Source organism: Cupressus sempervirens, chromosome 11, assembly GCF_028749045.1.
Source record: "Cupressus sempervirens isolate cs-2001-9-10 chromosome 11, ASM2874904v1, whole genome shotgun sequence".
NCBI classification, from domain to species: domain Eukaryota; kingdom Viridiplantae; phylum Streptophyta; class Pinopsida; order Cupressales; family Cupressaceae; genus Cupressus; species Cupressus sempervirens.
Window position 1 is genome coordinate 239588941 of NC_143128.1, and position 72089 is coordinate 239661029.

Consider the following 72089-nt stretch of genomic DNA (forward strand, 5'->3'; position numbering starts at 1 on the left):
AAGTTATGATGAAGCTGTGTAGGTGGATACTAAGATTCAGTGGGAGTCTGCAATGAAAGATGAAATGGACTCTTTGATGAAAAATAAGACATGGGATTTGTGCAAGTTGCCTGCAGGTAAAATGGCTTTATAGAATAAATGGGTTTACAGGTTGAAAGAAGAGGAAGGAAGTTTGAAAAGATTTAAGGCCAGGTTAGTTGTAAAAGGATTTGCACAAAAAAAGGGAATTGATTTTGATGAGATATTTTCTCCTGTTGTTAAAATGACTTCTATTTGTACTGTTTTAAGTCTTGTGGCTACTGAAGATTTGCATTTAGAGCATATGGATGTTAAAACAGCCTTTCTTCATGGTGATTTGGATGAAGAAATATATATGGCTCAGCCACAGGGTTTTGAGGTCAAAGGTAAAGAGAACTTAGTGTGCAAATTGAAGAAAAGTTTATATGGCTTCAGTTCTTCTTGGAAGAATTGGGACATCCTCAGAAGGATAATTATTTGTTCACAGATAGTCAAAGTGCCATTCATCTTGCTAAGAATTTAGCTCTACATTCTAAGACCAAACACATACAGTTGTGGTACCATTTCATTCGATCAGTTTTGGAGGATGGACAGTTAAAGCTAGAGAAGATACATACCAATGACAATCCAGCAGATATGTTGACAAAGGTTGTAACAAGGGAGAAGCTGAACTCCTCTTCAGCTTCGATTGGTCTTTTAGACTGAACATGAATAAAAGAACAGTAGAGTCCAGGATGGTTTGATCTAGTGGGAGCCCCATGTGGTAGTGGTATTGCTACAGGATCAGTTTCCAAGTGGGAGATTGTTGTTTAGTGTGGAGCCTGATCAGTCCCCAACTGGGAGATTGTTAGATTGTGGTGACTGATCAGGAAAGTACTGTACATACTTCATAAATAGTGGTTTTGGGTAGTAGTCGACATGGTAGCCGACATATTATGGCCAACATATGGCCAACATGTTATAACCTTAAAGCGGTTTAATACTTGTATAAAAGGGCTTAGGGTTGGGTATTTTTCATAATGTTGTGATACGAAATTGGTTCTTGCGGCGGTATTGAGCTGTAAGGGATTACGGATTGTAATCAGGTTGTAATCACTGGATTGTAATAAGATCGAACTTGCTATTTGGTGGATGTAGCCCAGGGATTGGGTGAACCATGTTAAATCTTGGTGCCTTGTGTTCATTTCTGTTTGTTCTATTATTTTTTGTTATTGGTTATATTTGCATGTAGTTTATATTTCTGTCTGTCTGATCAGGAAAGTATTGTACATACTTCATAAATAGTGGTTTTGGGTAGTAGCCAACATGGTAGCCGACATATTATGGTCGACATATGGCCGACATGTTATAACCCTAAAGCGGTTTAATACTTGTATAAAAGGGCTTAGGGTTGGGTATTTTTCATAATGTTGTGATACGAAATTGGTTCTTGTGGCGGTATTGAGCTGTAAGGGATTACAGATTGTAATCAGGTTGTAATCACTGGATTGTAATAAGATCAAACTTGATGTTTGGTGGATGTAGCCCAGGGATTGGCTGAACCACGTTAAATCTTGGTGCCTTGTGTTCATTTATGTGTGTTCTATTATTTTCTGTTATTGGTTATATTTGCATGTAGTTTATATTTCTGTCTGTGGTTTATCCTAACAATTTGATTCTACCATAGGCAGAGTTTTCTTATAATAACTCTATAAATAGGAGTACTAGAAAATCACCATTCCAAATTGTATATGGGAGTAGCCTAAGGACTGCACCAGAGCTAAGGAAGGTAGAACAAGGGGAGAGGACAAGTGTTGAAGCTGAGGAATTTGCTGAACATATCAAGCGTCTACATGAGGAAGTTCAAGCACACATTACCAAGATGAATCAAGAGTATAAAGCTAGGGCTGATCAAAGGAGAAGACATAAGAAATTCCAAGTAGGAGATTTAGTCATGGTTCACTTACGAAAAGAAAGATTTCTAGCCGGCACTTACAACAAGTTGAAAATGAAGAAATTTGGCCCTTGCAAAATTATGAAGAAACATGACTCAGGAAATGCATATGAGGTGGAGCTACTAGAAGGTATTCACATTTCTCCCATCTTCAACATTGTAGATTTAACAAAGTATCATGATGATGGTGCAAATGAGGAGCTAGTTTTAGAGCCATGTCCAATTCCTACTTCTAAGAAGGAGGAGATAGAAGACATTCTAGATCATCGTGTGGGTAGGAGTACTAGAAATAGGCAGTATGAAGAGTATTTGGTGAAGTGGAAAGGACGACCGATCGAGGACTCAACTTGGATTTTAGCAGCTGAGGTTTCCCATTTGGGATTTCCTCTACCATTTATAAAGTGACAGGGTCACTTTTCAATCTACCCTGGGTGCCTGATGCAGGAGCATCCAGAGGTATAAGGGCAATCCTATGTCACCCAAAAAAAAAATGTACTTAGACTTAGTTTCTATTTGATGTGTTTTCATTTTTGGATACCCATTTGGGTCAAATAAAGGTTCCAACTCTCACAGTTCCACTATCAGTGCGTTTGAAAATCTCAAAAAAATAGGTGCATGTATTTGGGCCATAATTTTGGTAAATTAGAAGGTGTGAATTGGCCAGATGAATGTAATCATGATTTAGAGCATTCCAAAAAAAGAATTAGGTCAATAGACCCCATGGTTTGAAAGTTATTGCAATTTTTTGGGTTTTGGAGACCTCCTAAGAATGCTTCAAAGTCAAGTTTGGGGCATTAAATGACCTAAAAAAGGGTCAAAAAATGGAGGACAATCAAAGCTTTTCCATAGGGCTATAGAGAACTTTGAGAGCTTTCCAAAAATGTAAACGGTTCGTCAATCGGAGCTACGGTTCAAAAGTTATGCCTCCCAAAAGTTCAATTACCATTTCTGGATTCTTCTAGATTTGCACCGACTTCTAACGCAGCTTCTGGAACCTTCTATTTGGTTGGTGGAAGCCTACTAGCACTTAATAGAATGTACTCCTAGTCCTTAACCCTCTAGGGTCTATTTAAGGAGATTTCTAGTATTGTAAAAGGCAGTTCGGAGTGGAGTTTGAGAGGAGGTACTGAAAGGAGAAATTATCTCCAGATTTATGCTATTGTAAGCCCTTAGGGCATGTTCTAAAGTTTATTTTCTCTGTACTATTTGTACTAGCTTATTTTCTCAGTTAATATAATTTTCCCTTTATGTTGTGTCCATTTTGTTCTTGGGTTGTGTCCCCATCAACCCCTTTGGGATGTGATTACCTTTTAATTGAACAACTTCTCTTGATTTGGATGATCATTCTCCAATAGGATTACCCTCATGATCTAATCCTTTGAAGAAAGTTTTAGGAAAATTCCCATCACACTCAATGAAATCCTTCAACTATGCATCATTATCAAAAAATTGCCAGTGATTGACATTATCTAGGACTCTAGGTCTATAAATCATTTCAATCCTATACATATCACTTTTGAATTCTAGATGTGGTAACAACAAGGAAGCTGGAATAGCTAAGGAGTCTACTTTAGTATTTTGAGAATGAGGCACAAATTCAATAGAAAAGGCTTCAAAAGATTCAATTTCATCCCAAACTAGATTTCTATAGTGTTTTAGCCTATCATTTTTTACAAAAAATTATTTCCTTACTTGTTTGACAATGAGTTCAGCATCACCTCTCACCTTTAGTTACTTTACCCCCTTTGGTTTGGCTTCTTGCAAATCTAGGAGCAACGCTTTGTACTGTACAGTGTTGTTTGTATTATTTGATGCTCTAGAGTCAATGATACAGTTGTTGAGCTTCTGCCAATTTAATAATAATGATACATAGAAAGGAATGGGCTTTTTCTCTTCTATTTCTTCATCAACAGTATTAATAGTTGATTCCCTATAAGTAGCATTTTTTTTTGTATCCTTTAGATATAAAAATAGGTTCACTTGTAGCCTTTGGGTTTTCAATTATATTATCAATAAACTGAGCATTAGTAGTAGAGATGCCCTTTACATATTTGACTAACTTATATAATTCCTTAGGATTCAACCTCAAATATTTGGCTGGAGAAAGGGATATAGAAGAAGACTTATAGAATTCTACAATATCAAAAGTCGATGTACCAGCTACTGATTCTACTTTGGACAATATTCTAGGCTCTACATTTTTTTGTAGAATTAGCTTGTATGTGTTATTTCCCTTTAGCATTCAATGAGTTTGAACTGGCTCTTGCATAGGGCTTTTGATTTGTTTGACCCCTAGTCATTATTGTACAAGTAGGGTCTTGAAGTGTCATGAAAACATCACCTCCCCTTTTTGTGCCCGGTTCATATTCAAGAAAATAAGCACCTGCACTTTCATTTTTTGCTTTTCACTTTCAGGTGGTTGTTCTGCTGCAAGGGAATCTTTCTCTAATTGAACAAAATTTAAGCAATCATGACAAGTGCATCCATCATGATTTGTGGTCATATGAAAAGAACACATCACCTCTTTAGGGGCCTCTTCAATTTGCAACCTTTTTTGAGGGGCAGTTAATGTGGGGGTTTTGCTATAATTTGGGGGTTGTTGTCACCTATGAATATCTTGGTAGGGAGCTTGGTAAGGGCCATGAGGTTTATTTTGTTGCCTTTTCATCATTTCTAAATCATTCATCAACTTCTACATGATAGGATCTGTAGGAGTAGAAGATGAAGTGGTCACAGAAGTTTGAATTTCTCTTTTCCATTTACCAATAGTAATAAACACATCTTCCAATTGAATAGCTAGCCTTTGGATAGAGAGTAAATCAGAAACTATGTCCTTGATGAGATGAAAACTTATATCCGAAGGGACATCATTGACAAAGAATATCTTTTTCCTTTCTTAGGTCTAGATGCTACAAGAATTCTTTGAATTAACCTATTGAATTTTGCCACAAATTCTCTCACAGGTTTGTTTATTTCCTTTTTCATTTGACTAAGTTAAACTAACAAGGAGCACTCATTCTCAAGGGCTTTGAATCTATTTTCAAATGCATTTTTCATATCATTCTAACTAGTAATGGAATGCTGGGGTAGGTGATTGAACCAATCAACAATAGTAGCAGTTAGTGTTTGGACAAATAGTCTAACAACAATTTCTTGGGTAGGGATGCTTATAATGCCACAAGCTGTATGAAAGGTGCTCAAGTGATCATCTATTGAAACTTTACCATCTCCACTAAATTTATGTAGGATTTTTGTGGTGCCTTTAAGAAATGTTGCAAGATTAACACCAAGTTTTAATGGACCTATATTTTGTCCCCATGGTTGATTGACAACAATGTTTGGTAATATGACTTGTAGAGGTTGGATATTCAAATGAGATGGAACAAAAACTTTCAATGGAAGTAAAGATTGTACTAAAGGTGAGAAAGGGGACTATTTTGGTGGGTAACTAGATCTACTACAATACTTACTTTTCTTCTTTTATGGGACTATTAAAATCAGGCAAGAAAGTCAAATTCTTTAAAGGTTCAAAGTTTTCGTCTAGAATCCCCTTTTCTCTTTCTCCTTTTGTATATCTCCTAGCAGCTAGCTCTACCTCTCACTTCTTGTTTAGGGTCTTACAAGTGCTTGAGCAAGCCTATTTACCATTGCCTCTTCTTGAACCTCAAGCACACCCCTTAATAGTTCAGCCCATTCTTCTTCTCTTTCTAGGACCATCAAGACTTGTTGAAAATATTGGCTATTTCGACGCAATGTCAAGGCAATTGTAGTTAAATCTGAGACTATATCCTCCTATGTATCTTAATATCTTTAAAGATTAGGCTATAACACATGAAACACATTATTATGTGGGAGAACCATTATAATTCATAGCCTTTTCTTAAAGTTTGGTTATATTTAATAGGGACTCTCCCAAGCAAAGTCACCACAAATCTGTTAGTGAACAGATTGTCTTTCTAATTACACAATGATAATTTTCTCTATGCCCAAGACTTGGAAAGTAAAAAAATGTTCACAAAAATTGAGAAAACATCATGTTATTTTTTTTCTCTCTATATTTATAGGTATAGCTTCCTTTAAAATATCTATCAGTGAAACAAAAACCAATTTTGCACTTTTTCCAGAAAGCACATGAGGACTCTCACACACTCCTAGGTAGTGAGGTGATAATTCATTCATACAATAAAGATAAAATAAGTCATAATCTTTTCACCATAACAATTTATTCAAAGAAAATAAAGATATAAAAAATTCATAATAATCATTCAAGAAATTTGATCAACATGAATTGCAGAAGAAATAGCAATAAATATCTTCAAATGATAAATCAAATGGTCACAAAGTAACAATGATTTAAGCACTTCAAACACCAAGTTTTAAAGTGGGATCAAAGAATATATATATATATATATATATATATATATATATATATATATATATAAACTTCTTTCCTACGCATACTCATTCAAAAAGCAAATGTATATATGATATTTGTCTATTGCTATGTAAAAGTTACCTATCTTATCAGAGTATTTTATAGCTTTCTATTCTAACCCCTAATTAGTTCAATTCCCTAGCATTTACATTTTTATTACATATCCAAAAGGCGTCCATTAAATCCTAGCCGTTTTAGTTTAAATAGTTACGATAAGAACAAAAATAGTTTTTAAAATAGTTGCCCAAAACATGACCACAAGTAACTATCCCAATTAAACTTCATCACCAACTTTTTCCCCCTTGCCCATAGTTTTTCTTACCAATTTTCAGCTTCTAAAGGTCTTCATAAATTCTTGCATCACATGAGAATGGGGGTTCTTCAAACTCAGTAGCTTAGTCCTACAAGCATCTTTTTTCCATTTGATTCTTTGATCTTCAAGCTCTGTCATGACATGAGGTTCTTGTTTAGACATAACATGTATTCAATATTTGTTAGTGTTGTGAAATCACTAGTAGTAGGCGATTCATTGTCCTTAATCTTTGCAATAGCATCATTGAAGCTTTTTTGCCAATGCTTCAGAATCCATGTTGCCATCATCAAATTATAGAATTCCTGTAGGATTCACTATATTCATATTTTTAAGAAGCTCCTCATGTATCCCAACAATTTTGTTTTTGATGGATTTCATTTATTTAATAACTTCTTTGTAGATTGATTTTTTCCAGTGGATATTATTTTTCATAATGAACAACATACAAGAATCTACAATTTTCATAGGGTTCTCACTTAGGAATTTAAACACTCCAAATTTTTTAACTTCAGTCACCTACAAAGACAATAGCCTCACACCGACTCTATTTAGAATCCAACCCTAGAATAAGAGTTTGAATTTCTCCCAAGAGCATTTCACCTTCAGCATACATAGTGGTGAAATCTAGGATAAACTTATTACCTTCCTTGATGATGGAATTCACCCAATCCTACATTGCATCTGAGAGTAGCTTCCCCTTTTGAATTTGTCTTACTAGTTGTTGGTTGTCAATAGAATTAGGATCAAAAGATTGAGGGGTTTGAACAACTGGTAGGGCCTTGAGATTCATCAGTGAATCTATATAAGCAGCTATAGTCACCACTAAGGCTTTGAGTTCCTTATTCTCCCTGCTATCCTTTTCTGACTAGGTTAACATATGATTAGTAGAAAATTTGAAGAAGTTATTATTTGTATTTCTATTCATGGTCCCAAGTTCAACTAAAGTAAATTTGCAGCCTTGACTATCAATTTCTCCAGATTCAGTTTTTTGTTTATACATGGCCAATTCTACTATGATTTTCCCAATTACGGGGTCTTTAATTAAATGGGCATTAGTTTTTAGCTTTTTAACTTTGGAACCACTTGCTGCATATTTTGTTACAATATCTTTCACAGGTGTACATATTGGCTACAAATTTCTTTTCTTATTGAGTGAGTTGGATAACTAGGATGGGACAATGGGATTAGCAAAGATCGCTTGAGGATCCTAGGTAGGAGTCATGAATTCAAGTTGGTCTTCCGTAGGAGCTTCAATTAATTGCACATCACCATTAGGATTGTTTGAGAAACCAAGACCATCACTTGAATCCTATCCTTAGTTTAGCATCTTTTCCTTCTGAATTTCTTGTTGCATGAGAGCTTCAGACTTGGTTTTAGATCTAGTTTGAGGAGCCATGTTTTGTGTATGAGTTGGCATCCATTTCTACTTACTAGTAGTCGACACACCACCTACAATAGGAGATGAAAATTGGATGTCAGAGGTCAATGGTTCAAAAAAATAAACTATCTTTAGAGACAGTTCATTGACTAGAGATTTCATTGACTACTTTCATGCTCTACCTCCTTAGCCATTGTCTATATGGGTGAGAATGGATCTAGTTCTTAGATTTATGTCTTCTTCTTCTTCTTGATTCCAATCCACTTCCAATTGTCTCGGCAGACTAGCTTCCTCCCACCTAGGTTCAACAATGTGTGAACCATCTTCAACTACTCCTTCTACTTGAAATTTCAATTTGAGGGAATTGATTTGTTGAAGTTTTAATCTAGAGTGGTCTCTTTTTAACACTTCTTCTTCATTTTTACAATCCTGCCATAAGTCTTCTAGGTATGGAATTAGGGAGAACTTACCCTTCAAACCAAGAACTTGAGCCGCAAATCCTTTACTATCAAAATCCCTTCTTCCTTGGTAAGACCCAAAACCAAAACCAAGTGAATTACTTCCTATGACTGAGGCATTGATCATGCTACTACAAGTCAAAGGACCAAGTTTGATACGAAACACTGACTCCCAATTCTCTTGAGGTAGATTATCCTTAATGATAGAGAATAACTACCTGCAGACTTCAGCTAAAATAAAACAATCAAGTACATAATGTGGTAACCTCATTGGCTCAACATCAAACCCACCTACTCATAAATAAGTGAACTTAGGGAACTGTATGTAATAGCTTCCATTTTTTTGAATCAATCTATGGGATTCTAAGGACAATCTAGGCATGGGTTCTTTTTTTAGAGATAAATGCACACTTTCTAACAAAACATCATGTACCTTTCTAAAATTTTCTAACACTTTATCTCTTTGAAGTACAGGACAATATTGATAGATTGTTATTTCCTCACTCCAAATTTCATGAGGTAGGGAAGTAAGATTACCAACACAAGCAATGTAGTATGTGAGATAAGAGGCCATATAGAAATTTTCCTTAGATTCCTTAGCATGTTTAAGCTATGTTCTCAATGAGTTACCAATTATTTCATCCCAATGCATCCATTGTTCCCCCTTTAGAATGATCTCAACATAACAAAACATCCATTCTTTAAAAAGGAGGGCATCAACTAAACCCTCAACTCGATGTAACATCACTACAAGATCATGAATATGGGGTTTTAGGTGATCTTTTATGACTATCTTAGGTAGCCTTAGACCTCCACCATAATTAGTTGTTGTCCACTTCCTAGCTAGGATGTTATGGTATTCTCTTGGGGTTTCTTGGTATTTAGTTAGGGATTAGATGGGAGAAAATGCAATGAATGTGCTTTCTGGTAGATGTAACACTGAGGCAATAGTTTCCCTAGATATTGATAGCACAAGTTTTCCATCTTTGTTTAGGATACTTTAACTCCTCACATCATAATGATAAAATCTAAATAATAAACTCTAAATAATATTATTTGTTGAATTAATAAATATATTATTAAAAAATCTCGTAATTAACTAGAGAGAGAAAGGTAAAAGCATACAATGCAATGGTAACTTGCAAGCCTCTCATGTGGGAGGTCTTGGGTTCGAATCTATCTTTACTTAACATATTATAATAATTAATTTCAACAAATAATAATTAATTTAGGCTTTGGTTGTCAAAAAAAATTAACTAGAGAGAGAAAACACAAATTTAATAAAATTATTTTAATTAAATTGCATGAAGTGTATGCATGCAATTAAAATATAATCAATTAATAAGAAAGAGTAAGAAATTATTTAATAAAATCTATTTTAATTGAATTGCATAAATCTTATGCATGAAATTAAAATATAATAAATTAATAAGAGAGAGCAAGCAATTATTTAATAAAATTTATTTTAATTAAATTGCATAAAACTTATGCATGAAATTAAAATATAATAAATTAATAAGATAGAGAAAGAAATTATTTAATAAAGTTTATTTTAATTAAATTGCATAAAGCTTATGTATGAAATTTAAATATAATAAATTAATTAAAAGAGAAAGCAAATTAATTTAAATAATTAATTTCAACAACTAATAATAATTAATCGAGCCTTTGGTCATTTACTGATATAAAAAAAATTAGAGAGAGAAAACACAAATTTAATAAAGTTATTTTAACTAAATTGCATGAAGTGTATGCATAAAATTAAAATATAATAAATTAATAAGAGAGAGTAAGCAATTATTTAATAAAGTTTATTTTAATTGAATTGCATAAAGCTTATGCATGAAATTGAAATATAATAAATTAATAAGAGAGAGTAAGATGAAATTAAAATATAATAAATTAATAAGAGAGAGCAAGCAATTATTTAATAAAATTTATTTTAATTAAATTGCATAAAACTTATGCATGAAATTAAAATATAATAAATTAATAAGATAGAGAAAGAAATTATTTAATAAAGTTTATTTTAATTAAATTGCATAAAGCTTATGTATGAAATTTAAATATAATAAATTAATTAAAAGAGAAAGCAAATTAATTTAAATAATTAATTTCAACAACTAATAATAATTAATCGAGCCTTTGGTCATTTACTGATATAAAAAAAATTAGAGAGAGAAAACACAAATTTAATAAAGTTATTTTAACTAAATTGCATGAAGTGTATGCATGAAATTAAAATATAATAAATTAATAAGAGAGAGTAAGCAATTATTTAATAAAGTTTATTTTAATTGAATTGCATAAAGCTTATGCATGAAATTGAAATATAATAAATTAATAAGAGAGAGTAAGAAATTATTTAATTAAATTGTATGCATGAAATTGAAATATAATAAATTAATAAGAGAGAGAAAGCAATTTTTTAATAAAGTTTATTTTAATTAAATTGTATAAAGCTTATGTATGAAATTTAAATATAATAAATTAATTAAAAGAGAAAGCAAATTAATTTAATAAAGATATTTTAATTTAAATTGCTTAAAGTTGTTGCATGAAAATTGTATATAGAAAATTCAATATTTAATTAATTGAAAAAATAATTAAATAAAAGAGTTAAATTTAAAAGATTAAATTAAAGTTCTAATTTTAGTATATTTATATTTATTTAATTTAATAATTATTTTTTAAGAGTTTTATTTTAATAATAAAATATAAATAATATTATTGGTTGAGTAATAAATATTATTTGATTAACATGAAAATATTAAAATATGTTAATATTTGATTTAATAAAAAACTAATTAAATTGATGCTTTAAATAAAAAGTCTAAATTTAGTTTATTTTAAGAGTTTAAAAACTATTTAAGAGTTTTATTTTTAATAAACTCTAAGTAATATTATTAGTTAAATTAATAAATATTATATTAAAAATGTCGCATGATTTAATAAGAGAGAGAAAGCCTTAATGTAATAAAGCTTATTTTAATTAAATTGCATAAAGTGTGTGTATGAAAATTAAAATATAGCAATTAAAGACAAAGGGTTCTGATATGATTGCATGATCAAAGCCTTGATTTGGGGGGTGACTCTTTATTAAGGAAATTAGAGCTCATTTCTAGATACATGGATTTGGAGCCAATTTTCAAAAAGAGGGTTTTCGAAGGAAAAGGAAGATTCTTGTGTGTTTGTGTGTTCATTGTTTTAGCATCAGATCCATGTAGGATATTGTGGATTTGTGTAGTAGTTGTTCGTTCTTCAAATTCCTGTCTTCTTCGTGTCTATTGTGTTTCTATTTTTAGAAGTTCTCTGGGTTGAAACTCTTGCTTGAGAAAATTGATTTCCATTATAGAATTGTCTATGATTTAATCTAAAAACCTTTAGTGAACATTGGACTTATTTGTTTTCAAAAAAAAATGAATTATGAAAGTTACTTTTGTATGTTGGGTTTTTTGGATTTGTCTTAGCTTTGGCTAGTTAGGATATTTACCAAAGGCTTGGGAGTTCTGTTTTGTGATGTCATGATGATGTTTTGATCTTGATCTTTTATACTCAAATATGGTAATGTGTTTGGTATGTTCTATGAGATATTTGGATGCATTGATTGTTATTACTTTCCAATGTTCTTGTGTGAAACTGAGGTGAATGATGTGACCCATCTAATATAACCTTTCTGAGTCTTCGATCAGTATTTTTGGGATGCTTTCCAGTTGCTTGTAAAGAACTGATGGGTTATTGTGAATTACCTTTTTATGCTTTCTAGTCACTTGTATATGACTGAGGTGAAACACTATGATTCTTTGTTTTGTGATCTTTTGATTTTAGTGAGCTTAGGGTAGGTTATCTATATGTCATGTTGGGAAGTGGCTGCTAGGGTAACCCACTGTAGGTTATTTAATAAGTGATAACATTTCATTAAATGGGTTTTAAATGAATTAACAAGATATTGGTACCATAGAAAGTCACTAAGGGGCCGAAGGATTAAAAGGCTAGCTGGGTAACCTTAGAGTTGACTCGTTAGTATGCCTTGTTAGTACAAAAGGATACTAGTGCCACATAGAGTCACTAGGGGGCCAGAGGATTAAAAGACTAGCTAGGTAACTCTAGAGTTGGTTCATGCAATGATACTTTCCCACTTGCATAGTAGATTTCTTACATGTTTATGTTGCCTCTAGGATTAGTTGATACTTGTGTCTTGGTACATTTTGAGATAGTTTGCTTTCAAGTGATTCCTTGAACCTAGATGTTGGATTTTGACTTTGATTTTGTTATCTTGTTTGGGACTTGAGACTATCTCCTCAGTGTAGTGGGAATGGGTCATTTAGGTTCCATGAGGTTGGGTTGTAGTGCATTTTCTTATACCATTGAGATCCAACTGTCAGATGCCACTACTAGATGTGTTTTTGCAAATGTTCATTTCTATCTATTCTTGTATTTCTGATGGATGGTTGTACTATTATATTGTATTTGATTTCATAAGATATCAAGAGATAATGTAATTTATTTCATGATGTATATTATTTCAGTCTTTCATACCCTATGACCTGTACAATGGATGATTGTGCATTTTGTTTATTGCCAAGTGGGATTATATATAATTGTATATTATTTAAATGGAATGGACTTGTAGGTATTCTTTCATGTGGATGTTTTATTTATTTTACTTAGTATTAATTAAAATTAAATGTGAGTCAACATCTTGGGATCCTAAAGGAATGTAATATGTTATGTTTGCTTATGCATGATTGTTTGTTATTGCTTCCACTACTTTATTATTGTTGTACATGTTATTATTTTTTTTAAAAAGGTTTGTCAAACTTAGTGAAACTTTAGGTTAAGTTCTTTTGGGTCACATAGTGGGGCATTACACCAAGAAAGGCTGGTAATTTATCACAAGTAATAGTTCTATCACCATGAGATGATGTACCTGTCTCTACACAAAGTTAATCAATGTCATACTATATTCAAATGAAAGTGAAAGTACAAATAAAATCATATTTAACACATATCAAAATGTATGAAAATAAGGATTTACCATCTCTAGTTGCAATAGGTGTGGATGTTTTTATGCCCCTTGTTGTTGATCTTGCAGTTGGAAATCTCAGAGTGCTAGCCAGCCTCATGGAAGTAGGTGTATGGAAATCACCAGCACCTAGAAAATAATTATATATATATATATATATAAGATTGCAAAAACATGACAAGAGTAATGTAAAACTATCAATAATAATCATGAAGAATATAATGTCCATTTTGATGATTGAGAATTGAAATCACATACCTGTAGGATCTACACTGGTACCTTCATCAAGTGGAATAACTTGGTGTGATCTCAAAAAATTATGTAACAAAACATACATATTGTGGTTCGTGATCCATAAATTAGTATAAAACATAAAGCTTTATTAAACTATTATCCTATCAAAAGCCTCATTGTTGCTTACTTCCAGACAATGTGCTCCATGACATAATTCATTTCTTGTGGCCTGTTTGTCTTCTGGTGGATTTGGATCCATCACAAGCCCAAGAATTTGTAGAATGATGCTCTTCAAGGTCTTTTTACAAAGGGTTATAGGGTCATTGCAATATGCGATGTCATCATCATATAACACTATGGCTGCCATATCAACAAGTAATTACTCATGTAGGATGTTATTTTCCCTTTCCATAAGAATAGAATTGTGACAAAAACATCTGTAAAACAATCAAAATAGGTCCAAAAACTTTATGAAAGTAACATAATAATATGAAATTTTGTAAAATTACAATTGCATAAATTTTTATACAGAAGATTTACTTATACTACGGAAGGGGTGGGAGCAACATCCCTACCTCTATCATCTAATGGATCAGTCATGCCATCCTGTGACAAAGAATATATATAAAAACATCAGTATAATGAAAGGAATAGTCGACTTAGCAAAAAACCTTATTATTAAAATGCAATATTGTATATTGGAGTTCTAATTGGAAGTAATTAGTTTAAATATTACATATATAGTACTTACAAGTCCCATGATACTAACTTTCTTTGTATCTATGTGATTCAAATTGTAATCTATTAGAAACTCTTCCCCTAAAATTAATGATTTTATCACACATACAAAAATATAATTTCCCTCAAGTGCCTCAAAAATACAATTGGGTCACTTATTGGTTAACCCAGGATGCCTACTATTTATAAATTTTTAATGTTCACTGGTAATTTTTTCCTTCAATCAATGTACATAGCAAGTCTTATACTTTGATCATTTTCTTTCCATACCTATGCATAGTTTATTTATATCAAACTATCTGCATCCAATTTTTGTAATTGTAACAAGGTCCTGCATTTTTCATCAATTCAACAATTTTGTTATAATTGAATTTTATGCCATCCATGGAAAATAGGCCCAAACCATGTAATGGTGATGGAGCTATGTGATATATCCTCTTGTTAACATAAAAATCAGTGTTAATTGGAGGTAATTCCTTAGGTACCCATTCTTTCTCAAGATGTGTGTACCTCAAGGGAACCTTGATGTCACCCTTTTTCTCATCATCATAAGAACATGATCCCCCTTGAGAAAGGAAAAATTGCATGTGTTTATTGATTTTTCTTCTAATCTTTTGCCCTCTAGTTTGTCTCTCTTTCATAGACCTACTACATGTCTCACTATCCTCTTCTATTCCTACATTTCCCTCACTTGAGGAAGACAAATCTAATAGATACCTATTTGATGGTACTTGGAGCCCAAGAGATATAGTTGAAGGAGAAAAAAAAATTTCTTAAAATGAGGCTAATATTCATGAAGTTTTCGTAAAGTTAATGTTGAATGTAAAGAGAAACCAAGTATGTAATAGACTTATACCTCTCAATCCATATCACTTTGTATGATCCTCATTAAAAGGGTATAGTTTCCTGCATATGTAAATCATTTGCCTTAAGTTAGTTACAAATACATGATACTTATGCTACAAATTACATAGAAGATAACATGAACAATATGCATACATTGCAAAAAAGTATAACATTGTATATTTTTTAATTGGTTACCTCTACAAAAAATATATTATAAGTAATCAATGCCTAATACATTTTCATTGATCATGTCATTGATCATCTTCTTCATCCATCTCATCATCATGATTGTCACTATGACCATCATTGTAGTCACCATCACCATCACCATCACCATAACCACTACCATCATCTTCACCACCATCATTATCATCATCATCAATTCCATCAGCATCATCATGAACATCTTTACCATCATCATCATCATCATCATCATCATCTCCTTCTTCATCTTCTCCATCATCAACATTGTCATCTCCTTCTTCATCTTCACCATCACCATCATCTACTTCATCTTCCACTTCTTTGGTATCTTCTTCTTCAATCACATTATACTTTACTAGTCTTTCTCTTGGATCATGTCTAATGACAAATGACCAACCTAGTTTATGTGGAATCCCAAAGTAAAACAATTTCTCACATTGGCTTGGAAGAACATAGGGCTCATTTCCAATAGGCTCCAATGACCTTGTATTAATCACTTTAAATCCACTATCATGTTCAATAACAATTCTACAAGGATCATTTTGAATCAGTCATAGCCTATACCATTTGAAATTGAATAGAACTTGTTTGAAGGAATTGAAGTCGTACTCAATTATATCATCCAAAATGCCACATTATCTATTTTCAGATTATTGAGGATGCATGTCATTTCTAGATGAAATATTGGTGACCTAGAAGGCTGCAACTATCCCAGAACCACAAGTTCTCTTATTCTTGTCTACCCTTTTTATGTAAAATTTATGTCATTGTAGTACATAGCTCTATGGTGCTTGACTTGTCATTTTTCAAACATGTCAAAATTATGCATCCATCCTTGAGTTGATATTGAACAAATGGGTCATGATAGATTAACTTATACATACCTTTTCACTTCTTAAACCATTTGCTAGATCAATTACCATTGGCATAACATTGAGATCTCCATTATGATAAGCTTGTTTAACCAATGAAGCAACACCTTCCCATATTAATGAGAGACCATTTTGTTGAGATAGTTCAATCCATACCATCATCAAATCAAGATTGTTTACAACATACAAATAAAGTGCATCCCATTCATGAGTAACTGTATAAAATAAATAGACCAGTTACAAAAAACTTATATTGATGATAGATAAAAATTAATTAACTACAATAGTATCTTATAATTACCTCTCACTTTCCTCAATCTACCTTTCCTCATCAAGTACTTCCCTTCAAACCTGTTCATGAAGTTGGGATCCCAAATGTTGATCACCATGGATCTTTGATGCAAACTGGGGAAGATAGTCACTAATGTACACCATGGTCTAGTAGACCATGGAACCCTTAGGATGTGCTCTCTGTCAAACCAAGCCCTTCAAAAATTTCAATTGCCTCTCAACCATCCACATTGACCTAGTTGGTATAGGTCCACACAATTCGATCTCCTCAACTAGATGTATGAGGTAGTGTTCTTGTACATTGCAAAAAGTTGAAGGTAGGTACTTTTGCATCTGACAAAAAAGCTAAGAAATTTTTCTCTTCTATTGTTTTATGTCTTTTTTTATCAATATCTTTAGATGAAAACCATCTAGAAGATATTCATCATGTAAAAATATACTAATAATGCTTCTATACAACAAATCTAACAAATAACACTTCTAACGCCATGTATTCCCAAGATCATATATAAAATGTTTGACACTTATGTTGTCAAAGTTGTGTGGGAGAGATAGAGGTACAACATACTACAATAATAATAAAATGTTCTTTTCAATATATTATAAAATAAAATAATTGAAATAACATGATGTTTTACAAATTTATTGTAAATAGAGAAGAACGTGACTTACCTTGACGAAGGTATGCCAATCATAAGTTTTCAACCCTAAGCCAAAATCACCTTTCTTTAATATGAGATTACTTATGTTTGTAGAAAATCCTATGTGAAATTTAGTTTTCTTATGGCTTCATATATGCCATCAATTTGTTCCTATGTTAATAGTCAAGGAATGGTGCTTGTATTAATCCATTTTCCATTGCTATTTGATTCAAGGAAAAACTTCAATGCATGATTGGATTCATCAATGTCATTGCAAATTTTGACCAATTTTTCTCTATCACTCCTCCATTCAATATTTTCCACAGTGTCTCTGTTAGATTCTTTCTAATATGCATAGCATCAAACAAATGCATGATTAAGAGGTGCCCATAGTACAAAACCCTACTAAGTTGTCTAGAATAGCTTTTAAGTCCTTTTGGAAGTTTCTCATTGATGCCTTCATGAACATCAATTATATCATTATGAAAAAAAAGAAAATATCCAAATTTAAATTTCATATGAAACCTCCATCAGATGGAATGACATCGCCTCGATGATTCATTCTATTGTATTCCAAATTCCACATGTGAGGTGTCATTCTTCATAGCTTTGATGTTGTCTCTTTTTTCCCATTGGAAATATATTTTTTGGGAATTTGATACTTATTCTTTTTTTAGAGAAAGTGTCTATGCGCATCGAACACCTGCTTTCTTAAAAAATTTAAATGATGAGATTTCATCTTTGCACTACAATTTGGACAGGAAAATTTTCCTTTTGTCTGAAGACCTACAAGATCACTTATAATTGGATGACATGTGTACTATAAGATTCATATTTACAATTATCACATGCAACTTAAACATACAACACAAATGTTTTATCACTATTACATACCAAAAATATGTGTTATTAGTCTTACATACAACTAAAATGTGTTAGTTCAGGGGCATCATGTATTTTTCATACAAGCATTGCACAAAATTGAAATTTCCTTTCACCACTTGGTTTAGGGATGTCATACATAGTGACCCTGCTCTATAACTCCAACAACTCATCAATCAAGGGCTCAATATATACATTCATATGTTTCACTTGGTACTTACCTAGTTGAATGAACATAAACAAAACATAATTATTATGACCATTTTGATACTATGTTTATAAATTAAGTTAGATGACTATTAAATGGAAAAATACCTTGTATAATCATTTCCAACATTATGTGCTCCCTCTTTATGGACATCCAAGGATGAATTTTACTGTTAATAAAAAAATAGGCCAGAATGAGTAAACAATCTCATCTCTCCAAATGGATTGACATTGTTTGTTGCCAATGAAAGCTTCAGATTATGAGGTTCTTCTTTAAATACTAGCCACCTATCTTCTATATCTTTAAATGTAGAACCATCCACAAGCATTCACATAATTTCATCTTGACTTCTATTGTGTGTATGATAATCCATAAATTGTGCCAAACTAGTACACCTAAATAATCATTGCAGATGTCGAATAATGGGAATGTACCAAAGAACCTTGTGAGGCACCTTTTTTGTTATTTGATCTGATCAATATCTACTAATGTGATAATTAGGACATTCTGTTGCAAATTCATATTGTTTATGATATATAATATGATCATTGGGACATGCATGTATTGTTTGATACTTCATTCCAATATCTTTCATAATGGTTGATAATCCTTGCTAAGAGCAAGGTAGAATGTTTGATGGTGGTAACAAACACTCACCTATCAACCTATGGAAAAACATTGTTAATATAAAGAACATTAATGGTATGTTGACATATAATATGACAAAAATGACACTATACCTTAGTATTCATGGGATTGTTACATTGGATATACCATTCATAACCTTGAATTTTACCACCAACATTATAGCAGAGAGAAGTGTTGTTTGGGAGCCTTGGTACAAGGGCTCGTATGCCTTTTCAATTATAGGTATATCAAGGTTCTCTTTATCATCATCATCATTAGTGTAAAGAAACTTGGCAAGAAGAATATAACCACCATTTCCACATAACCCATACTTTTCTAGTTGCATCATCAATAAAAGTAACATAATAATGAGAGCCACCAAGGGAAGATACCTGAGCTGGTCCCCATACATCTGTATGCACAAGCTCTAATTTCTCCTTTTTGTTTTCCTTCCCAGTCTTTACAAAACTCACTCTCTTTTGTTTTCCATACACACAACTTTCACAGAAATCCATATTCACACATTTTAGACTTGGTAAAACTTTCCTTGGATGAAGTACTTTCATACCTTTCTCACTCATGTGCCCAAGTCTATTGTGCCACAGCACTGTATCAGAATCTACAACAGCTATTTGTTCTCCCTGCTCTACTGCAGTAATTGTTCCTGAATATTCATTTTTCTCTGAAACAATCAAAGTAGAAGGAACAATATGACCTGTACAAAGATATAAGGTGCCTACTTTCACACCTTTTTCTACTACAAGGGAACCTTTTGAAACCTTCCAATTTTTATCATTAAAAGTAACTACACAATCCTCATCACCGAGTTGCCCTGCTGAAATTAAATTTCTACTTAGTTTTGGAACATGTCTTACCTCATGTAGTAGCCAATGATTCCCAGCTCACAGCTGCCCCACCAATAGTAAAGACATAACCTATAGTACTCTGCCTGGTATCAATATCCCCAGCCAAATCTGAGCGATACCAATTGTTGGGCCCATTTGCCGTTACACCAAAAGCCATGACTGTTAGTGAACATGGAACACCACATAATTAACCACCTGTGGGCAGGGGAGCGCGTCGCATCACCCAAAAATTAGATGCATGACTATCACCATCTTCATTAGTTGCACTAATAACATCATCTTCAATCTTGTTATGTGGCACATTATCAGTTGCACAAATACCAACATCTTCAATTGTGTTCTCTACCTTAGGATCATCCTCTTCGATGGGAGCCTTACCTTATTCTTTGGGAAAAAAGAGACAAACGATCAAATAAATCAATTTATAATCAAATAAATCAATGTTGGATGTTCAACAAACAATGATGAAAATCAAGAATGTTAAACAATGTTCCTCTTGTTGGGAATAATAAAAACTGAATATGTATGCAAGAATTCTTTGCATGCCAAATAGTAAAATATGAGAAGAAAATCATAATGTATGATCTCTCTGAACTCTTTTCAAATATTACACAAAAATCTCAAAACATGAAATGGAAACATGTAATATTGGAACCCCTATAGTGTAAAAGTGGGCCCATATTTTGTAAATTGTCCAAAGTTGGTGTAGGGGCCCAAGGTCCTAAATAAGGTGGTCAAACACCAATGTTGGATAGAGTAGTAGGTTAATAAGTGTCCAAGATGACGCAAGACATTTGGGCAATGTTAAAGCATCCTTAAAATGCATTTAGACAAATTGCTTACATGTTGTAATAAGGCATATAGGCAAGTCAAAGGGTGGTCAACATTGGTCAACACTATGAGTTGACCAAAAATATTCATTTTCATGTTTTTCAGTATTATTGTATGATTTTTTAAGGTTTGGTAGGCATTTAAAGTCATTTGTTTTGAAATATTAGAAAATTACAAAAAAAAAGTTGTCATGCAAAAATGAAAGATCAATGGTCAGTTTATTGTTTTGATCGAACATGTAGGAATGAATTTGTAAGGTCAAGAAGTTTTACCTATAAAGTGAATATCTTCAACCTAGGAAAGTGTTGGAATGTGTTGTATGGAATTTGAATCAAATAAATAAGTGTTTTGGTGGGAAAGAGATGTGGAGACAAGTACAAATATGAGATCTTCTTGCAGTGTTCAGTATGTACCTGGGTTTATGGTGAAAAGTTGTGTTTTTTATCATTTGTTAGTGTACTAATTATTTTATATCGAATAGAATTAGTTTGTGTTTGATTTTCATTTATTTGGGTTTATTGGTTAACCTAGACTACAGTTAGGGTTTTTACTGAAATGGCTCCTCCATCCTAATTCTAATGGTGGAAAACCCTAATTATTGCTCTATAGAAGGGCATTAGGATAGAGATGTCAATTGTGGTTCTTTTTTTAACACCAGCTACCTTCTTAGGATATTCTACCAACATTTGAGGATAAGAAACTGGTATGCTTGGTATGCTAACAGTCTAAAATAGCGTGGTAGAAGATAGAGAATAGATCATGGGTGCTCGAGATTGGATGAGTAGTAATGTGGAAGGATGACCTTGGTGGTGGAAGAAACATTTTTGATGTGGGTCTTAGGTTTGAAGGCTTAGAAGCCCAAACAATGTTATTACACCCATTACTTGCATCAAAAGTAGAATTCAAAACAAAAAAATACAGGGGAGGGTATGACAACAGCATTACTAATGTATTAACTTTTATGGGTCACTCAGTGGATATGATGTTTAATATTTATTCTCATTTAATTTCTTTCTAATACAAATACAAATGAGTGGGATTCATGTGTTTAAGAAACTAAGCACTTTCTTTAAACTCACTAAATATTTCTTGCAAGATGAATTATTGTTAGTGGTTGCATGGCTTCATAGAGAAATTATGGATTAGAATTACTCCAGTTACTTGATAGTTAAATGTAGATTCTATGGGTAGAATGGGATGGAGCATGGTGGAGTTATCTTAGGATGTTAAATATGAAGGGGTAAAGGTGCTTGCTTCCATCATCAATAAGGGTGCAAGCCATCCAAATTGCTAATATGTGGCAGTTTTTAAATGATTATGTTTGTCATACAATTTAAATTCACTTGCTATCAAAAATATCTCCTACTAAACGATTTAAATTTTAACACCTAAAGATATTTTTCATGTAGGCATAATGTTGAAGAAAAATGGTGTAGTATTGTTCCTTACTTTTTAGCAGTCAACAGGTACATTTATCATGTGTCCAATATCAGAAGTCAACAATATATATCTAATATCAGAAAAAAATCAAAGTATCCATACACTGATTGTCAAATTTATCCTGTGGGCATTTGGAGGAAATTTCAATGCAGCCCTTGTTTGTGTACACCAGCTGGCATGCATTCTTTATAATTCAAGATAAATTACAAGTCTTTCTAAAATTAAACACACACACAAAGATTTACATATAACAATGCAAAATCATTCTAACTCATAACATAAGCAATAAATTACCTTAAATTATTTGGGTATGTCCATAGATCATCAAATAGCATACCAACAAAATTGGCTTCAAACCCTAGAAAAAATGAACTTGGTTTAAAACAAGGTAAGCCTTGCAAATTGCCTTCTAAAAACCCTTACCATCAATGGCACTATATTAATCTTCGTAAAACCTCCCTCTTGCCCACACTTTGTGGCATAAATAAATTAAGTTTCACTTTTATTTTTATTTTTTGTTTATATCCCCGAAAACATTAAAATATCAACACTAAACTAACTTTCATCAAAATTTTGACATTGTTGGGATCATATTTTAACAAAAATGAATTTGACAAGCCAAGTTGGCCTGGCATCAAAAATTTTGGTCAAAAATGGCCCCCAAATATACTAGTGCCTTTTCATCAAACTTGCAGGATCCATGAACAAAAATTTTGTTAGAGCAATGTAGGTCAACGTCGACTTTTTGGGGTACAATTGTGCCTCGAGGTAAAATTGTGCCCCACTATTTGGGTCAAGGTCGACCTACCTTCAAAAGGACAATTTTTTTTTGGGTTTTCTACGTCTTGACATTTCTAGTCCAAAATAGGTTGTAAAATTCCCTAAAACTGTGCACAGCCATCAGAAATCAGCATTTTCTAGATTTTCCCTACTTTGAGGTTAGTAATTGTCTTCTATTTTAAGTATGTACTTTTCCATAGAAAGATTATAGGATCTCCTTCTTTCTTCATATTCTCCATTGCTTGATCCATTTGTGAATTGATCACTTCTTTGTGGTTAATCAATTTGGATCATTCTTTTTGGGAATTTAGGTTGAAGATAGGTCCTATTTTCTTCCTATTTACTTATTATATCGTAAAATTCATAGATTCTTTTAGTATAGCATAACATATATTTTCATAGATGTTGTTGTTAGCATAACATAACATTTATCTTCATAGACACTATTTTTAACATAGCATAATTTTGAATAGAACAAGAAAATTTGAACTATGCATATAAATGTTGTTGTCAATATAGCATAAAATTTAACATCATAGATGACATTGTTAGTACATCATAAAATTCAATGCAACAATCAAATCTGCAATATTCATACAATGGCATAGTATGTGGCTTATAAACTAATATATTATATACCTACAACATTGAAATTTTGATCTACAAATATATGGTAAAATACCTGGACAATATTTTTTCCCAGACATAACAATATACTATATCAATTTGCACAGATTTTTATAGTGAATTATGACATAATTTATATAGTATTTTGTTCTTTCTAGGAGAAACAACATTTATACCAACAATCACAACATTTTATAGTGGAGTATAAAATAAATTATATAGTATGTTCTTATTTCTAGGAGAAACAACATTTATAGCACCAATAACAACATATTATTGTTATTGTTGATAATAGTTTTGGGAGAAACAACATTCATAACTAGAATAACAATGGTATGTTGTTATTAATAGATTGGTTTTCTAAGAAATAACAACATACTATATGGATTATAACTATTCTTATTAACAACAAATTTCTCAGAAATAACATCATATGTTGGGTATGTGCAGGATCATGGTGTGCCAAAAAGTGGCAATGTGAAAAAAATAGATTTTGAACACGTCTAAAAGCACTTCAAAATTCGCTCTAACTTTTTTTTACCTATCTAGGTACCAAACCTGGAAAGTAAGGCCCAAGCCTTATCGGATATCCGATTTGAGATTGGATATTCGATATGAGATCGGATATCGGATCTCATATTGGATATCTGATATGAGATCTGATATCCGATATCGGCGGCATAAAAATTGGAGGGAAAAATAAATTTGTAAGTGATATAACTAATTTGAGTTATGAAATGTGTAAAGATATAATATATAACCTATAAATATATAATATAATAACATAACTATTATATATTAAATAATATACAATCTATATATTATATAATAATATAATATAATATTATATATATATATATAACTATATATATATAACGTAATGTAAAGATATAATATATAATCTATTAATATATAATAATATATTATGTTATTATTATTATTATTATCTATAAATATAATATATATTATTATAATATATTATTATTTTTACTATATTTTTATTAAATATAATAATGTAATATATTATATATATGTTATTAATACATATTATTATTATTATCATATATAAATTATAATCTATAATATAATATTATTATTATCATATGTAAATTATAATATATAATGTTATTATTATTATAATCTATACATTATATATATATATATATATATATATATATATATATATATATATATATATATATATATATATATATATATATATATGATTGTTATACTATATTATTATTATTTTTACTATATTATTTCTAGTGGAGTCATTTATATGGGTCAAAAGGGCTCACATGATGACTTATGACCCCTTTCAACACATTCCATGATGACCCCTAGGGACATATTAGAATAGTTTATATGGCTCGAAGGGGGTCACAGGATGACCTATGAACCCTTTCAACATATTACAAGACGACATTTGTCCCTAAGGGTCCTAGGACACTTAGGGACATATTAGAATCATTCATATGAGTCGAAGGGGTTCATAGGGTGACCAATGACCACCTTCGACACATTCCACAATGACATATGTCCTTAGGGGTCCTAAGACCCCTAGGGATATATTAGAATCATTCATATGGGTCGAAGGGGATCATAGGGTGACATATGACCCCTTTCGACACATTCTACGATGACATATGTCCCTAAGGGTCCTAAGACCCCTAGGGACATATTAAAATCTTTCATATGGTTTGAAGGGGGTCATAGGGTGAACTATGACCCCCTTCGACACATTACATGACGACATATGTCCCTAGGGGTCCTAGGACACCTAGGGACATATTAGAATGCTTCATATGGGTCAAATGGGGTCATAGGTTGACCTATGACCCCCTTTGACCCATTAAATGATGACATATGTCTCTAGGGGTCCTAGGACCCCTAAGGACATATTATAATCATTTTTATCAGTCAAAGGGGCTCATAGGGTGACCTATGACCCCCTTTTACCCATTAGATGATGACATATGTCCCTAGGGGTCCTAGGACCCCTAGGGACATATTAGAATCATTCTTATGCATCAAAGAGGGTCATAGGTTGACTTATGACCCTCTCTGACACATTACATGATGACATATGTCCCTAGGGGTCCTAGGACACCTAGGGACATATTAGAATGCTTCATATGGGTCAAATGGTGTCATAGGTTGACCTATGACCTCCTTTGACCCATTAAATGATGACATATATAGCTAGGGGTCCTAAGAACCCTAGGGACATATTACAATCGTTCTTATGGGTCAAAGGGTGTCATAGGTTGACTTATAACCCCCTCTGACCCATTACATGATGACATATGTCCCTAGGGGTCCTAGGAACCCTAGGGACATATTAGAATGTTTCCTATGGGTCAAAGGGGGTCATAGGTTGACTTATGACCCCCTTTGAACTGTTAAATGACAATATATATCCATAGGGGTCCTAGGACCCCTAGGGACATATTAGAATCTTCGATCCATTACATGATGATATATGTCCCCAGGGGTCCTAAGATCCCTAGGAACATATTAGAATCATTCATATGGGTTAAAGGGGGTCGTAGATTGACCTATGACCCCGTTCGACCCATTACATGATGACATATGTCCCCAGGGGTCCTAGGATCCTTCAGAACATATTAGAATCATTCATATGGGTCAAAGGGGGTCATAGGTTTACCAATGACCCCCTTTGACCCATTAAATGATGACATATGTCCCTACCGATCTTAGAACCCCAAGGGACATATTAGAATTATTCTTATGGATTAATGGGGGTCATAGGTCTTCAACCCATTAAACGATGACATTTGTCCCTAGGGGTGCTAGGACTCCTAAGGACATATTAGAATCATTCTTATGGGTCAAAGGGGGCCATAGGTTGACCTATAAACCCCTTCGACCCATTACATGACGAAATATGTCCCTAGGGATCTACATATTAGAATCCTTCTAATCGATCAAAGGGGGTCATACCCTATGACCCCCTTCGACCCATTACTTGATGACATATGTCCATAGGGGTCCTAGGACCCATAGGAACATATTAGAATGCTTCATATGTGTCAAAGTGGGTCATAGGTTGACATATGACCCTCTTCAACCCATCGGTCTTAGGACCCCTAGGGACATATTAGAATAATTTTTATAGCTCAAAGGGGGTCACAGGTTAACCTCTAACCCACTTCGACACATTACATGATGACATATGTCCCTAGGGGTCCTAGGACCCCTAGGAACATATTAAATTTGTTCATATGGGTCAAAGGGGGTCATAGGCTGACCTATGACACCCTTCGACCCATTAAATGATGACATATGTCGCTAGGGGTCCTAGGAGTGTTAGGGACATATTAGAATCATTCTTATGGGTCAAAGGGGGTCATAGGTTGACCTATGACCCCCTTTGACCAATTACATAATGACATATTTCTCTAGGAATGTCTTAAAATTGTTCATGACCCATTACATGATGACATATGTCCCTAGGGGTCCTAGGACCCCTAGGGACATATTAGAATCTGTCATATGGGTCTAAGGGGGTCATAGGTTGAACTATGACCCCTTTCAATGCATTATATGATGACATATGTCCCTAGGGGTCTTAGGACCCATAGGGACATATTAAGATCATTTATATGGATCAAAGGGGGTCATAGGTTGACCTATGACCTACTTCGACCTATCAAATGATGACATATGTTCTTAGGGGTCCTAGGACCCCTAGGGACATACTAGAATCGTTTGTATGGGTCAAAGGGAGTCATAGGTTGAACTATGACCACCTTTGAAACATTACATGATGACATATGTCCCTAGGGGTCCTAAGACCCTTAGGGACATATTAGAATGCTTCATATGGGTCAAACAGGGTTATATGATGACCTATGACCCCTTTTTACCCATTAAATGACAAGATATGTCCCTAAGGCTCCAAGGACCCCTACAGACATATTAGAATTGTTCTGTCCCTAAGAACATATGTCATCATTTAATAGGTCGAAGGGGATCATAGGTACCCCTATGGGCCCCTTTGACCCATAAGAATGATTCTAATATGTCCCTAGCATTCCTAGGACCCCTTAGGAACATATGTCATCATGTAATGGATTGAAGGGGGTCATAGGTCAACCTATGACCCCCTTCAATCCATTACATGATGACATATGTTCCTACGGGGTCCTAGGAAACCTAGAGACATATGTTGTCATGTAATTGGTCGAAGGGGGTGATAGGTCAACCTATGACCACCTTTGACCCACATGAATGATTCTAATATGTCCCTAGGGGTCCTAGGACCCCTAGCTATTTATGTCATCATTTAAGGGATCGAAGGAGGTCATAGGTCAACTTATGACACCCTTTGACCCATATGAAGCATTCTAATATGTCCTTAAGTGTCCTAGGACCTCTAAGGACATATGTCATCATGTAATGTGTCGAAGATTGTCATAAGTCAACCTATGACCCCCTTTGACCCATAAGAATGATTCTAATATGTCCCTAGGGGTCCTAAGACCCTTAGGGACATATGTCATCATCTAATTGGTCGAAGGGGGTCATAGGTCACCCTATGAGCCCCTTCGACCCATAAGAATGATTCGAATATGTCCCTAAGGGTCCTAGGACCCGTAGGGACATATGTTGTCATTTAATCGGTCGAAGGGACCTATGACCCCCTTTGACCCATAAGAATGATTCTAATATGTCCCTAGGGGAACATATGTCATCATTTAATGGGTTGAAGGGGATCATAGGTAAACCTATGACCCCCTTTGACTCATAAAAATGATTGCAATATGTCCCTAGGTGTCCTAAGACCCCTAGGTACATATGTCATCATTTAATGGGTCGAAGAGCATCATAGGTAAACCTATGACACCCTTTGATTCATATGATGCATTCGTATATGTTCCTAGGGGTCCTAGGACCCCTAGGGACATATGTCATCATGTAATATGTCGAAGTGGGTCAAGTGTCAACCTATGACCCCTTTTGACCCATAAGAATGATTCTAATATGTCCCTAGAGTTTCGAGAACCCCTAGGGACATATGTCATCATGTACTGTGTCAAAGTGGATCATAGGTCAACCTCTGACCACTTTTGACTCATAAGAATTATTCTAATATGTCATTATGTAATAGGTTGAAAGGGATCATAAGTCAACCTATGACCCCCTTCAACTCATATGAATAATTCCAATATGTCCCTAGGGGTGCTAGGACCCCTAAAGACATATGTCATCATGTAATGGGTCGAATGGGGTCATAGGTCAACCTATGATGCCCTTTGACCAATATGAATGATTCTAATATGTCCCTAGGGGTCCTAGGACCCCTAGGGACATATGTCATCATTTAATGGGTCGAACGGGATCATAGGTCAACCTATGAGCCCCTTTGACCCGTAAAAATGATTCTAATATGTCTCTAAGAGTCCTAAGACCCCTTTGGACATATGTCATCATGTAATGTGTCGAAGGGGGTCATAGGTCAACCTATCACCCCCTTTGACCCATAAGAAGCATTCTAATATGTCCCTAAGGGGTCGTATGACTCCTAGGGACATATGTCATCATGTAATGGGTCAAAGGGGGTCATAGGTAAACCTATGACCCCCTTAGACCTATAAGAACGATTCTAATATGTCCCTAGGGTTTTGAGAACCCTTAGGGACATATGTCATCATGTAATGGTTCGAAGCAGGTCATAGGTCAACCTATGACCACCTTTGACCCATAACAATGATTTTAATATTTCTCTACGGGTCCCAGGACCCTTAAAAACATATGTGATCATGTAATGCGTCGAAGGGGGTCATAGGTTTCCATAAGAATGATTCTAATATGTCTCTAGGGGTCCTTGGACCCCTTTGAACATATGTCATCATGTAATGTGTTGAAGGGGGTCATAGGTCAACTTATCACCCTCTTTGACCTATAAGAAGCATTCGAATATGTCCCTAAGAGGTCGTGTGACTCCTAGGGACATATGTCATCATGTAATGGGTCAAAGGAGGTTATAGTCATAGGTCAACCTATGACCCCCTTAGACCTATAAGAACTATTCTAATATGTCCTTAGGGTTTTGAGGACCCTTAAGGACATATATCATCATGCAATGGTTCAAAGCGAGTCATAGGTCAACCTATGACTACCTTTGACCCATAAGAATGATTTTAATATTTCCTTAGGGGTCCCACAACTCCTAGGGACATATGTCATCATGTAATGCGTCGAAGGAGGTCATAAGTCAAGCTATGACCCCCTTTGTCCCATAAGAACGATTCTCATATGTCCCTAGGGGTCATAGGACCCCTAGGGACAAATGTTGTCATTTAATGCGTCGAAAGAGATCATAGATCAATCTATAACCCTCTTCGATCCATACGAATGATTCTAATATGTCCCTAGGGGTTCTAGGACCCATAAGGACATATGTCATCATGTAATGTGTCAAAAAATGTCATAGATCAACCTATGACACCCTTTGACTCATGAGAACGATTCTCATATGTCCTTAGGGATCCTAGGGACATATGTCGTCATGTAATAGGTCAAAGGGGGTCATAGGTCAACCTATGACCCCCTTTGACTCATATGAACAAGTCTAATATGTCCCTAGGGGTCCTAGGACTGTTAAGGACATATGTCCTCATTTAATGGGTCAAAGGGGGTCATAGGTCAACTTATGACCTCTTTTGACCCAAATGAACAATTCTAATATGTCTCTAGGGGTCTTAGAAGCCCTAGTGACATATGTCATCATTTAATGGGTCAAATGGGGTCATATGTCAACCTATGACCCCCTTTTACCCATATGAACAATTCTAATATGTCCTTAGGTGTCTTATGACCTGTAGGGACATATATCATCATGTAATGTGTCAAAAGGAGTCATAGGTTGACCTATGACCCCATTTGACCCATAAGAATGATTTTAATATGTCCCTAGGGGTCCTAGGACCTCTAGGGACATATATTGTCATGTAATGGGTTGAAATATGTCATAGGTCACCCTATAACCCCCTTTGATCCATAAGAACGATTCTAAAATGTCCCTAGGGGTCCTATGACCCCTAGGGACATATGTCATCATGTAAAGGGTCAAAGGGGGTCATAGGTCAACCTATGACTCCTTTTGACCCATAAGAATGATTCTAATATGTCCCTAGGGTTCCTAGGACCCCTTTGGATATATATCATTATGTATTTTGTCGAAGGGGGTCATAGGTCAACCTATGACCCCATTTGACCCATAAGAAACATTTTAATATGTCCCTAGTGGTCCTAGGACCCCTAGAGACAAATTTCATCATGTAATGGGTCAAAGGGGGTCATAGGTCAACCTATGACCCCTTTTGACCCATATGAACAATTCTAATATGTCCCTAGGTGTCCAATGACCCGTAGGGACATATGTCATCATGTAATTGGTCAAAAGGGGTCATAGGTTGACCTATGACCCCTTTTGACCCATAAGAATGATTCTAATACGTCCCTAGGGGTCCTAAGACCCTTAGAGACATATGTCATCATGTAATGGGTTGAAGGGTGTCATGGGTCACCCTATGACCACCTTTGACCCATAAGAACGATTTTAATATTTCCCTAGGGGTCCTAGGACCCTTAGGGACATATGTCATCATTTAATGCATTGAAGGGGGTCATGGGTCAACCTATGATCCCCTTTGACCCATAAGAACAATTCTCATATGTCCCTAGGGGTCATAGGGACATATGTCATCATGAAATGGGTCAAAAGGGGTCATATGTCAACTTATGACCCCTTTTGACCCATATGAACAATTCTAATATGTCCCTAGTGGTCTTAGGACCCCTAGGGACACATGTCATCATTTAATAGGTCGAAGGCGATCATAGGTCAACCTATGACCCCCTTCGATCCATATGAACAATTCTAATATGTCCCTAGGGGTCCTAGGACACCTAGGGACATATGTCGTCATGTAATTTGTTAAAGGGGGTTAGAGGTCAATCTATGACCCCCTTTGACCCATAAGAATGATTCTCATATGTTCCTAGGTCTCCTCAAGACATATGTCATCATGTAATGGGTCAAAGGGGGTCATGGGTCAACCTATTACCCCTTTTGACTCATATGAATAATTTGAATATGTCCCTAGGCATCCTAGGATCTCTAAGGACATATGTCATCATTAAATAGGTCGAAGGGGGTCATAGATCAACCTATGACCCTCTTTGATCCATATAAACGATTCTAATATGTCCCTAGGGGTCCTAAGACCCCTAGGGAGATATGTCATCATTTAATGGGTCGAAGGGGTTCATAGGTCAACCTATGATCTCCTTTGATCCATATGAATAATTCTAATATGTCCCTACGGATCTTAGGACCCCTAGGGACATATGTCATTGTTTAATGGGACGAAGGGGGTCCTAGGTCACCCTATGACAACCTTTGACCCGTATGAACGATTCTAATGTCCCTAGGGGTCCTAGGACCCCTGGGGACAAATTTCTTCATGTAATGGGTCGAAGGGTGTCATAGGTCAACCTATGACCCCTTTTGACCTATATGAACGATTCTAATATGTCCCTAGGGGTCTTGGGACCCCTAAGAACATATGTCATTATGTAATGTGTCGAAGGCAGTCATAGATTGTCATAGGTCAACCTATGACCCCCTTCGACCCATAAGAATGATTCTAATATGTCCCTAGGGGTCTTAGGACCTTTAGGGACATATGTCATTATGTAATGGGTCGAAGGGGATCATAAGTCAACCTATGAGCCCCTTCGACCCATATGAATGATTCTAATATGTCCCTAAGGGTGCTAGGACCTCGAGGGACATATGTCATCATGTAATGGGTCAAAGGGGGTCATAGGTCAACCTAGACCTCCTTTGACCCATAAGAATGATTCTAATATGTCTCTATGGATCCTAGACCCCTAGGGACATATGTCATCATTTAATGGATTGAATGGGGTCATAGGTCAACCTATGACCCCCTTTGACCCATAAGAATGATTCTAATATGTCCTTAGGGGTCCTAGGACCCCTAGAGACATATGTCATCATGTAATGTGTCGAAGGAGGTCATAAGTCAACCTATGACCTCCTTCGACCCATAAGAACGATTCTAATATGTCACTAGGGGTCCTAGGACCCCTAGGGGTACATATGTTGTTATGTAATGGGTTGAAGGGACTTATGACCCCCTTTGACTCATATATATTAATAATATACATATATATTAATAACATACATATTAATATAATAATATATATTAATAACATACTTATATATATATATATATATATATATATATATATATATATATATATATATATATATATATATATATATATATATATATATATATATATATATATATATATATATATATATATATTACATTATTATCTGTAGTAAAAATAATAATAATTTAAATTATATTTATAGATTATAATGAGAATAACATAATATATTATTATATATTAATATATTATATGTTATATCTTTACATTACGTTATTTTATATATATAATTTATTATAATACATATTTACATAGTAATATAACAAAAATAATTTATAAATCATAAGCTATAAAATATTATGTTATAATATATATTACATTATTATATATATTAATAACATATATATACGTACATACATATATATATATATATATATATATATATATATATATATATATATATATATATATATATATATATATATATATATATATATTACTTTATTATATTTAATAAAAATATTACGTTATTATATATATATTAATAACATACTTATATATATATATATATATATATTATATTATTAATATATATATATATATATATAAGGTTATTATATTTAATAAAAATATTACTTTATTATATATAAATTAATAACATGCTTATATATATAATATATATATATATTACGTTATTATATTTAGTAAAAATAATAATAATGTAAATTTTTATTTATAGATTATAATGAGAATAACATAATATATTATTATATATTAATATAATATATGTTATATCTTTACATTACGTTATTATATATATATATTATAATACATATTTACATAGTAATATAACAAAAAAATTATAAATCATAAGCTATAAGTCTTAAATCCAGTTTTCCCTCCAAAATGGGTTGGGATTTCAAATTTCCCACCAAAATTCACCTAGCCATATCGGATGTCCGATTTGAAATCCGATATCTGATTTCAAATCTAATATCCGATTTGAAATCCGAAATCCGATTAGGCTTGGTATTTACCAAGCCTACCCGATCAACCCAAAAGACGTGTTTGAAAAGGGTTTTAGTGATACTCAGACTTCGGGTAGTATTTATTAGTTAATTATCAATGAAGATTATTGTAAAGTGTTGATTGACATATTGATTAAAAAACAGCTATAATTTTCAAACGGTATAACATTTTTTAAATCTAAAAGTTGCGTCACATTCTATGCTTCGCCTAGTATAAGACAAAAAAAAAAAAATTGGTAAAATTTTCTATTAGTTAAGGTGGTCAGACACAGGACTTTTTTTTTTGAAAATATTTTGGTAGAAAATTCATATTTAATTATTTATTTGGAATAAAAATACCAAAAAATATGCATCACATCCGGGCATGAGTCTAATTTTCATATCTATAATTATATTAAAAAAATATTATCATTTGATTTTGATTAAGGTGGTTAAACATACACCTACTTTTTATTTTTGCCCTGAAATTGTTGTAGTACTACATTAAAATTCAAACTTTTGACCAATCAATTTTTTTTTCTCTTGATAAGGCCTAGTAGTTTAGAAACTACATTCAATTTCTTATAGATTATTTTCTTAAAACTTTTTGATATAAAGTCCATAACCACTTTAAAATTATGTGTCAAGTTGACATAACCCTGATTTTCTGATTTTTCACTGCCACTTAAGGCCATAGTTTGGTAGACCATGATCCTGCACATACCCTGTTATGGGTTATAAAATATATATAGTATGGATTATGAAAAATTTTATATATTATGTGGCTTATAAAATATTATATTCAGTAACTACAACATTGAATACTTAATCAATAAATTTATGGTAAAATATCTAGATGGTTAAATGAGCCCTCTGATATGGTTTCTACTTTGATATTCTCTATTCTATTGTCCCTCTGATTCTATTATATGTAGTCCCTCTAATAATCTAGGCTCACTAATATATTTGATATTCTAGAATACCCAATTAGTGCTCACAATGCTTGAAAAGAATGTTTGTGCTCATAGAGAATGTAATTGCTATTTTAACATATTAATTTTTGCAATTTTGTTTCATGCATGGGTTTCTTTAAAAATATGCATTTTGATGGGCTCACAATTGATGAAGTGGTTTCTATGAGAAAAATTTGAACTATGGTGCATTAATTTTTTGATCTGAATGGATTGATGAGCTCACACATCTCCATATTTATGATGCAGGTACTCCACATAGGTTATGGAAGACTCCAATTTTACTAGTAGAAGACTCTAAGTTCTACATTTATTATAAAAATTTGTCATAAATTGGATGACTTAGAAAAGAAAAGTTTATATATTTTTATTTGCAATGGTATTGGAAGTTGAACAAGTGCACATTAGTTATTACTTACAAAATAAATAATGAATTATGTTTTATCAATGTGTTTCGTCAACTGCTTTGTAAAAGTAACAAATTTCTATCTAATATTTTGCACATGTTTTTTATATTATTCATAGAATAATTTAATTTATGAAAACCAACATTTTAATATCATTTATTTTGTTGTATATAATGAATGTACTTTATCCACGCCTTGTATCAATTTTAGAAAATCAATGACATATATAGAATATAAATTTTTAATGATTTATTTTATTCTAAATATTGATAAGTAAATACATAAAAGCCAATATTTTTTTGTTTAGTTAATAGACTATAGTCATACAATAATTAGATTAGCAAAACATGATCAACTACTAGGTCCTCTCCCCTAATAAACATAATATTGAATGGTAACGTGTTACATCTCATTTTTTGACCTTCTTAGGCTTCTTGTTTATGTGGAGATTAGATTGACCTTGACCTGGTCAATCTTTATTTCGAACATGGATTATGGAAAAGGTTACATTAATTATATACTTGTGTTATGTTTAGTATGATTTAAATGGTTAACAAATACATTGATATGAGAATATGTTAATGAAATTTATTTCATGATGATGATGAATTTATGGATATTGTCATTTACATTGATGCTAGGCTATTCATGATATGATGTTTATATACATGTCAGACTTTGATGGATACTGACTCATGGTCTATTGCAGTGTCTGAGTGGATATAGGTTTGATGAAGATGAGGGTGTGGTCAAGGTAGACAAGGTTAGCATCTCGGAAGGGGATGGTTAAATAGCCTTTGCATCCCACACACCACTTAAAATCTTGATGTGAAATTGATGTTTGATTTTTATTTAGCACTAACTTCATCCTTGTATGGTTAAAATATAATTAAGATTGTATTAATGATGATTTTGGGTTTAAGATAAGTAATTTGTGACTCAATTAGCAAGTTGTTCTATGATTATGAAGGTGAATTAATTACATCTTAAACATCCCAAAATTTTGGAATAAATTGCTAATATCTTAATGTTTCATTCTCCCTTCAAACATATTAATGACACTATTTGTGTACGCACTCGAAAAAAGTAAAAAAAAATACAAGAGAAGGTAAAAGATGCAATTTTTGGGTGAGTTACAATACCTAAGTTTATAAAAACATATTCAGTTGTGCATTGGGAAGAGGACAGGGTAGGAAGAGGCTGAAGTGGGGCTAAAACCGCATAGAGATTGGGAGCTACAAAAGGCAATTGATCAAGATATACTGGTTTTCTTTTCTATTATGCATTTATGTGTCTTGATGGTTACTGGACTTTATGACAATTCTAGAGTTGTATGAATTAAGTGAGGATCTTGCAACTCTTTATTTTTGGTATATAATTATCTAAGTATGAATTGATATAAACTAGGATAGATTCTTTATCCAATCCTACACCTAGAAGTTATGTTTGTGAAACAACAGTCCAAAGGCCTAGCTGATAATTTTCTCTATCCTAGAACATGAGGGTATATAAACACATAGGAATGCATAGATTTGGAATCATCTAATGAGGATCATCTAATGAGGAACTAAGCAAGGAAAACTTTCTTAGGCTAGTTGAATTGGAACTCATATTCCCAAATTCTGAATTTGATAAAGAAATAGAGTATATGTCAGTTTGGTAGGAATTTGAATTAGATAGAGTGGTATCTTTGATGCAATCCATTTATTTTAACTAAAATGCTTGACTTAGAATGAGTAATCTAAAACAAGGCATGATCATACTTGTAAGGAAGCAAAAGTGCATAGAATCATTTCCTACACTAATCTTGAGAGGATGAAAATTCAGCTAAACACAATGATTACCATGGGGAAACCCTTTTGGGAGAAAAAACCAACTCTCCAAAACACGCACAATGTATTATCAAATCAAGAAGATTACAATATACTTGCAATGCAAGTTCTCATAAGAGTGCATCACCGCAACTCAAACTTGGAGATACTCCTTCTAGTACCCAGTCTTGCAAATTAAACTCAATAATACAAACACATCCCCAAGCCCTCCTTTTATAGTGATTTACAACCTAGAAACCATTAGTAGTTTTACAAAACCATGAGAAAAACAACCATGCCACATGTTACCCCCTTGTCATTTGTAACTCTAAGATGTGAAAATAACCAAGTTAAAATAACATTTTCATCCATAATTTTGTCCACTAGTTTAGACCCCCATAAAATCCATACAATGAGTTGTTTATACTCTAAAAATAACCCTCCTATATTCTACTAGGGACAAGGCACATTTTTAACAACTCGTACACCTTTTTCTAGCACATAAACATATAGAAAACTATCACAAACACAATGTAGAATTTTTGGAAAAAGCTTGCAAGGTTGAGACACATATTTCTCAACAATACTATTCAGATTTCTAGTGACCATACATTAACATGGGGTATCTTTAAGAAAAAAAAATATGTTTTTTGGGGGGGAAGTATTGAATAAAAGAGGTTTTTGTTTTCAATTGCTAACATGCTTCCAAGTGAGAATAGGATTTTGATTAAATGAAGAGAATTCAACTAATAAACACCTAAATTCCAGCTCTTGTAATATAATGTTGTTGAGTAGATCTGGATGTTGTGTACATTTTTTTCTGAAGGATTCTATTTCTGAAATTATAACATCTAGTAAAGATACATTCTTTTTGCATTCACTAGATCTCCTTACAAGTAGTCTTGATAGACATTCAAAGCAAACAGAGAAAAAGAGAGGATTCACCTTGAGAGATTAGGCACACAACTGGATTTTAGTCTTGCATGGCATGGAAAATATACAGAGAAATCTTTTTTTTTGAAGAAAATCTTAATGGAAGACATGTACCTACGAAGATTTAGGTAGTTTCATATCAGATAGGTGCAAGGGTTGTAACCCAAAAAAAACATAAACAATAAAAATGAACACTCAAAAATGTGATTTTCAACATAAAATAGACATATGGATTATTAGTTCGTACTATTGCCACGATACTATAGTGTTCATTGAATGCTACTTTATTTTTTTCTTCAACCAGTCAAATCATAGAATTTTTACAAATGTTTCTTTATTTATAATGTTTCTAATTTTATTTTATTTTCTAAACTTTATTAGAAATTTATTAATCCTCTTCCTATTGGCTAATACAATGAATAGTCATATGTGGAACAGTTGTAATATTTACTTGATGTCAAAATGAAATATTTTTCATTCAACTTTAACTTTTTTTTGAACTTCTCAAAAAATCCACCATTAGTGGGTGGTTGTAATTAATGCAATTTCTTGAAACATCTAATCTTTGTTCAAAGATTTGTCCATGTGTTATCCTCCCATCCAAGATAGTCTAGAACATTCATAATCATTTTCACAATGGATTCACTTCTTTTTTAGCATTTGATTGATTTAAAATTGTATGAAACAATCAAACTACTTGAATATCAATCTGTTTCTATTGATAATTTATGCTAGTCAATGTCTTTGCTAGAAATCATTGATGCATCATAGTGTTAATGAGGCAAGTTGCAAAGATAATAGAGCACCATTTTCCATAAATTTATTGTTTATTTAAGCCAAAAAAAATCATGGCAATGTGTATCAACAATGCAAGCATAGGTGCTAGCACTGGAGATGTAGATAACAACATCAGCTACAGTTTGAACACAATGCAAGAAAGGTGAGTAGAACACCCTAGTTATATTTCCTCCTTCCCTTTTGAGCCTTTGCCCCCTCCTCCACGCCTACAATTTTCCCTCATCTGTGAAAGGAGGATCCCATAGCCTCAGCATTGTTTCGGCCCAATGCAGATCACAATTGTCCATCCTTTCTCCATGTCTCATCACAAACAAGCTTTGCTTCATCATCCCACTCGATGATTCCATTCTGCCCTCTTCCCCTTCTTTACCATGTAGCAAGGCTATATTAGATGGCCTTCAATGCCTTTGTTATTCTCCATTTATTATTACTATACCATCTTATACTTCCCTTCGCCTATACACTACCCAGTTTTGTTTTTTGTGTATTATAAAATTCAAATCTACTTAGCTTTTAGTTTAAGTTTCTCCAGATAGAAAATATTTTGATTTTATTTTTTCTAAATCAAAATAATTTCATAAGCTATATATACTTATCTCTACACTCCTTTTTCCCTTCCTTTAAATTTTATCTCTGACTAAGGTTGAGACTCAAAGAAAATTAAGAAAATTAAGTTCCTTAGCTATGAAACTTGGTTTTTCTACCAATGCACAATAGGCTCTTAGCATTAGGCTGGTCATATGGGTATCTTAAGACTTTGTCTGACTAATTCATTCCCTATGTTATTCATTTCAAAAGTTGTTTGGTGTGTGCAACTTAGGTTTGAATTATTTGTAGGTTTTTCTTTTAGGATTGCAAATCATTGCAACTTGCCTTATGGTAGTTTTTCTCTTGTTACCATCTTTATTAGTATTTGATTTGTGCCGATAATAATGAGGATTGATGACTTCTATTCATAAGAATTGTTTTATTTTGTATATGAAGCAACATTAAAAATTTTATGTGAAATATTTAAAATTTTGTGTGAAATATGGATTGTGGAATGAAAATATATTTTTCCCTTTTTGGATAAAATATATAAACCTTTTTTAGATAATTTTTAACACACCATGTTTTGATTGGTGAGTTTAGAGGGTGTTTTCTAAATTCTGAATAAGAAATGTGCTCTATTTCATTTCTGCATTAACAATTTTGTTAATTTTTTTATTCAAATCATTTTGGACAAAATAAATTTGATTTTTTATTTACATATTAAGCATTAAAACATAATATTTTATCTTAGTAGATTCACATTCACAAATAATTTTTCCTTTATATAATTTTAAAATTTTATACAAGAAGTTAATATATACCCAAAATGGTCATAAGTATCAAATGCTTAAAAATTTCCAAATGAAATTCAAATGGATAAATTGTCAATTTTCTATCTATATCCTTTAGAAAAATATTCTTATTACAAATTTACTTATATCGATAGGTTTTGTAGTAATGGCTATGGGAGGGTCATTACACAACTTCTTGTAATAATAACATTATGGCTTACAAATTTTCTAGCTTTGCCTAGTAAAATAAGAACTTTTTGTTTGACCATGTGCATAAGCAATGTGGTGGGATCGTACTATATAAGGGTTGTCTCTTTGAAAGCTTGATATGGGTGCTTTCCCTACTAGGCAGATTATTATGCATTGGTGAGGGTTAACATTTGGAATGAATGAAGCAGTGAAGATGGATAAGTGTATTTTTTGAGGAGTAAATCTCATATAATACCAACAAACCCAGCTAGAACAAGTCTCAAAGGAAGCAACATTTGGAAGAGATGGCAAAGCACTAACATAATCTTCCTCATTTCTGACTGCCAGCTAGGCTGAAGTGCTAGATATTGCCAGTTATTATATACTTGACGCAGGAGGACCATAGGTGCTGGTAAATCTAAAACTGACCTGCCATGGATATAATTCTTCAACAAGAATTATCTTTGGCATGGCCTCTTCTATGCATCATTATAAAAATGCAGCACTACGTAAGTGTTAGTATTTGAGAAAGCTATCTTTATAGTAAAGGGAGTATCTTAGAAAGAGGGATTATAGACGATAAATATGGATCAATGTTATATATTACATGGAGCATGTTAGTTGTCAATATAAAAGTAGATGGATCTTCCATTTCAATATCAAAGTTCATTCTATATTTGTCTTAAATTTCAATTCTATTCATTATTAAAAATATATTCATAAATTCTATCAGATCACTAGTCATTTCCAAGTGAGAACATGTGTCCTCTTTATGAAGACAATAAATCATATTAATATTACTTCTTCCAATTCAATACAAAATAAATCTAAATTACTATTGCAAGAAACTAGACCCAATGCGTCCTTGTTTGATATAAAAACAGTCAAATGATAAATAAATAAAATAACCATTGGTAATGGACAGGGCTACTTTCCATCCAAAATATGCAGTAACGCCTCAAATTAATGGCTAAAACATATTAACCCAAACCATTGACTGGGCGACGTGAACATAGTTTAAAATGGGCAGCTCCCACCCAAACAACTCATCACAAAAACTGCAGTGCCATTTTCTAAAATAGAATGGCAATTTCCATCATTTTACAGAAGAATCTGTCATCCATGCTCTTCAATATATCAGTCAATATTTTCTTCTTCTTTCACTAAATCATTACCAATCTGTTTCAGAATATTTCATCGACAATCTCACAAGACTAGGTTATTTGTTTTTATCTGATTGTGTGTTAAATATTAGCTCGACCTGGATTCCATCTTTAAATTTGTCTCACTTATTTCTAGAGTTGTGTACGATTGACGGCGAATTCCAACCTTGGATCTCAATACAGTTCTCACTTCAATATATGAAAGTAACGGATGCCGGTCTTGTGGGCACATTTCCCTCCTGGCTACTAGAAACCAGTCCTGTGTTTCATAATGTAAATCTTTCAGGGAATCATCTGGGAGGAAGCCTGCCCTCGAAAATTTCAATAGAGAGACACATAAACGAATTAGATGTGTCTAGAAATGATTTGTTGTCTTCAATATGGTCTTCCAATGTGACCAAGCTGCTACTCAATGACAATTTTTTCAGTGGAAACATTCCTTCAACCCTTGGAAATTTAGATAAACTAAGGCTACTAAATCTTGCAAACAACAATATAACTGGAATGATCCCTGAGAACCTATCCAATTTCTCTTCCCTATTGGTACCATGTTTGGAAAATAATAGTTTAGAAGGAAGCTTACCAAGCGAGTTTGGTAATCTAAATGAACTACATTCATTAGTAGTTCACAGTAGTGAATTGAATTGAATGGGGAACGTGTTTGTAGGTATCATCCAAATCTTGATTCTTTCTTCCAATCGTCTCCGAGGTTCAATTCCACAGACAATTGTGTCGCTGCAAACAATGATGAATTAAAGAAAGTCAATATGGGTTTATAATGTCCACTTTGTTGTTAACTAATGGAATTTCTTATAAAGATATATTGGACATGACTTCAAAATCCATAGAGGAGCCCTATCCATATATTCTTTCCACACTTACATCTATAGATCTCTTAAATAATGATTTGGAGGGAGGAATTAGTTTTGATTTTAGAAGTTTTGAAGGGTTTAAGGATTTTGAACCTTTCAAAGAATAATTTGAATAGGGCCATTTCAAGTTCTTTGGAAGAAATAATGCAGTTAGATTAGACTTTTCAATTTTTTTTTTTTTTTTTGGGACAAGTTCTTATGGAGTTTGAAATTAAAAGAATTCTTTAAATTTTTTTAATTTATCAAACAAGCTTCTTTCAGGTAAAATACCAAAAGGATCATATATGACAACATTTAGAGAATCTTCTTATTTAAGTAATGATAATTTGTGGGTTTGTCCCTTACCCTAGAATTGTTTGTGGCCACAATTTGTTCAGCTTTCCTCAACTCTCATTAACAAAAGAAATAACAAAAGAAATAAAAGAACTGGATATCCTTTGTATGGGGTAGCATTGTGATTGTCATGTGGAGTACCTTTTGGAGTGATAGTATCATTGATTTTGTGAAAAATGAGTTGGAGAAGGAGATACTTCATTATAATTGATCCAATTTTAAAATTTGTGTTCCATGGATGAGGAATTTGACACTATAAAGGAATCAAATGGACACTTCATTGTAATGTAAGTTTCACTTGTACTTTTAGATATCTATCATAATTTATTCAATATTAAATACAAAAATATTTAAAAATCATAGTGTAGACATTTTTTTATTGGTCATTTGTCTATAAACTTAAGATTAAGTGTAATACCTTAAATTCAATCATTTTAGTTGATACTAACATATAACTCTTGTCTACAGGCACCTATCTTTGTTTGGGATGGCTTTTGATGTGTCTACTTATTAAAGACTTGATATTGTTGTTTGTTTTACTTAACATACTATCTTATATCTAGACTTATTGCTTATGCAATATGAACACTATGCAATTTAATATTTACAAATATTTATCTAAAGGACCAACAATTTACTATCAACTCTAAATGCTATGTAAACTTCTATATAACTATTTTCTTCTTCATCCAATGAAATAGATTTTCTCCAAATTTGAGCTTATTAGTATTATACTTCACAGTTTGCATTGCTTATATACTTCTATTGCAACACTTCAATTTATTGAATTGATCTTTCATGTATGTATTTTTTCAATAAAGTAATTGTTAGCATAGTTTATTCCAAATACATTTAAAGAATTTTTAAAAAATCAAATACTGCACAATTCAATTCTATGAAATTAACAATCTTTACAAATTCTATGCCTAAAAAAGACAGATTAACACAACAATCCTATATGCTCTATGGAGGACACAAATTCTTGAGATGAACATTATATTTTCTGAGCTTCTTGAGTAAATTCTTGTTTAAAAATTTGAATATTTTTGTGACTACGAAAGAAGAGGTGGAGGGTGGTAGAGACATATAAATACATGGGTAATGCATACTAGTACTTGCACCTTTGAAGGGTGCAAGGATTATGTCAATACTGTTATATATATTAAATCATCTCAATGTATTGTCGATGTAAAGGGTTTTCTCTTAATACTTTTTGTGATACACTAACATATTCAATGGAATAATTTCATCTTTATTATTTTATACATGTGAAATAATTACATTTTGTTTTGTTTGTGTCATTGGATTCAGGCAATATTCCTTTATTTTCCTTATAAATATATATGGATTATTTTGTAGTTTAGAGTACTCATTGAAATTATAAGTGAGTTGAATATAGAGACCAACTAGAGATTTTATTCTAGGCACACCTATAAATGTTAGTCCTTGCCTCTCTATAAATGTTGATTGTTTCCCCCAATCTATCTCCTTATCCCTACCTTTTTATCTTTCTTACTCGCATGCATATATCTAGAAACTTACTTTTCCTTCACTATATCTCTCTTATCTTTCCTGTCTCCTTACCTTTCATCTCTCTCTATTTTTATTGCTCTCTCTCTCTCTCTCTCTCTCTCTCTCTCTCTCTCTCTCTCTCTCTCTCTCTCTCTCTCTCTCTCTCTCTCTTTGCTATTATCTATCTATCCCCCCATATATATTTATAGTTCTATCTCTTCATCTCCCCCTTCTCCTCTCTCTTCTTCATATTTATTTCCCTCCTATTTCTTCCTTTTTGGCTCTCCCTTCATGAGTATTCCCCCACTTTTAAAAAAATTTGCAATATTTCCTAACTAATCTATTTTTTGAGTGTATATCACCATGTTGACATAAAAGAAGTTAAGGAGAGTAGTCATTCAGATTGCTCAGCTATATAATACTTAGAAACCAAAAACAAATATACTCTACCTAATTTATGTTTTCTCTTTTTTAGGAAAGATCTTTTATATTGAATTTGCAAGGTCAGTTATCTAATTAGCTTTACAATTTATAATGTATCATGACAAATAAGTTGGTACTCAAAAATATTATGGATTCATTCCTGATTAGCTTTTTGAATTTCAAAATATAATTCATATTATATCACTTTCTACTCTATAGACCAGAGTTTCATTCAAACAATAGATGTATTATAATATGTACTTATAATAAATAGAGGCAATTTGAAGAAAATGCGCCAAAATATTTGCTTTGATTACAAGTATGACCTCAATCTCCAACAAAAAAATGACACTAATATGTCTTAAGTGGGATTTAGTATCCCATGACTATCTAATGTCTTCTTCCTTTTTGGAGATCTCATATTTATTTATAGGCCGAAAGAAAAATAAGCAATTTACACTTAATGTTTAATGTTTATTATTTTGCCACCATAAATTTTGAGAGGGTTGTGTGTAGTACATTGATGCATCAACTAAATTATTTATGTCTGAGGATATATTTCAATTTTTTCTTAGATAATGAAAAATGGATTGAGCTTGAAGAGAGTAGTCAACAACAGTGCTAGATGCACATTCTAATATTTTCAAAAGGCTATTAGATTCAGATACTACTTCCACCATATTTTTATGCTAGCATTATGCAACTAGGATTTTATGTCCTTAGTAACATTTTTCTCTCTTCTTAAACAATCAATCGAATAATCCACAAATTCTACATAGTTATTGGCTTTGATGTCACATTTTCCCTAGAAGTTGTGAGCAAGTCCATTGAAAAAGATGACTTTTCTTTGCCACATCAAATGAAAGCTCCATTTTTTTTGTGATAATCTATTGGGGTGTGGTGATTGGCTTGTTGGAATATTCAAATAGAAATAATGCTTCTGAAGGGGGGGGGGGGGGGGTGAATCAGAAGTACTGTACTTTTTGGCATTAAAACTTTTTAACTGAAAGTAGATTGCATGCATATAAACATATCAAACAATTATGAAAAACACATAATCATCACCACATAACACTTGAGATTTCGGTGACCCAGAAACCCTCCAGAAATAAGAAGGTAAAACTAGGGTAGGGATGATACCAACAAAATCACTGCAGTAATAAATTTTAACCACTTCTGAAGGTCTGCCCTGTTAAAGGCCTGCCCTATTAAAGGCTTTACATTGTATCAATAGTGACTTGGTTAAAGGATTTAAAACACTTTACATGAAGTGTTACCCTATTAAAGGATTTAATCACCTATTTAAAGGATTCTACAAAATAGCTGTTAAGCTAACCTATCACCATAGGGTTTTCTTCCTAATACAATTGCTAGAAAATATTAGGTATAATAAACTCGATAGATTACAATCCTTCGATTGTTGAATACAGGCACTTGATCTACTTTCCCTGATCTTGATCCTTTGTGATATGATACTCTTCACTCTAAGAATAGTTTTCCCTTGAACACCCTCGTCCATCCATCATTGGGTTCAATGTAATTTCGTCTTCCTTATAAAGACATTCGAAGACTTAGGGTTAGTTATGGATCTACGATCCATATTGAATCTCTATTTCCCACTCATTCCTTGCACTTATATTATTGGTTACATACCTTCTCCATTTTTCTTATTGGTTGCATGTTGATTGCATGGGAAAAACAAAAGATTCGATCTTATCTTTTAATCCTTCGAGATTAATCATATGTCAGCCATAAAAACGGTTTACATCTGAATTTGTAATGTTACAAACTCATATGTGCATTCTATGTTGCTCAACACTTACTGATCTCTGATGCTTGACACTTATATTAAACTAGCTTACTCAACACTTGTTGCATTTCTATATTGCTCAACATCATCTATGACTTGGCACTCAAATGTCACTCGGCACTTGATCTTCACTCGGCACCTGAAGGCTGCTCAACACCTAAAGATCACTCGGCACCTGTTGAATTTCTTGACTCGGCTCATGTTGTGGCTCAGCATATGTAGTGTACTTAGCTCCAATGTAGAAAGTGATTAAGTTTGTTGGCACTCAAGTGTCAAAAACCATTCTAAAACTAATAATCTCCCCCTTTGACATGAGTGACAAAAACCCTTAACTACCCTTATGAGTACATGCACTAATCTGCTTGGTATATACAATCAAAATTTGTAATGTACAATATATATACCTCAAAAGTATTGTAACTCCCCCTGAGTTGATTGTACCATTATCAGTGTTGTCTTAGTAACCAAAATTTGATGATGTATATCATGCTCCGCCTTTGTTGTCTTATTTCCCCCATTATCTTGTCTCCCCCTTTTTTTATTATCTCCCCTTTTTTGACACTTATGTTAGAGGGTTTTAAGGGTTAAGACCATATTTCGCCAAAAATGTGTTGTTTACCTCCATAATCATCCTAAGAGCTGCATCCCAATTACACAAAGCAATTTCCAATGATTTATGCTGGAGGGAAGTCTCTGCAGCAAGATGAATAAGTCCTTCTGAAGTAGAAAGATTAGGATCTTTCTTGAGAATAGTTTCAGCATAGACTTGTTCTTTATGGAGGATTTCCAAATGTGGGGTTATAGAAGATTGGAGCTGTAATAGTTTGGCCTTAACGATGGCCTCTTCTATTATTAATACAACTATTTCTTTCTGAGTGTGAAGCATTTGAGAAAAATGCTTCTCACTTTGAGCTAGATCTCTAGGTAGTTGCATGCTAGAAATATTCAAATTTATTTCCAAACTCTTTATCTTTTGGCTGGTCTCTTGTGTGAAATATGAAAAGTCACACAACTTTTTGTATAATGAGAATATATTCTCAAGTACCTTTTTGACTTTGTCTATGACCTTTGCCAATTCTATCTGAGAAAGTGTTATTTCACTGGATATTTTCTCATTAACTTTTCCTTAAAATTTTCTTTCAAACCATTCCATGAGTTTTGCATTTGTTTCTAGGTCTGCATTTGTCACCTGTTCAATAATATCTGATAATTGCTCCATAATATGCTTTGACTCATCTGGTGACTGAATACTGAAGGCATCCATAAAGATGTCTTTAATCTCATGCATTGTTTGCTTTCGTTTATACTCCTTCCTAAGTATTTCTTGCCTCTTCCTTCTATGTAATGCTTCCTGTACCTCATTGATTTGATCAATGTTTATTGTTTTTGAGTCATAGCTTGGTATGACTATTTCCTCATCTAGTTCAAGGTCTCCATAGTGAAGTACCCTTGTAACTTTGGTAGAACTTGATCCTGGTGCTGATATTTGCAATGGTTGTTGTGAAGGAGTTCCCAAGGTAGGCAAATTTATCAATATTTGTATTGCCTCTTGCTCTTTAGGGGTTTCATCTATTTTCTCCTCCTATTGTCTACCTTGATCAATTATTGTAATTTTAGGAAGTCCACCTTGTGTTTGAGTTGTAGGATTAGATGTAATAGTTTGTCCTATTTGTTCTGTTGCTTTTTCTCCTACTGCACTTGGCTTCTATACTGTGGTGTCAACTATGCCTGTTGAAATGACTGTTGGCATTTGAAGTTGACCACTAGTAGCTGTAGAGATGTTGGAAGGTGGTTCTTGTGGATTCAACTTATCTCTAATAGTATTTTCTACTAGTTTTTGCAATTCATCCAAATTGACCAATACTAGATCTATACATAATCTTGATTTTTGTGTGGATTGGTCAAGGATTCTTTTGAGATCCTCTGCAGTTAATGGATTGATCTTCTGAGCAAAAGTGTCAGGAACATCTTGTACAATTATTGTTTTTGCAAGTGTGATAGGTACATGAGGAGGGCTAGAAGGCAGCATTTGTGTGTCTTGCACACTCTTTCTTCTTTCTTCCGGTGGAGCAGAAGCTTCTTCCTTATATTCTTCTTCAAGAAAATCTTCAATATTTTTGTACAAGTTCTTCCATGATTTGGTTGTTCTTTGTACAATATCTTCCATTTTTTTTTGGAGAATGAAGAATGCCCTGTATTTAGGTGTAAACCTGGCATTGTGCCTTTTGACTACTTTTTCTACTTGCTCCTTAGTCAAATTAGGTAGTATGCTTGCTAGGGTTGATTCTCTCATCTCCTTTTCCATTCTTAAATAGAAATGTCATCTATCTTCTACAATTTTTTATAGTTCATCTGGCAATTGTCCATCTAGTTCAAGAGGGGTGTACTTGAACTGTGCCATCATTCCATAAATTGATTCCTCTATTCTATTATGTTCTTCTTTAGTGAACTTATTAAAATCAACTTCATTTATATTGCTTAAATCTCCATTTCCAATCTTTTTACATATTATATCAACTGAAGAATGACTTACCTTTTCAGATTGATCTTCTTCATCAGTATTAGGTTTAGCTACATATCTTCTTCTTTTCCTAGGCTCATCCTGTGTCTTATTGATTGGTTTCTTCTTTGTTGCTTTCTCTTTGGCTTTTTGAGTTGAGGCCCTTGTTGCAGCTCTAGTTGTTGGCTTTTGGGGTGATGGCATAACAGCTTTCTTTGGTTTGGGCTGACTTGGAAGCTGATCTTTTGTCTTTCTTTTCTTTGGCTCAGCCTGGGTTGGTGCTTCCTTGGTTTCTTCTTCCTCGGCACCTTCCTCCTTGTCTTCACCTAGGCCTTGAGTTAATTCCATTGGGCCTTTCTCTTGTTCATCCTCTTCATCATCATTGTCATCATCATCATCTTCAGCTTCGACCTCTATCCCTTCACCAAATTGCTTCTTAATTTTCTTCATCAATTTATATTTTTTTTTCAATGTGGAGCCAATTTTTAATTCCATATTTATTTTTGATCTTACCACATCATAAGTGCCAAAATGTGGGGCACTCTTATATGTTTCTTCTGCCGACAATGCAGTTATTGCTGCAGATGCTTCATCAACATTGATTTCATAACCAAATGGCCTTAGCCATCTCACCCTTGGAATTGTAGCTTGAATGTAGGTGAAGTCAATATCAACTAAGAAACATATATCATTAATATGTTTTTCTACTAAAGAAACTGGTATTCTCACACTTTGCTTCATGGGTTTCTTGAAATCCTCAAAATAGCTTGTCATTAGAGTATCAAAATTTTCTCCCATTTGTTCTATATACTCATTTATTTGGGATATGATAGTCTTATCACTCCTCCATGTCACTTTGCCGAAAGAAGGAAATTCATTCTAAACATAAAAGAATATACAAACAAAAATTGCTCCAAATTTACATTGAGCACCCTTTGTCCTTCTTATTGCAGTTAGGTTTTCATTTATCTATTGTAGTTGTAGTTCAGCAAGATCATAAGTATGATCCTTTTTCACTAGTTTATAACCTACATCTACTGGTATGCACGAAAAACTGTTGAGTCTACTAGATTGATAGAATTTGTGGGCAATAACTCTAACAACAAACTCAATTAGAGGATCCTGAATGGTATGAATAGTCATTCCTCTCTTGTTCCACTGAGCGCCTGTATTCTTTTCAATGACCTCCTTGGATTCACTTCTCAAGGTCTTGTGCCAATCTAGGGTAGGATATCCAGTTACCCTATGAGTTATTCTTTTTGTTAGTTTGATAGGGACATCTTCTAACAATAGACTACCATCATGAATTCTACTCAATACAAGTCTGATCCACTCTGTCTTGAATACAGTGGGAAAACTTAAAACTTGTGTCAAACCCTTCCTTTCAAGAATTTTGTATTCATCTTTTAATACTCCATTGACACACAGCTTTGCAAAGGCTTCTCTAATTTCCATGTCTCCTAGGGCTCCTATCTTGCAATTGTAACATCTTCTTACATCCTAAACCATGACAACGTTTGGGGGTATGCAAGAAAGGGCTTCGACTGGGCCATTTTTGTATGCCACTTCAGGAATAGGGCAAAAATTAGGCTACCCAACTTCATTAGACACTAACTATACTTCAAACGACTCTTTTTCTTGGGTTTTCTTGGAACTCGAAGCCATTTTTGTGAACTAGGGTTTCTTTTACAGAAATACGAAACTGTTTAGCTTGGCACTAATGAAAATACCTTAAGATTGATGAAAACTCATTGTAGGAGGTTGCAATTTGCTTGGAATATTGGATTATTTGTTGTGAAGTCACTCTGTGCTCTTTATCTCCTTTGCTTCTTGATCGCGATGAGGAAAAATGATTGAAATCATGATAATATATCCTATTTCTGTTGCATTAAATGCTCAACTACAAACTCGGCTTATGAAGGATTTTTACCACTACTCGGCTTGCACTACATTCTTATTTTACTCGACTTCCATAGGAGTTTCTTAACTCAGCATCAGTCATCAACTCAGTCGCTATTAGGAACTCGACTTCTAGTAGGATTTTACTCAGCATCCAAAGACTATCTCGGCATCATTTTGTCTTGGCATCTTGTTTCATGGAGATTTGTACTTTTCATTGCTTCTTCGTGATTTAGGGTTGATGTATGATACTTCTTTGTATGTATCAACCCCATAGACTCATCTTTGAGATTAATTGGATGAGAAATGATCACTTGACCTTGTGAGTGAAGTGACCCTTTCATTGGATGTACTTGATTCATTATTTTTTTTCCATGTCTTCTTCATGTTTGTTCAGATGTATTCCTCATCAATCTTTTCTTTGCCCTTGTTTGATTCAATTTTTGGTGCTTTTGACCTTGTAGGATAGTTTCTGCTGATGTGACTAGTTTTTAGGCAACTGAAATATGTGGTTTGGCTTAGCCACTTGCTATAATTCCCTCTAAAATGTGTTCTTATACAATTCTAGGGTATATGTCCATATTCTTGACAATAATGACAGCTATGCCTAGTGTTGTAATCCCAATGTTATTGACTTCCATTTCCTTTATTTTTAGTTTGATGATTTGATGTCCACATAGGCTTTGATCTGCATTCAAATGCTCTGTGTCCATACTTCTTACAATTATAACAATGTCTATCAAATCTTTGTGTCCTTGTAACTCTAGATTTGCAATCTTGTGTCATATGTCCTTGCATGTTGCACTTGTGATAGTAACTTTTGTTTTTTGGTGTGTTTGTCTGATTGATTCTTCTACTCCTGCAAACATTAGTAGTATGCCCCCTTTTATTATAGTAATGACAAGTAGGTTTTGAATCCTTACCTTTATCACTTCTTTGTTCAATGCTCTTTGATGATTCTCCAATTTCAGTGCTATTGTATCCAAGTCCTGATGTATCATGGGGTGATCTTGGAAATTTCATCAATTGTTCAAAGTACTTGATGGCTTCACTTGATTTGTTGAGATTCTCTGCTACCTCTTTTTCTCTATTCAATTCATTCTGCCGTTGTTCATTCTGCATCTTCAAAGTGGAGATCTCAATATCTTTTATGTTGAGTTCATGATGAAGATTCATTATTTGGGCAAGTGTATCCATCTGCATGTTTGAGATCCTTAATAATTCAATACATTTTTCTTCAAGCTTGTTTGCAAGATTTCTTTTGTCATTTTCCATCATGACTTTGTCCTCAACTACTCTTTTATTTTGTTCAGTGATTTCACATAACATTATTTCCTGAGATTCATGTTCCATCTTGAGAGATCTTATTTCATCTGCTTGAACTTTGCTTTTCTCCATCAGTTCTTCTATTGTTGCATCAAACTCTTTAGTGTCTCCATTAGTACACAGTTTTGTGGTATCAATCTCCTTGTAGTTTATATCATTTTTAGCTATGGCTATATCCTTCCTTCTCTTCAAGGATTTTCTCAATTCCTCCCTTGCTTCCTCTACTTTGTGTAGAGCCAGTTGCACATCAATCACTTGATTGTCAATGATCTTCCCAAGTTTGAAGACTTCCATCTTTAGATCTTTTTCTCCAAATTGTTAGACTTCTTATTATGAGAACCTTGCTCTGATACCAATTGTTGGAATATTCAAATAGGAATAATTCTTCTGAGAGGGGGGGGGGGGGGTTGAATCAGAAGTACTATACTTTTTGGCATTAAAACTTTTTAATTGAAAGTAGATTGCATGCATATAAACATATCAAACAATTATGAAAAACATATAATCATCACCACATAACACTTGAGATTTTGGTGACCCAGAAACCCTCCAAAAATAAGAAGGTAAAATTGGGGTGGGGATGATACCCACAAAATCACTACAGTAATAAAGTTTAACCACTTCTGATGGTCTGTCTTGTTAAAGGCTTGCCCTATTAAAGGCTTTACATTGTATCAATAATGACCTGGTTAAAGGATTTCAAACACTTTACATGAAGTGTTACCCTGTTAAAGGATTTAATCACCTATTTAAAGGATTCTACAAAATAGCTGTTAAGCTAACCTATCACCATAGGGTTTTCTTCCTAATACAATTGCTAGAAAATATTAGGTATAATAAACCTGATAGATTATAATCCTTTGATTGCTAAATATAGGCACTTGATCTACTTTCCCTGATCTTGATCCTTTGTGATCTGATACTCTTCACTCTAAGAATAGTTTTCCCTTGAACACCCTCATCCATCCATCATTGGGTTCAATGTAATTTTGTCTTCCTTACAAAGACATTTAAAGACTTAGGGTTAGGTATGGATCTACGATCCATATTGAATCTATGTTTCCCACTCATTCCTTGCACTTCTCTTATTGATTACATGCCTTCTCCATTTTTCTTATTGGCTACATGTTGATTGCATGGGGAAAAAAAAAGATTCGATCTTATCTTTTAATCCTTCAAGATTAATCATATGTCAGCCATAAAAATAGTTTACATCTGAATTTGTAATGTTACAAACTCATATGTGCATTATGTGTTGCTTGGCACTTACTGATCTCTGATGCTCGGCACTTATATTAAACTGGCTTACTCGGCACTTGTTGCATTTCTATATTTCTTAGCATCATCTATGACTCGGCACTCAAATGTCACTTGGCACCTAAAGGCTAGTCGGCACCAGAAGATCACTCGGCACCTATTGGATTTCCTAACTCGGCTCATGTTGTGGCTCGGCAGATGTAGTGTACTCGGCTCTAATGTAGAAAGTGATTAAGTGTGTTGGCACTCTAGTGTCAAAAACCATTCTAAGACTAACATGGCTCAATCAATTACAATTTATATCTAATGTGGTTTGCAATAATGTTTCTTTTGTTGAAAACAATTTTAAACAATTTTATAATTTTTCTTATTAAATTTTAAATTTTATCTGACTATTTGTTATTTTTGTCCAATACAAACACAAACTCAAACCTTATGAATAAACAACTAATCATGTAAAACATCATAATACTTGTAGATAGACTTATGATAAACACTTCTTCTATGTAAATCCACATGAATATTGGTGTAGCCATACCTTGGATTAAAAATCTATGATCTAGATGTAGATCTATTCACCCAAGGAAGAGGAGAAACACTCATACTACTAAGATTCACGTAGGACATTTCCTAAGGGTTACCCAAATCCTTTGAAGTAGTGGCATAGAAGAGTCACCTTATATTCTCCCCACCTTTAAATTCTACAAAATTTTTGATTCAATCTCACAATAGAGGCATTAAAATTGATGAAACAAATTTATGATGAAACAAATTTATGATGAAATAGAAATAACAAACTTAGATAGATTATAAAATTCTTGACCAATGGCTCTTCAATGTTAGCCCCCTAACCTACACACAACTCAATGTCATTGGAATAATGATACCTAAAAAACATACATCCACATTGGTGAAAGTAAACAAATAATCTTTGCAAGAAATTACTAATCAAAATATGAAACCATACTAATGAATTCCTAGCACTTCAAATGCAAATTTCTAGTCTTATTATGCTTAGGCATGCAACAATGGGAGGCCTTATCTTTTCCACTATAATCTGTAATGACAAACTTTGCTTCTTCAATCACATAATTCCATCTTTCTATCTTTCAAAATCAGAGGATAGAGCTCTTATACCATCTTGGCAAGCATTAGCACTTGTCCATAGCTGTCATCTCATTAAAAGAATGGGTTAGACACTACCAAGATACTTGTTTACTATTCTAGTGTGATCTTACAACTTCTATCATGACTTGTGAGGAGTTCATTTCATGATGTAAGACCATCAAATCGTCCAAACAATCTATTCAAAGTGTACAGGTGGAATGGAATGCCACAAATTTAACATTTGATGGCGCAAGACTGCCAAGAAATCTAAACATTCTGGAGGGCATCTTCCAAGGAGTGAAGCCTATTGGCTTGAAAACATAGTAACTTAAAAATTTTACTGGATGTAGATGGCTTCTTTAAAAAATATTGAAATTTTAATATCAACATCAACTATTTCCTGATAGCCACAAAACTAGATGTTTGCACTTCCTATGGACTATCAATCTTTTTCTTCATGCTAGACTCTTGAGACAAGGAAGTTTCATAATTTTAATGCTAAGGATTTTTGTGCTTCTTTTGTAGGTGATTGTGGGATATGAATACATTATTAGAATTATAGGAAATAAATCAAAGAATTGATCAAATCTACTCTACTTTACAAATCCACTATATAAATAATAAAGAAGTTATTTTTAATATAATGATAAAATTTATCATTGTTAATCATTAACCTATGGAGAAAGATACCATGATATTTCACTAAAAATTAAGAACAATATTATTAAAGAAATTAATGGTACAATGAAAAAAATTACACTAAATAAATTATTTCTCTAAAATAAAAACAAGGAAAAAAAATTGTATTAAAAAATCACTAAAGTAAATTTATAGTGTGCTAAATTATTATTCATAAGGAAAATTGTCAGCACAAAGTAGTTAGTGGAAGGGAAAGATGGACTTGCAGGTTTGAATTTGAATGATCTGAGTGGGAAATATGGTAGTGGTGCTCTAGAGGGCACAACAAAGGAATCTAGCCTAGCTATAGATTTTATTTTGGATAGTGTGTTGTTCCCATAGTCTCTAGATTGTCCAACTCATTTTTTGGGGATTGATGTTGTCGCAAAGTCTCTTTTGGTAGTTCCTACGGTTGTGGTCCTACTCCTTGGGTCTATTTCTTTTAGATATAGAATAGGGGGACATAAAGTGGATGTGAAAGAAGGATATGGATGTCCTATGATAGGTACATTTAAATGGGAACAAAAGGATTGGGGGAAGCTATTCAAAGCCACCCTAAACAAAAGGCCTACATCCTTGGTGGACCCTGACAAAGTGGTTTTTTAGAATGGGAAGTTCTCTATTTTTGTTCTTGAGCCTCTTATGGATTCTACCATTTCCATGTTAGAGTTAGTTCTTATTGGTAATTGTATTGGATCCTATCCCAATATTGAGGAAGTTTGGTCCCATTTTAAAAGGAAATGATATTTAAAAGACCATGTATAGATAGTGACACTTCCCAAAAGTGTTTTGTCTTTGAATTTTCTAACAAAGAGAACTATATTTGAATTTTTTATGAGGGACCCTGGATGATTGGAAAGATAACCTCATCTTTTTGAAAATGGTCCGCCAAATGACACTTTGAAGATAATTGTTTGCCTATGTCTTAGTTTGGGTTTGTCTCCCTAGTTTATGTTTGGAATTTTTGAATGGAGCAATTTTTAAATATATTGTTGCTTGTTTTGACCAAATTTTGGATATTTATTAGAGTAAAAAAACTAAATCTTGGAGTTTTTTTCTCATATCTATTTCCATGTTTGTACACTAGAGAATCTATCACCTACCATCATGATCAATTCAAAGTAGGGTTTGTTCAAATAGGAGGTGGAGCTTGAAACCCTTCCATTTGTCTATTTTATTTGTAATATAGATAGGTCACTTAGCTATAAAAAAATCCCAAAAAGTAAGGAAGGCTTCTCATCCTCATTGGCCATAAGGACAGAGTAAGGAATGGATTTTCAAACAAGGCTCTCCACTCAAGAATGATGTTGAGGAGGAGGAGAAGAGTTAGGAGAATCTTAGCATTCCAGTTTCAATGGAGGAAATGATTGTGGAAGACTCATTGGATGTATCCAACATCATTGTTAGAATGGAACCTTGATGTCCTCATGAATTGGATTATATCTTGACCTAGGTGATGCTTGAAACCTTCATTTCAAATAAGAAGATCAATCCGTTATCTACCCAGAAAGTAGATCTAGTGGTAGATAGGGTTCCTCTCAATGATAGTGGGATGAAAGAGGTTTTTGCAAAGGTTATTGGTGGTTGGTAGGGAGGGGGGGAGTTAATTTTTGGTCTAGACCATAAGGGAGTGGGTGTGGTTGAAATGGTGGTGGCCCCCTTTTCTAATAAATTGATCCAAAATTTCCAAGTGGTGGTTCTTGGACCTTCTACCCCTAGTTAGTAGATTATTTTTAGCCTTATGAAGTTGGGGCTTCAGTCCTAGGTGTCTTTTGATTTGACTAAGCTCCCCTCTTAGGTCCCTAATAATTGATTTACCTAGGTACGTTAGGAGTTAGAAGAGTTAGTTTAGCTAAACTCTCTTTTCTCTTCCTCTAACCAACCTTGGTAATTTCTGAATTATAGGAGGAAACTCAAATAGCAACAACCTATGTTTTTTAACAAAAGTGACTTGTAACCTCATTAAGCCAAATGTGGGAGGTAATAAATATGGATGTGGTAATAAGAATAAAGAGGATCAAGAGTCTACCAATAAACAACATAATATGGATGAAAAATAGAAAACCATTCCAGCGATTTTCTCCCATAGTTCTAAATGAAGATTATGTCATGGAACATAAGGGGATTAAATGTTACTACCAAGAAATATATTTTGAGGAATGTGATACAGGATCATAAACTGGATGTTTTTGTAATCAAAGAACTTAAGATGTTGAAAGAAAAAGTTGAAGTCCTTTTTGTCATCAAGAATGGAAAATTTGTAGAGTGTGACTCTCAAGGAGCCTCAAGCAGTATAGTTCTCTCATGGACTAACATTCCTATCCTAGGTGAGCCTCTATTGGCTTAAAATAATATTATTTATATACATTTTTCCCATATTAGCGACAATTCTCTTGGATTCTCTCTAATGTCTATGCTCCTAACTCCAAGAATAGGAGATTATCTTTTTGGGATAGATTGGGATCTTTTAGAAGTTTTGATATTGACTTTCCATGGCTAGTAAAGGGAGATTTTAATTCCCCATTGAATGATAATGATAAAGTAGGGGGCATTTCTACCCAAGCTCATCTGGATGCTAGGATGGATTTTATGGACTTTATTATCCTTCATGCCCTTCTAGATGTGGATCTTCAAAGATTCTCTTATACATGATCTAACCATATGAAGGAAAAACATCTCATAGAGGTAAGGATGTATATAACTCTTAGATTGAGTGATTGGTTTAATAGTTTCCACTATACCCTCTCCTCCATTACTAAGATTGGATCTGATAACTTCCTAATTTCTATGTTTGTTGACCCTCTCATGGTTAAGTACAACTTCCCCTTAAGATTTGAAAGGATGTGGTTGGAATATACTTCTTTTGATTCTCTTTTCATGGACTAGTGAAACATACAAGTTCAAGGTTGGAGTATGTTTAAGATAGTTGAAAAACCTCATCTATATTAAAAATAAATTCATAGTTTGGAATAAGGACGATTTTGTGGATATTTTTCTTCACAAAACTAGTATTATAATATTTTTGAATGAAGTTCAAAGAGCTATAGAAGAGGATGAGGAAGTTCAAGATTTTGGGTGTAAGGAAAATTAGCTATGGGTGAAGTATCCCGATATAGCGACCAAAGAATCTTAACTTTATTGGAAAAAAAGATCTATAACTCTTTGGCTAAAGGCTTGGAGGTGAAACAGTAGATTTTTTAGATATTTTAAGTCTCGCTAGGGATGTTCATCTTGATGGGGATATCTCTAAAGATTTTGTGGACTTCTTCTCCAATCTATTAAAACAAGAGGGTAATTCTTGACCTAATAGTCATAACCATTTTTGAATTCCATTCCATCTTTGTTGGACAAGCATACTAATAGAATGTTGGTTTATATTCCCTCTATTGATGAAATTCATAAAGTTGTATTTTCTTTTGAAGGTGAGAAATCCATAGGACTTTATGGGTTTGTGGTTTTCTTTTTTCAACATTATTGTGAAACAATAGAGTTAGAGGTGTGTGGAGAAGTTAAATGATTTTTTGGATCCAAGAAATTTCTCAACGAACTTAACTCTACCTCATTATTTTGATTCCTAAGAAAGAAGGTTCTAGAGTAGTGGAAGCCTTTAGGCCAATTAGTTTGTGTACAATGTCACTCCATTTATAAGGTGTTCACTAAAGTTATGACCTCTTGATTACTTAATAATTTTCCCTTATTTCATCTCATATGGAATGGTTTTATGCCAAGTGCAAAATTTTTGGACTCGATTATTAAAGTCCATGAGGTAATTCATTCCAATAATTGTTCAAATTATCAAGGTTTCCTTCCCAACCTAGATTTGTCAAAGGCCTATGATAGAGTTGTTTGGGAATTTATGTTCAAACTTTTTCTTTGGGGATCATTTCAATCAACTTGTTGCCTAGCTCATTTTTACTTCCTATTTTGTGGTTATCATCACTGGTTCCTCTTGAATTTTTTAAAATCCTCTGGAGGTTTGAGACAAGGTGACCCTCTTTCTCCCTTAATTTTGTGATTATGGTGGAACCCCTTGGAGGATCTATTAGTTCTTGAGTTCTAAAGGTTTTATTGTTGGTTTTAAGCCTTCCTTCAATGATCTTAGTTTCTCTCATGAGAATTTTGTTAATGATACAAATATGATGGGAGAATTTCTATTAATGATGCCAAAAGTTATAAAGATTGTCTTCGGGTGTATACTAAGGCAAGTGGTCAATTGATCAACTGGGAGAAAAGCTAAATCTTCTTTTTTAATACTCTTATCTAAATATAGGAGAAGATAGAAAAGATTTTGGATGTAAATTTGAGTTCTTTCCAGCTTCCTATTTGGGTGTTCCTTTAGGGTTGAAACAAGTAGAAGCATTTTGGGCTAAGTTGGCCGATAGGTTTAAGTCTAAATTGGCTAGGTGGAAAGGTTCCTTGCTTAGTCAAGTAGGGAAACCCCAATTTCTCAATTATACCTTACAAAATATTTTGATTTATGCACTTAGCTTGTTTAAAATTCCTAGCAAGTTCTTTGATACCATTGAAAAATTCCAGAGGAATTTTCTTTAGTCTAGTGTTGACGACAAAAAAAGGCCATCCCTAGTTTCCTGGAACAAATTTTGTAATCCTAAAGTAAATGATGGTTCAAGAATTCATTGAATGAAATTATTTAACTATGCTCTTTTGGTAAAATAAATCTAGCATATTTTTGGAGAGAGTAAAGATTGAAACAAGATCCTGAAGAATAAGTACAATATCAACAATATGAATATTATGGATTTTTCAAGATCTCAAAATCTGGTTAATGGGTCTAGCATTTGGAATGGAATATAGAAAGGTAAAGTTGGATAGAAAATAAAAAATGGTACTAGTGTGGTTTTTTGGGAAGATAAGTGTATTTTCCATTCTCTGATCTCCTCTTTGATGAGGTTTGACCCCTTCAAGGATAGATGTAAACTTTGTCTTGGATCTCGGATAATGGACTATTTGTAGAATGGTAAGCGAGTGGATCTCATCTTTCTTGATCTAACTTTTGCATCCTTAATGATGGATCTCAACTCTATTGTTCTTAAAGATGTAGTTCAATATGTTACTTGTGATGGGAGTTATGATAGGGCTCATAACTATTATTTTTTCTTCCTTAATCACTTTTACCATAAAATTGGGGTTTATTTCCCTTTCTATCTGTTATGCTTCCTTTCTCATAGTATCATAAATTATATGGAGAAACCCAAAAAAACCATTCTTCATGAAGGGTTGATGAAATTAATATTTGATTTTATGATGGATCATGTGAAGGAATATGTCCCTTCACTTGTCCTTGTTAAAAAAGAGAAATTCCCTAAAACCCTAGGTAGTAGTAAGAGAAAAAGAAGAGGCTGAAGGGTGAGTTAGGAGAGGTGAAAAGAGAGTCGATTAAAAGAATTAAAAATAATTTCAACTATAAGGAAATGTAGTCAGATTTGGATGAAGCCATTAATGATAATACTAAAAGTCTAGAAACAGAGGAGAAAGTAGAGAGTGATTTCTTTGGTGGGTCAGTGGAAAAATGTTTTCTTCCATCAAGTACTTGTCTTTCCCCTATTTTGGTTCATTCTAAGGAGGTGAAGGCTAGTTTCTGGGAAAAGGAGGAGAGGGGAGGCAAAATTTTGGAAACTAGTAAAGAAGAGAGGGAAACAAATGTGGAAATAGGCAAAGAAGAAGATGAGTGTGATAAAGAGGCTATGTGTTATATATCATTTGAGGATAATATCACTCATAATGTGTATATTATGATTGAAATTTTCCCTCTCAATGCAGCCCTTAAAGAGTTTGAGGAGAAGATTTAGGATAATAGAGATAGGAAATTCCCTATTACAAATGTTGTGAGTGTAGAAGAGGTCCATGTCAAATTTCTAGAGGAATACATGAAAGGTATTGATATCCAACCTCCACTTGGAGTGCTCCAAACAACAAAATTGATTTTAATGTACACATTCAAAATGGAGCAATGTAATTTCAAATCCATTAAAAAGCTCAATATCAATTACAGAGGCTTGAATGCTAAAATAAAGGAAATTAAGAACAAGTTGAATGGGGAGGGAGGGAATGATAATGTTGGTGATAATGTGGAGGAGATTATTCATGATCTGGTGGACAAAAGTGAGGATTTGGAAAGAAATACTTCCACGCTGATAAATAATTACTATAAATTAACAAAAGCCTTAGTGGAAAATATGAACCAAATTGCTTGAAATATGGATATGCAGGTAGACAACATTATGGTTTTGGACTTGGATGAGGCTAAGGGCATGGAAGAGACTCTAGGTAAGAAGAGAACTAGATCTCCTATTAGAAATCTAAGGTGAAGTATGAGGAATATATTAAAGAGAATGTCAAAGTAGTTACCAAGAATATTAATAAAAAGGAGGAGATGACACCAAAGCAAACATAATCCTCATTTTTTTTTTTATTCTTTTGGTTTTTGGATTTTTGGAATTCCATTTTGGTATTAGTTCTTGTCTTTGCCTTTTGGGTGGTTGTTTAGTTTTTCTCGTTGTCTGGAAATGTTGGTTGTTGTCCCAATGATGCTCTTTATGTTAAAATTTAATGCTTATTATGTAAAGACTTTTGGGGTTTTGAGTACCTCTGAATCTTATTCATGCGCTCTTTTAAAAATGATGCTCTTTATCTACTTTCAGCACATTATCATTTCTAACTCCTTCCTTTTTCTACTAGTTAATATGTTTGTCTTCCACTTGGATGGACAATATGAGAAACATTCTTCTATGTTCTCTTTTCTCCTCCCATAGATGTACTCTTTTTTATTTATGAGCCTATTCTTTTAGCTCACTATAGTTTTGAGTTAAATAATTTATTAATGTTATGCAATACTTTACATGTTTTCATTCTATTTATTACTTGCTATTTTAGTTTGTAAATTGATAATTGTATTAGTGTTTTGGGTGTGATATACCTATATAAAGATGGTATTATTATTATAATTAATAATAATAAGTACTTCTTATGAAATGACACATTATTAATGTTCACTTAAATTTGTAAAGCAATTGACAAAAATAAAAATAAAAAATAATTATTATCTCAATCGTTAAATTATAATTAAGAAATATATAAATTTTTATGAATTCTTATGTTATATATATAGATACTAATAACTATACTATCTATTACATTATTTTTATACAAAAATATTTTTAAAAAATAAAAATTATTCTCATTAAGAAACAAATACTATGAATATGCTTTATAATATAAATAAATAATGTACAACTTATTTTTTATATTAAAGGTACTTTGTTCTTATAGAAAAATAATAATTAAATTTTAAAATTTGATTTATTTATTTTTTTAAATAAATAATATAAATAGGTTTTATAATATAAATAAATATTAAGGTAAGAGCCTATAGCACAATGGTAAATTGAGAGTCTTCTTCAATTAGAATTTAATCAAGATCAATAAATAATAATAATTTTAATATTATAATAATTATAATAATAAATAATCTGGTCCATTGACCATAAATAGAAATAACACAAAAAATATATTTCTATATTAATGATTTTTAAATTATATTTAATTTTAAGATATAAGAATATGTTAAGGATTCAAGCTTTGAGGAACAATATAGCTTTCAACATAATATAAATCAAATGTGTCCAACACAAAATTACTTTTAAAGAGTATCCATCACAAATATAATAATGAAGGAGCTTCACAATTTGAAGACTAATGCTTAAAGGTTTAGATTTTTTTAATTAGTCATTTATCTAAAAATCAAAGATTTTGTGTAGTGTACACCTCATGTTGCATGCACCTGTTTTGGTTTAGGATGGTTTTTGATGTATCTACTTTATTGAAGACTTGTTATTGTTTTTTGGCTTGACTTAACATTTTTTTTTATATAGAGATATATAGATTCACTATCTAGGCAATATTAATACTAGGTAATTTTTTATTTCCAAATATATATTTTTTGTAAAAGATTCTTTAAAGAGACAACCATTAAGTTCAAAAAAAAATTCAAATGCAAATGCTATGTAGAAGACTTATAATTGTAGCTCATGAACACTTCTTCAAAACCATTTTCTTCTTCATTAAACAAAATGAGATGTCTCCAAATTTGAACTTATTAGTATTATAATTCATAAATTTTCATTGGTTATAAAATATTTTTATTTCAATACTTTGATTTATAAGAAACTACTACCCTTTCTCTTAAATCACTTCTTCTACCATGATGAAATTTGTCTCCCTTTTCTTTTATTCCATGATATAGAAGCCTCATTTATGGATTTTGAAAAGTTTAGAGAAGAAAGAAAAAATTATAATATCCTTCACTAGGACCATATTTATTGGTTGTATGATTTTCATTGTATTATAGATTCAACCTTTGACACCTAATACCACTCCCATGGTTGTGTTGACTTGTATTCCTAACTTCCCCACTATTTCCCAAGATTCCCTTTCTTGTAGCGGATTGATGCTCATGGAAATACTAAACTAATTATGAAGTGCTCATTATTTTACAAAATCTAAACTAAAAATTTACATATCTCAACTGTCAAAATCTGAAAATGGATCAAGTAGCAAAGTAGATATGACACTAACTCACTTCTTGATAAACCTTCTTAACATGAGTAGACATAAGATGAGAACCAAACACAAAGGTAAAATTTTTAAAGGAGTAGTTGTAGGTAGAGAACCCATTTAGAAACATTTTGGATGATCTAGACACCCTAGGTGCTTCACCATATACTATTGGCATCTACATTTAGGAAGTTGAAATTAGTACGAAATGCTAATAAAATTGCATATTAAATAGAAAGGCATTAGTTAATGTCATACAATTCATTGCTATGTTGTGGAAGACAAATTGACTAATATTAAAAAAATCATTTTGATTTATTTGCTAATATTTTCTCCATAAACTAGTAAGGTTAAGTTTAAAAATTAATTTCATTCAGAATTTTTAATATTATAAAGATAAATATTATAAATTATTAGATTTTTTCACCTTTTCTTTTTTCAATAGTTTACAACAATTCAATGCAATAGTTATTGTTGAATAGTTAATCCCTCAATTATTAATACATCAAAATATACAAAAATATATAATTTAAATAAACATATTTGTTAATTATTTATAAATAAGAAGATAAAATTATTAAAATTTTGTAGTTGAATAATTAAAAATAAATTAAACTAAATTAAACTAAATCATTTAGATGAAAAATTAAAGCAATATATTTACAGTAGTTCTATAGTGAGAAATACATCTTATAATATGTTTTCTCATGTTAATATTAAATGTATTTTTATAGCTATATGAAATAATATAATTTTATGTTTATTTGCATGCTATATACTTTTTCTTTAGAGGGACAAAATTTTAATTCAATAGACTTCAACTTAATAAAATCAAAAGCTCGTGATTTGAATAAAGTATTTGTCTAATTTTGATTCACTTAAAATTAGTAATAAACTAAATATTTGTCTAATTTTGATGATTACTTAGTAAATTAGTAATCTCCCACTTCTTAATTAACACTATGGAAAAAGAAATAAGAAAGAGATAAAGATTAGGTTCAAGTTCCATAAATCCTCCAAACTAAACTATGCACTCAAAACAACCTTCTACATTGGCTTGACTTAAGATATACTCCTAACCATAGGAAGAACAACTATTATGTCTTAATGTTCCAAATTGTGTTTTATTTGAGCATCCAATTGAAAGTGCTCAAAATAGGGTTTTCAACTAGGGTTTTATGTTTTGTGACTATGATTTCTTAGCATGATAATCAAGCACCCGCATGATCTCACTAATGTGTGCAATACACTTTTGGATGCATTAAAATAATTTTCTTACTAAAAAAGAAAATAAAAACTTAATATTATCATATGTGTGATTCTTTAATGGTGAGATAATCATTGTGAAGTTCTAATAAAAGAGGGAATGTGTAATATCTACATTATATTAAATTTACAAACAAAAATATATGTAAATGCTTCTATTATTTTGCTTCAAAAATAGTTTAATTTGGGGACAAATCACACACCAATTCTACTATCTTTGTTGTTGTTTTCCTCTTCTACACTTTTCTTTGTTTCATAATAAATGTATATGAATTTCAGATTAGACTATGTAGGTTACCCAATGATATATGACTTAACTATATCAATTTAACCATTTTTGTTTTATTTTTATCTTTTGCATCCCCTTTCATGCTAAATATTAAATATTAACAAAAATAAAATGTTAACAACCATCTTATATTGACTTGCATTTTTTTAATCTAACACCACCCTTTGTACCTCCTTTAAATATGTTAGGAAAGCAACAATGCAGAAACACTTTTCGAATGCCAAATGACAGGGAAATAAGCATAAACAAAATTACAAAGATGTGTAGGTTAATAAATTATCAAAAACATATTAGACACAAGACACAAATAAAACATAGATTTAACTTACTTTTGTATTACAGTAAATGAAATTTACATACAACACTTGATTTTCAAAGGTTTCAAACTGCCTTTACAATCAACCTACTGTCATCAACATACACTTAAACAAATTCTTGTCACCATTAAAACACCCTACAAATTCTTTACAAGATACCACAAATGGTTACAGGCAAAATAGTTTTCCAACTATTTGTCACACATGGATGCCTTCGGTGAACACAGATGCTTAAATCACTCCTTTGGTGATGAGATACTCTACACAATGGACTCTACTTACTCTTATCTCTCACACCATATTGTCCATCACACAACATCATTCACCATGTCTAGCACCGCCGTCCAGTATGGTGTTCACATCCATCGTACACCACTTTACACCTATATATATTAAAAATAAATATTATCATTGTATGATGACTTACCTCTACCATATGGTATGGTAAAATCATCATACAGTAGCTGCATTTTATGGGCACTTAGATATTCCAACAATCTCCCACTTGATGAAGTGCAAATATACTCAATAGGGCTAACAATTGTCAGGGGTATTAAGCCCCATAGAACTTGTGCACCATTTGGACTTAGCTATGTTCATTGGTGTTAGATTGTGGTGACTAATCAGGAAAGTACTGTACATACTCCATAATTTTTTGGGGGTTCGAGGCATCGGCCCGAAAAAAAAAAGTAGGCCCTATTTTATCGAGATTTTGGGCCGACATGTAATTATTAATTATAACCCTAAAATAGCATAAAATACTTGTATAAAAGGGTTTAGGGTTAGGTATTTTATTATAATGTTGTGATGTGAAATTGCTTCTTGCTATGGTATTGAGCTATAAGGGATTATGGATTGTAATCAGGTTGTAATCACTAGATTGTAATATTATTGGACTTGTAGTTTGGTGGATGTAGCCCAGGGATTGGGTGAACCATGTTAAATCTTGGTGCCTTGTGTTCATTTTTGTATGATCTACTATTTTTTGTTATTGTTTATATTTGCATGTAGTTTTTATTTATGTTCATGGTTTTATCCTAACAAGTGGTATCAGAGTGAGGTTGTCTTTTAGTTATCCTCTGCAAGAAAGTCTCGCGGTTAAGTGGGAGTCTCATGGTTGAGTGGGAGTGATGGAAGATGAGGGTAAGCTAAGGGTTGATAGGTTTAATGGGAAAAGCTTCCAATTATGGAAGATGCAAATGGAAGATTATCTTTATCAGAAGGATTTATGGAAGCCATTGGAAGGCAAAGCCAAGAATTAAGGATCTATGTCAAATGATGAATGGGATCTTTTGGACAGAAAGGCACTTGGAAGCATTTGGTTATACTCGACACCATTAGTGGCATTTAATATTAAAAAAGCAAAGATGATAGAAGAGTTTATGAAAACCCTAGTGATATTGTATGAAAAGCCCTCTGCTTCAAACAAGGTGTTTCCCATGAAGTGTTTATTTAATATAAAAATGGCAAAAGGTGGATCTATTGCAAATCATTTAAATGAGTTTATTACTATTACTAGTCAGTTATCTTTTGTGGGTATCAATTTTGATGAAGAAATTAGGGCTCTCTTGATTTTGTGTTCTTTGCTTGAAATTTGGAAGGGCTTGGTAATGGTGGTGAGTAATTCTATTCCTAGATCTAGTACCCTACAATATGATGATGTGATCGATGTTGTTTTGAGTGAGGAAACTCATAGGAAATCCTTAGGTGGCTCTACGTCAAGAAGTGCTTTGAATGCACAAAGCAGAGGTAGAATGACTAAGAGAGGAAGTAACTTTGGAAATCATGGGAAATCAAGAGGAAAGTCAAAGGGGAAGAGGTCTCAATCGAGAGGACTAAACAACTGCTAGTATTGTGGAAAACCAGGTCATAAAAAAAAAGATTGTTGGAATTGAAAGAAAAATGGAGATAAATCAGATGGAGACAAGGAGGCAAATGTGGTAAGTAACAAATCCAAAGAGGATGCTTCACTTTTGTCTTTAGAAAGTGTTGATGATTCATGGGTATTAGATTTTGGTGCTCCATTTCATGTTACACCTCATAGAGGTTATTTCATTGATTATGTCCAAGGGGATTTTGGGCTTGTTTATTTGGGGGATAATGAACCCTGTTAGATTGTTGGAAAGGGAAAAATTAAGATTAAGTTGCAAAATGGGAATCATTGGCTACTACATGAGGTAAGACATGTTCCAAGGCTGAGTAGGAATTTAATTTCAGCAAGGCAACTTGGTGATGAGGGTTGTGTAGTTACTTTTAATGATAAAAATTGGAAGGTTTCAAAAGGTTCCCTTGTAGTAGAAAAAGGGTGAAAGTAGGCACCTTATATCTTTGTACAGGTCGTATTGTTCCTTCTACTTTGATTGTTTCAGAGAAAAATGAATGTTCAGGAACAATTGTTGTAGTTGAGCATGGAGAACAAATAGCTACTATAGATTCTAATACAATGCTATGGAACAATAGACTTGGGCACATGAGTGAGAAAGGTATGAAAGTACTTCATTCAAAGAAAGTTTTACCAGGTCTGAAATGTGTTAATATGCATTTCTATGAAAGTTGTGTGTATGGAAAACAAAAGAGAGTGAGTTTTGTAATGACTGGGAAGGAAAACAAAAAGGAGAAATTAGAGCTTGTGCATATAGATGTATGGGGACCGGCTCAAGTATCTTCACTTGGTGGCTCTCATTATTATGTTACATTCATTGATGATGTAGCTAGAAAAGTATGAGTTTATTTCTTTAGATAGAAATCTAATGTATTTCAAACTTTTAAGAAATGGAAATGCTTGGTTGAAAATGAGACTAGTAAGAAATTAAAATGTCTCAGATCTGATAATGGTGGTGAGTATTGCAATCATGAATTTGAAGATTATTGCTCCACTAATGGTATTTTTAGATAGAAAACTGTTCCAAGGACTCCAGAGGAAAATGAAGTGGTTGAACGCATGAATAGGACTATAATGGAGCATGGAAGGAGCATGAGGTTTCATGTTGGGTTTCCCTTATACATGTGTGTGGAGGCTGTCAATACTACTGTATATTTGATTAATAGATGTCCCTCTACTCCTTTGGGTTGTGGTATTCCAGATTAGGCATGGACTGGTAAGAAGGTGAGTTATTCTTTTCTCAAAAATTTCAGTTGTGAAGCATTTGCTCACATAGATTCTGAAAATAGAACCAAGCTAGAAGCTAAGTCAAAAAAATGTATATTTGTTGGATATGGCATTAATGAATTTGGTTATAGGCTTTGAGATTTTGAAATCAAAAAATTGTAAGAAGTGGGGATATGATATTCAATGAGAAAGTGTTGTACAAAGATCTGTTGTAGCAACATGAGAAGAAAGAAGATGATTATGTAGTGTTGGATGATACTCCAAAAGTTGATGTTCCAGCCATTCCTCATGATGTGCAACAACCACAACAACAAATATGACAAACATCAGTTGAATGTTAGGTGATCAACAAGGCAAATTAGACCTCCACAAAGATTTTCTCCCTCTTTGTATTCTATTTTAGTTACTGATGCTAGTGAACTTGAAAGTTATGATGAAGTTGTGCAGGTGGATACTAAGATTCAGTGGAAGTATGCAATGAAAAATGAAATGGACTCTTTCTTGAAGAATAAGACATGGGATTAATGCAAGTTTCTTGTAGGTAAAAAGGCTTTATAGAATAAGTGGGTTTACAGGTTGAAAGAAGAAAAAGGAGGTAAGAAAAGATTTAAAGCCAAGTTAGTTGTAAAAGGATTTGTACAGAAAAAGAGAATTGATTTTGATGAGATATTTTCTCTTGTTGTTAAAATGACTTCTATCCATACTGTTTTAAGTCTTGTGGCTACTGAAGACTTGCATTTAAAGTAGCTTGATGTTAAAATAGCCTTTCTTCATGGTGATTTGGATGAAGAAATATATATGGCTAAACCATAGGGTTTTGAGGTCAAAGGTAAGGAGAACATAGTGTGCAAATTGAAGAAAAGTTTATATGGCTTGAAGCAAGCACCTTGGAAATGGTATCTAAAATTTGATAGGTTTATGGATGAGCATGGCTATAATAGGTGTCATTCAAATTATTGTGTTTATTTTAAGAGGTTGGATGATGATAGCTACATTATTTTATGTTTATATGTTGATGATATGCTTGTAGCTATGTCTAACATGAATCATATTAAGGGGCTGAAATGCCAGTTAGCACATGCAATTTCTATGAAGGATTTGGGGGTAGCAAAAAAAATCCTTGGTATGAAGATTTCCAAAGATAGGAAGAATAGAACATTGACACTATCTTAAGCTAATTATGTTGAGAAGGTGTTGCAACATTTCTCTATGGAGAATGCTAAAGTTGTTAGCACACCTTTACCTGGTCATTTGAAATTGACTAAGGAGATGTGTCTTAAGACATAGGAAGAGGAGGATAAGATGTCCAAGGTACCCTATGCTTCAGCTGTAGGAAGCTTGATGTATGCTATGGTATGCACTAGGCAAAATATTTCCCATGCAGTGGGAGTCGTTAGCAGGTATATGAGTCATTTGGGATTTGAGCATTGGAATGTTGTCAAGTGGATTCTCAGATATTTGAGAGGAACATCCAATAAGTGTTTACACTTTTGGGGCTCTACTATTGATTTATAGGGCTATATTGACTCAGATTTGGTAGGGGATAATGATGTCAGGCAAAGTACTATAGGTTATGTCTTTACTATTGGTGGGGTAGTTGTGAGCTAGGTTTCTAGGTTACAAAAGATTAATGCTCTATCCACTACAGAGGTAGAGTATGTTGCTTCTATAAAGGCAACCAAGGAGATGATATGGCTTCAGTTCTTCTTGGAAGAATTGGGACATCCTCAAATAATTATTTGTTCATAGATAGTTAGAGTGCTATTCATCTTGCAAAGAATTCAGCTCTGCATTCTAAGACCAAATGCATTCAGTTGCGGTACCATTTCATTCAGTCAATTTTGGAGGATGGATAGTTAAAGTTGGAGAAGATACATACAAATGAAAATCCAATAGATATGTTGACAAAGGTTGTAACAAGGAAGAAGTTGAACTCATCTTTAGCTTTAGTTGGTCTTCTAGACTAAACATGAATAAAAGAACAGTAGTGTCCAGGGTGGTTTGATCCAGTGGGAGCCCCATGTGATAGTGGTATTGATATAGGATCAGTCTCCAAGTGGGAGATTGTTGTTTAATGTGGAGCCTAATTAGTCCCCAAGTGGGAGATTGTTAGATTATGGTGATTGATTAGGAAAGTACTATACATACTCAATTTTTTTGGGGTTCAAGGCATCAGCTAAAAAAAAAAAATTTGGGCCCTATTTGATTGAGATTTTGGGCTGACATGTAATTATTAATTATAACCCTAAAATGGCATAAAATACTTGTATAAAAGGGTTTAGGGTTAGGTATTTTATTATAATTTTGTGATGTGAAATTGCCTCTTGCGGCAGTATTGAGCTGTAAGGGATTATGGATTGTAATCAAGTTGTAATCACTGGATTGTAATAATATTGGACTTGCAGTTTGGTGGATGTAGCCCAAGGATTGGATGAACCACATTAAATCTTGGTGCCTTGTGTTCATTTTTGTGTGATCTATTATTTTCTATTATTGGTTATATTTTCATGTAGCTTTTATTTATGTCTATGGTTTTATCCTAACAATTGGCTTTGTCAATGCATCTGCAACATTCTCCCAAGTATCAACCTTTTAAGATTTACCTTCCATCTTCAATCATGTCATGCAAAAAGTGGTATTGTATGTCAATATGTTTTATTCTAGCATGGAAAGTGGGATTTTTTGCAAAACATATTTCACTTTGATTGTCACAAAGAATTGTAATTCTTCCTACATCATAGCCAATATCCTAACATAAACACTTAAGGAAAAATTCTTCCTAACATGCATGAGTAGATGTCATGTACTTTTCCTTAGTTGTCAACAATGCAGTTACACTTTGTTGCTTGCTCATCGAATTGATAACACCACCATTCACCATGAATACATATCCACTGGTGGATCTTATCCTATCAATGTCCTTGGCCTAATCTGCATCAACATAACCTTGAATGCTAATAGATTTGCTAGATCCCACTGAGTTACCTTGATAACATAATACGTACTAAGACATACACTTCAAATATCATACAACTCTTTTCACAAATTCCCAATGTGACTTTCCCAGATTCACCATAAACAAACTCAATACTACCGCTACTTGCACAATGTTTGGTCTCATGCTAACCATTGCATACACGAGGCTTCCAATAACACTTTCATAAGGTACCCACTTCATGTCTTCAATCTCATCAAAAGATTTTGGACTGTCATTGATCGACAACTTAGTTCCATGTAACATTGGAACAACCTATTGCTTGCAGCCATTCATATTAAACTGCTCTAGAACATTGGTAATATATTTTCTTTGGCTAAGCCAAAGTTTTTTGCC